The sequence below is a fragment of the Sinohyriopsis cumingii genome, chromosome 10 (assembly GCF_028554795.1).
Source record: "Sinohyriopsis cumingii isolate HCF-2022 chromosome 10, ASM2855479v2, whole genome shotgun sequence".
Lineage (NCBI taxonomy): Eukaryota > Metazoa > Mollusca > Bivalvia > Unionida > Unionidae > Sinohyriopsis > Sinohyriopsis cumingii.
Window position 1 is genome coordinate 106,708,486 of NC_142970.1, and position 72,089 is coordinate 106,780,574.

At 38.9% G+C, this 72,089-nt stretch overlaps 1 protein-coding gene across 1 annotated transcript; it reads right to left on the bottom strand.

The window, feature by feature from the left end:
- Nucleotides 1–19,519: 19,519 nt before the first annotated feature.
- On the bottom strand, nt 19,520–31,754 carry LOC149790782 (uncharacterized). Its single transcript, XM_089972843.1, has 2 exons — nt 30,684–31,754; nt 19,520–24,590 (listed from the first exon to the last, which is right to left on the bottom strand). Exons 1-2 carry the CDS (start codon nt 31,647–31,649, stop codon nt 23,562–23,564), a joined length of 1,995 nt encoding a protein of 664 aa, XP_089828969.1. The 5' UTR covers nt 31,650–31,754; the 3' UTR covers nt 19,520–23,561.
- Between the last annotated feature and the right edge of the window lie 40,335 nt (nt 31,755–72,089).

A 72,089-nucleotide genomic window follows, 5' to 3' on the forward strand; every position in this document is an offset into this window, starting at 1 on the left:
GCGGTACTATAGGAGTGGTCATCATTCGCTCTCTCTCTTAAGATGGGATCCTAATGCTCCCAAAGTTCTTCCCAAGAAAAAAGAAGTCAAACGAAGCTCGAAGAAGAAGAAAAAGTGCCACGGTGGCAAGACCAGGTACCCAAGTAGAAACGTGTCTCCAAGAACTTCTCCAGTGGCGGGACCCTCCTCTTACCAGACACCACCCCGCAAAAAGAAAAGCCCCCAGAAAAAGAAACAGAGAAAAAGTCCCCAGAAAAAGAAAAGCCCACAGAAGAAAACTAGTCGCAAGAGAGGTACTTCGGCCAGGACGCAACCTTACACTCGTAAACCACGACATGCCACGGCAGTGACCGCGTTTCCGGTAGCCTCAGGTTCAGTCACTTCTCCGTTAATGACAACAAGAACTAAAAAGTACCTGGAAACGTTGATCACACCAAGAACTTCTCCGTTGATGACCCCAAGAAGTTCCCCAGTGGCAGGACCCTCCAATTTAACGGCAGTGGCCGCTACTCACAAAGTACCTTCTCACAAAATCAAAGTCCAAGAGAGATCGGGCAATTCCCATTCGTCAAAAGAAGAAGATGTTGGTCCAACGTGGAGGAATTTTTCCCCTCTTGCTAGGCCCGTTGCTGAAAGGAATCTTGGGAACCGTATTGGGGGGCCTGGTGGGAGCAAAATTAAAAGGTCCTCTGGAGTCCCAAGATCTCAGAATCGACCCCTGATATCCCATGGAAGGACGAAAACTAGCTTTAGTGCCTTAGAAACGATGGGTGGAATACCATCGTTGGCAAGAACAATGCACCTGCATTTTACAACACGAATTGCAGTCCTTAATAGATCGCCAAGATTTGTCCGAAACAGAAAAATCTCAAAAGTACGGTCAACTCTTGCAACGACTGCAACTATTTCACCAGAAAGCTTTAGCGCAAACAGCTCTTCCTACTCTGAAAGATTTTAAGACCTTGATGAAAAGTCCATTCCCCACACCATCATCACCACCACCACCACCACTACTACTACCATCCCCAGGGGCCACTAGAGACGCTACTCCACCCAGGCCTGAGGAAGAAGAGATACGAGAAGTGTTTCAAACAACGTCAGCAGCTCCCCTTTCTAGTAAGATTTCAGCATCCTTGTTGACCCCATCCGCCACACCCCAACGAGAAGAAATGAAAGCTTGGGTTAAAAAGATGATGTCCACTCCTCCTTCGACAGAAGTGAAAAATAAAGAAGGAAAACCAGAAGTGACAAAAGAAAAGAAGACCAAAGCCATTCCATTGTCACCTCCACCACTACCTTCGACTTCTACTCCCGTAGCCCATCGGACACGTAAATCCGTTTCCAACCCACCCTTTCGACCCACCCAAAGTATCATCACCGAATAGTGGGTGCCTTATTAAGAAACAAAAAAGAAATGGAGAAGGTGTTAGCCAGCATTTACTACGATCCCTCCCATCCTGCAGGTTATGCAGGAGTAGAAAAATTGTATCGTGCTGCCAAGACTCGACTGAAAAGTCTCCGTTTACCTCAAGTGCAACGATGGTTACAAGAACAAGCTACTTACACTTTACACAAACCCATTCGACGCAAGTTTTCCAGAAGTCGCACCCGAGTGGAAGGCATCGATCATCAATGGCAAGCCGATTTAGCCGATGTCTCTCATTTGGCCAGCTACAATCGCGGCTACAAATATTTGTTTTGTGTCAACGATGTCTTTTCCAAATTTGCCTGGGTCGTACCCTTGACTTCCAAATCAAGCAGTGAGTTAGTGCGAGCCCTGCAACGGGTGTTGAAACAAAGCGGTCGTCACCCTCTTCGATGGCAAACGGACAAAGGTACCGAATTTCTGAACCAAGCTTTCCAAAAAGAATTAAAGAAACGTGACATTCACCTTTTTACCACCGAGAATCCTGAAACCAAAGCCAGCATCGTAGAACGTTTTCAACGCACTTTGAAAGAACGCATGTGGAAATATTTTACGCATCACCACACTCTGAAGTACATCGATATCTTACCGCACCTGGTGCAAGCGTACAACCAATCTTACCATCGAAGCATTGGACGTGCCTCGCAAGAGGTGACGCCATAGAACGAAGTGCTAGTATTTGAGCGCCTGTTTGGCACGTCCTCAACGAGAGTTGTCCCCAAGAAAAGTGGAGTGTTGGCCGTAGGAGATTGGGTACGCATTGGCAAAACCAAACGCACTTTCGACGAAGGTTACTTACCTAACTGTACCACCGAATTGTTTCGTGTCACTAGACGAGTGCATGGCCGTCATCCTGCCGTCTATAAATTAGAAGACATGAACGGAGAAGTGCTCAAAGGAACGTTTTATTTGCCCGAGTTACAACGTGTCACCAAAAAAGAAGACGACGTGTACGACATCGAAAGCATTCTCGAACGCAGAACCCGTAAAGTAGGTAAACGACGTGTCAAAGAAGTCAAAGTACGTTGGAAAGGATATCCACCCAGTTTTGATTCTTGAATCGACGCTTCGCAAGTCATCGACTATAAAAAGAAGTGACCATCATGCCCTTTCACACAGACGCAGATACGGCGACCACTCCTTCACCCAGTTCTTCTCTGCAAGATTTACAAAAACAACCCTTGTGGGTGTGGTGTGGAGAACGTGTGCCTAAAACGCAAATCGTCTTTTTCTGCCAAATCTTCGTGGTGTATTGTGTCATAGGGGCAGCCATTGCCAATTTGAGTTTGCAACAAGGAGACAAACAATTGTGGACCATTTTATTAAGCAGTTGCATCGGTTACCTGCTTCCCAATCCCTCCCTGAAATTCTCCTCGAACGGCAACAACAGGAACCTTGTGTCCAGTGCCAGTGTCAGTCACCACTCCAACAACAACAACAACAACACCAACCCAGTCCTATTTTGGGCGGAGACTCTCCTCTGACTTCCAGTAACCACTCGGACAGCCACAGAACTCTGGAATTGTGCGTCAGTCTGATAACCAATTTACTTAACCTTACCCAGTGACAGTTCCATGGAGGTGTTTCCCAAGAACACGTTGTGCTGTTACACGGCCAAATTACCTCAGGCCATCCAATTAGATCACGAAGCCCATTGGGAAGTGGCTTTGGTAGAAATCATTCACCCGACCCGAGTCCTCAATGTCCTTCCCAATCAAAATATTTTTACGGTGGAAGTTCATGACGAGCCATTGCAACAGTACTTGGATACCCATGTCAAATACGATAAGAAAACCCCTAGCACAACAAATCAAAAGTGGACCACCTATCATTTGTTCATACCTCCAGGCTATTATTTTAGTGGACAACATTTGGTCAGCACCATTGTCTCCAGGTTTAATGTCGTGTTTCTGAAAGCTTTGGAAAGTCTCAAAAGAAGTGTCACCCTGGTGTACTATAAAGTAGCTCGTCGCTTCCTGGTGAAATTTCCTGAGCGGGGTAAAATCATGTCCATTTTATTTTGTCCTGAATTGTTTGCCATGTTGGACGGGGACATCGAACTGATGAAGAAAGTAGAACAACAAAAAGGTGAATTAGCAGTCATTTCCGACAACGATTCTTTTGCCAAGTTCTTTCGTGCCCCGGTAGAACTGAACTAAGGACTGAATTTGATCTTTGTGTACTACGATGTTGTGGAGCATAACGTGGCGGGACACACCTCCATACCGTTACTGCGTGTCATTCCTTTCAAAGTGCATTCTGCCACGGCCGCTGACGAGGAAGGTAGAAACACTTATCATGTACACCGCGAATTTGTACATCCTCAATATTATTTGCCGGTCAGCAAGTCTTATTTGGACACGGTCAACATTGCTATAAAAGGAGATCTGGGACAAAATATTTCATTCACCAAAGGAAAAGTCACGGTGAAACTCCATTTTCGAAAACGGTTCTCTCACGAGTTGTAAGTCATGTATCCAGTGTACCGAGGGGTTGCTCGACAGCGAGGACACGGTTTAGGAGATATGTTGAAATCGGCTTTTCGTTCGGTGGCACCGGTGTTGAAACTGATGGTGACACGCGGATTGCACGCCTTGAAAGATGCGGCATTGACACACGGTAAAGAATTTCTCCAAAATGTCATCATCGACAAACAAAACCCTAAAGAAGCCTTCATGAGGGCAGGCAAAAATGTCTTGCTGCAAACAGGTAAAGACCTTTCGGGTCGACGAGTAACACCTATAAATGCCTTGCACGCTACCGAATCAGGCATTCCTACTTCCCTGAAATCACAGCAAGGACAAGGCAGAAAGAGACGACGAAGAAAACACCCTTTTACTAGTGTTCACACTTCTAAAGCTAGAAAGACAAAGAAAAGAAAAAGCGTTCGAGACTTACACGTTTTCGATTATTAAAGTATTGAGACACAGAAAAAAATTATGCACCGAGAGTCTTGCGCTTGTTCCAAGTCGGAACTGTATCTGTTTGCTATGCTCCCCACCACGATGACCATGCAAGAATCCCAGTGGGTGGAATTTCACCCCGTCTCCTCTTTGACAGCCTCAGCTCCCATCGAGTTTGAAATCAAAGGACAGCCCGAAGATTACATCGATCTGATAGCAGTTACTTGTACTTGAAAGTGAAATTTGTAGACCAGGACAATACGGAACTAGATGGCGATGAGGTAATAGCTCCCGTCAACATTTTCATGCATTCCTTGTTCAGTGGAGTGGACTTGTACTTGAATAACAAACTAGTCAGTAACAGCATGGATACTTACCCATATCATGCCTACCTGGAAAATCTCTTGACGTACGGAAAAGAAGCCAAGAACACCCATCTGGATGCTTGTGTGATATGGAAACCTGACACATGAAACAAGTTTAACATCTTAGATGATAACAATGTGGGGTTTAGAGAGCGTAAAGAGAAAATTACTGGAAGCCGAAGTGTAGAACTGATGGATCGCTTGCATTTGGACATGTGGTTGCAAGAGAAGTATTTGCTGAACGGTGTGGATGTCCGCCTGAGACTGAATCGTAGCAGTGCCGCTTTCCGTTTGTTGGCTAATGCTGCTGCTACCAATTGCAAAACTGCCATCGAAGAAGTCAGACTCTACGTACGACGCGTGGAAGTGTTACGTAAAGTGGGAAACGACATCAGTCACACGTTGAGCAGAACGAACGCTAAGTATCCGATACGACGTGTGGAAGTGAAAACCTTCACCATTCCCAGGGGACAGCAATCCATCATCGAAGATCATCTCTTTCAAGGGCAGCTACCCAAACGTTTAATCCTTGGTATGGTCGAGAATACAGCCTTCAATGGAGTCTCCGATGAAAACCCTTTCAACTTCAACACTTTGGCTGTCCAAGATCGAAGTCAGTCGCGATGGCAGGACCTTGTGTACCCGACCTTTCGAACCTGACTTTAGTGACACGAAGAAGAATTGCTTAAGATCGTACTTGTCCCTGTACGAAGCCACCGGACAGTTAGGAACCAACACCAGTCACGGCATTATGTACGAAGTTTATGCAGGAGGCTACGCTTTGTAGGCTTTTGATTTAACTCGAGACAAAGCAGCGACGAGGGACATTTCCACCCTATAAGATCCGGTCAGATTCGAGTAGAAATTCAGTTTGCAAACCCAGCCCCTGTTGAAACGGTGAACGTCATCCTGTATGTATAATTTGATAATACCATGGAAATCAACAGTTTAAGAGAAGTCATTCTAGATGATTAGAAGCTATGGAAGACTGTTATCCCTCTTTACCTAGTGGAGAAACTTTGGAGATGGAATGTGAGGAGACCGTGGAAGAAGAAGAATCCCAAGACGAAGAAGTTGTCATGATGAAGTCGAGATGGCCAGAACAAGAAGCCCATTTAGTCTCCTGTTTTGCTACAGTCCTGACAGATATAATGAAAGAATTGATCAAGGAAGAGTGCTATGAATGTCACAACGATCATCCTAGTCAAATTCCACACGACAAATGTCTGATGTTGAGTCAAGAAGAAAAATTGGACGAATATCTGGACAAAGCTTGGGGTCTCATCGAGATATAATTCGTGTTGAATGAGTGGTATAAAGGTTTGGATAAACATTCTTCTCCTCCATTAACGTCTCTGGAGTGGCGTCGCATCGAATCTCTCTTTAGCCAGAATAAGAAGTCGGAGCTAAACGCCTTTTACTTGTCAGACATTTTCAAGCAAAAAGTCAGGATCGAATTGACGACTTATTATTACCTGTGAAGAAGAAAAAAACACACACAAATCAATGGATACCTGGGAACTTTATTACCTTTTGAACCACAGTTCGTATACGGCTTCTTGGAATCCTGTCGTCTGTGCTAAACATGAACTCCCTCATCGCAAACCTCAGGACCATCAAGTTTATGTGATCAACACGGACGACAGTCATCTCCCAGGAACCCACTGGGTAGCCGTCTACTTTCCTCAAGAAGGATGTGTGGAGTATTTCGATTCGTATGGATTGCCCCCTTTGGAAGACGATATCATTGACTTTATGAGAAGAAATGCTCAGACCACCCGATTCAATAATGTGAAATTACAAGGCACGTATTCCTTGGTGTGTGGACAATATTGTGTGTATTTTCTGCATCATCGCAGCCAAGGCTATTCCTTAAAACATTTAGTGACTCATTTTGATCCTCGTTGTTCTTCTAGAAACGATGTGAAAGTAGATCGATGGTTTTGTGACCATTATGCTTATCTTTTGTCTCAAGCTAGGAAACGTAGTGTCCATCAATGGCTTAATGACTTCCAACAGTGGAAATCACAATTTCATTCACAACATTGTCAACCCTGTCCAAAATAATGTGTTAGTTGAAAAAAATGTTTGTGATTTGAAGAAAAAATGTTTGATGTTATATTGAATGATTATTGTTAAAATGTTAGTTACTTGTTAGTGTTAAGTGATTTTGAATAAAAATGTTGTTTTGAAGAAAAAATGCCTTAGTGGTTTGTTTGGCTATAGGGATCCTGATTCGTGCTCTTTGACTTCTCTCTATCCCTCCCATACACTTACTGAACGTTCCGACTCGAAAACCGTGTAGGGATGTTTTCCTTCACGTCCGCGCTTTGACTTTAAAACCTGGGCAGTCTCCAGTCTAACCATCCATTGTCGACTCATCCTCCTACGAAGATGTGTTCCAGACTAGCTAAGCTAAACAAAGCCTACGTGAATTTGAATAGGGTCAGACACAGTCTTATACCGAAGCCAGAAGAGATGGAGAATGTGAGAATGTTAAAAGTCACTGAAGACGTGATAGAAGAGCTCTTCAGAGAAGAAATTAACAGGGAGAAAGAAGAATGGACAGAGAAGTATAGACTTCAGAAACAGCACAGAGAGAGCAGCAACAGCAGCAGCAGCAATAGCAACCTGAACCTGACAGAGGCTTTGTCGACTGTCGTATCGATATCAAAGAGTTCTTCTTTTCTTTCCGAAGAAGCAGACCTTATCCTGGGAGAAAGCCTCTCGTCAAAGGAGGTCGCAATCTTAGAACCTAAAACAAGATTGCCATAGCAAACAAAAAAACAACCCTTTTCAGGGCTACCCCAACCTCTAGATAAAGAAATAACAATCGATTGCCTGTAATAAGTTAAAAAATAGAAGTGAGTGTATAAGCACATGAATTATTTATCTTGCTTAGAAAGTGTGAGTGTGATTGTAAGCGCTCACGTACGTTTGTGTGGATAGTAGATTATGATAATGTTTTTTGTTGTTTGAAGTGTGGGAATAGTAGATTTGGGTTCGATTTGACTGCTTTACGTATATGGATAGTATATTATTTCTTCAATGAAAATTTTTAAATTATTAATGGGTAGTAAAAAAGTGAGTGAGTGCTTCTTTTAGGTCCGCGCGTTGTTTGGTCATGATCTAGGTAATATAAGTTTTGTCTTAGAGGGATGTTTTTCTTCTCGTCCGCGCTCCTTTCATATAAATTTAAAATCGCTCGGCAGTCTATCTACCTTTTTGAATGATCAACACTAGAGAATGAACACCAGACTAGCTAAACTGTTAGAACTCCAGATGCAACTGGAATATGCCAGGCGCATACTAAATGAACTAGCAGCGGAGGCTATCGTACAAGAATGCAGAATAAAAGATGTGGAGGAAAGAAAGCGGAAAGAAGAAGTGTTCCGAATCTCAGAGACAGAAGATTGGGGTAAACAGGCTACTCATCCAGCCTCTGCACTCCCATCTAAGAGAATCAACTGGAAAGATTGGAGTAGAAGATGTGTGTGTGGTGCCAGGCCTGGAAGGTGCCATCATTAACCAGGTGTAGTGGAGTTCTTAAAAAAACAGCCCTTTTCAGGGCTAGCCAAAAAACTTGAAAAGAGATAGTAATCCATTTGCCAATGTGTGTATGTAGAGTAGTGTGAATATAAACACTGACTGTTTTTTCCTAGTGTGAGTGTATGTCTTTGTGTTTGTAAGCGCTCACGTACGTTTATATGGATAGTAGATTATTGGGTTTTGTAAATGATCAAGTAAGTTTGTGTGAATAGTAGATTTGGTTTGATTTTAATGCTTTGCGTGTGTGGATGGTAGATTTTGGGTTTAATTTTGCTGCTTAGCGTGTGTGGATAGTTTTGTAAGCGCTCACGTACGTTTGTATGGATAGTAAATTATGGGTTTGTTTATTGCTGCTTCGCGTATGTGGATAGTAGATAATATGAGATGACAAAAGTAGGGATGTTTTCCTTCACGTCAGCACGTTTTAAGTGATAATCTAGGTAATATAAGATTAGGGTTTTAGGGGGATGTTTTCCTTCACGTCCGCGATTTTCGTATAAGAACCCACAAGGTTCGTCGTTCGCACCATTCTACAAAGAATAAAAAAGAAGATGGCTTCGAACCACCTTGACAAAATGAAAAAATTGCAAGATGTTTTGGACAATTTAGGAATAAGGGAGCAAATGTTAGTAAGACTGGACGAGGATCGCTATTCTTACAGTCCACATAGAATAATGGTGGAGATCAACAATTTAAGAAAATTAAAGGAAATCATCAGTGCTCTGCTGAAAGAAATAAAGGAAGAGAAGGAGTATGAAGAGGAAAGGATAAGGATGAGAGCTTGGAATGAAAAAATTGAAAAGGAAGAACAAAATAGAAGAGGAAGAAAGAAGAGGAGGAGAAGCAGAAAGAGGAGAAAAAAAAGAAAAAAGAGGAAGAAAAAAAAGAGAAGAAGAGAAAAAGTCTAGGACAGAAAATAAGAAGCTGGTGGAGGAATAGAAGAAATTAGAAGAAGAAGAAGAAGAAGAAGAAGAAGAAGAAGAAAACCAAAGGCCCTTTTCAGGGCCGCTCCTATATCTCGAAAAGACCTTGACTTTCATTGCCTACACCTTTTTTAAGAAAAAATGTCTGTTGTCGCGTGTGTGTGTGTGTGTGTGTGTGTGTGTGTGTGTGTTCTATCCCTCTCCCCTGTTCCATTTTCATAGACCCATAAGGTCGGGACCTTATTAAAATAGGGTCCCGACCCTGTTACATTTCCCCTTGACGCTAAACAGGCCCACGATTTATTCCCATGTTCCATTTCCCCTTGACGCTCAACAGACCCACCCTGTTCAATTTCCCTTGACGCTCAACTGGCCCAAGATTATTTTTTTCCCATGTTAAATTCCCTTGACGCTATACAGGTCCACGATTTTTTCCCATGTTCAATTTACACAGATGATATACAGGCCCAGGGGTGTCTGTAATGCTAATTCCCACTGACGCTATATCGCCCCACTTCACTACTATTGGGGTTTAGCAGATGGAGAATATGCCCGTAGGAATACAAAAAATGTGTAAATTCAGTCATTAATATCCGCAGCAGCTGCTGCACAAATACTCCTACTACCACTGGTAATAATAATAATAATAATAACGGAGATGAAAATGTTATGAACACATTTGCCAGAAGCTGATGGTACCCGTGCAAAATTCATGGATGCATGAATTACTATAATTTAATGAAATTTTTCAACTTGACTCATAAGTATTCATTTAAAGAAATTTTGTATGCACGTGGTTATTCGGCATAAATTACATGACTAATATACTATTATGCTAATACGTAACTCTCTCTCTCTCTCTCTTTTCGATCGTTAGCGTTTTTTGATTGATAAACTATTTGAAAATGATATGGCTTAGGTCAGGACTGTAACGATAAATGATAGTTCGGATAAGAATAAGAAAAATAGTTTGATTAGTCACGACATGACGTTATAAAATATCGTACAGCATGTCCAAAATAACAGACGGGAGTATACTTGGATACAAATATCAAGCAATGATATTACGGTGCCTGATTCTCTCTCTCTCTCTCTCTCTCTCTCTCATGATACCGTATTTGATAAATGTTAGACCGATAATAACAAATGTCAATCAGTCCGGGCATGACAAAACTAGACAGCCTAAGCAAAATCTTACACGATACTACTAGGAGTAATATGCTATACGAGTTCCATGAACATTAAGAAATATTCTTTGTTTCATTTCTTGAATATTGTGTCGTTTACAAAAGATTTAAATAATTCATTTTGTTTTATAATTTTATAATGAATTAAGCACTCATGAAAGATCATCTATTTCTGGATGCGTTTTATTCTAAATAGTTACCTGTATCAAAGACGTTTTGTGTTTATATATCTTCCTCTAAAGTCTTTCACCTGCCACTTCTCAAAGAGATCATCAATGCATCATGTATTACTGATGGCAAGTTGTTCGATCATAATTAGCCAGAACGTACACGAGTAAAATACAAAGCTGAAAGTGTATTAATTTTGTTCACAGGAAAAAAGTAAATATAGCTCCAAATATCCCCTCTCTCTCTCTCTCTCTCTCTCAATATTGGAACATAACTAAGAAACAGAAGGAAGCAAAAGCAACAGGTTCGTAAAAACTTATATAATTTTATTATCAATTTTACTAATGTTAATGTGACAAGAACATATATTACTTCTAGAAACGACCATTCACATAACGTAATTCCAATCGTCTAGTGACCAATTTTTTTTCTCGGGAAACTTCATTAATATTAGCAGAGACACACCATCACAGGGATATGGTGAAAGCAACGCATATTGCTAGTTATTTGTGTAGACTCTACTCTCTTTGACCAACAAAATTCGTCAGGAAAAAATACACTTTATCGAAATTTTCAATGTCTGATTTTTTTTATATGTGGTATAATGCTCAACCCTCAGTCTTGTTTAAACAACCTTGCAATATGTTACCACTAATGCAGTTACATGAAAAAGAGGTAACAAATGTTAACCGAGATTTGGGTTTTCCCCTTTCTTCACACGGAAAACATGCATTGTTACCTGTTTGCAAGCTGAAATAAAGGGTATAACTTTATACATAGTCTATCTCAACACATACACACACGGACACACACAAGCACACACACAAGCACACACACACACACACACGCACACACACATACACACACGCACACCATGGAGAGACGGAGAATGTTCCACCTAATCATCAGCATTTTGAAACCAATACAAATTTAAAATATAATATATGATAAAACTTTCTAGGGATTGACACAAGACTTTAATCGCTTTCAAAATTGTATGATTATGAGTCCATTCATAAAATCGCAAACGACAGTATAATTTGACTGAAAACAATGATATATAGGTCACAATTACAGTCTTCAATAACGGCTGTATTATTTCTGAAGAAATATTCTCATATCAAGTTACATGAAGCAAAAATGATCTAAACACAAGTCTGTGAGGACACCAGATGCACAGGCGGTCTGAGAAGTATATACAGTCCTTCAGCCAAATTGAATTCGTTTCCAAAGAGCTTTACTTATGAAACGTCTGAAATTGTAAACAAAATATATCGAAGACAAAATAGCTGATCCATTTGTCTAGCTATCCAAACACTATTATGCCAGACACAATACCGATCTATTCCAAGGGTAATGTTAGAGGGGAGAGATCGTTTATAATACCTGTTATTATATAACTGTTCAGAAAATGCCATGTACGGCTCAATGTTCAGTATTTCTAATTTATATGATTTCAATTTATCTCTCAAAGAGTGCAGCATCCATATCAAACGTTGCTGGAGTCGTTTATGTGTTATAACACGCAAGCATCGACCAACTCGCTGCAGAAATCAAATATGAGCTGGAACGCATAATCCCTACGTTTATTTAAACAAGGGATATTTTAACAGATCCTCCACGACACGTGTTTCGACATAATAACAAATACTCATAAAAAAATCTTGAGAGTTATTCAAATACTGCAGATGTGCTTCTTGCTGAGAAAATGCCAAAAAGTGCTTCAAAAGTTAGATATCAAAAAGGAAAGCCAAGAAAATATCAATCTACCGGCATGTTTCATATATTTACAACAGTCAAAGGCTGGCTATCCAAACATTTCCACTACTTGTTACTCTTAACACATAAGAGAAATCTCTAAACGGAAACTTTAAGCAAATACTCTCCAAGGTAAAAATCTAGAAGACTTCTCACAATGAGTCACATCCCCTTTACAGCTTGGATAATGCTGCTATTATGTATGGTAAATGGATTCAGCGCACAATCATTACTTCCGGTTCAGAACGCACCAATGTAGACTTAAAGGTAACTATTTATTCTTTAGAATTTATGCATTATGTTGTGGTTGTCTGTGTGTATCTAATCGAGATCTAACAGCGAGTAACGAGACATTGATGCTGATCTGGAAGCGAAATCTACGAGTCATTGCAGAGGCTTTGTTTAGAGTCCAAGCTCTTAACAACAAAAAGCAAGACAAAAACAAATTGCCGGACAACCTAAGAAGTGAACTCCACAGTGAGCTGATCTTTAAAGGTACTTTAGATTAACGTATAATTTATTAGGATTTGGACACAGTAGAATTTTGAGTACTAAACAAATGTAGAAACCATGTAGGAAAAATAATTCTGATCTGATTCCAAATGATCCAGTACCGGTGTTTGTCAGTGCTAATTAGGTATAGTGGCTATTTTGTGAGTAATGAACACAACGTACAAGAATTTGTGTTGTTGTAGTTGTTGTTGTAGGGTTTAACGCCATTTTTCAGCACAAGATAGGCTATACATGGCGGCCAGTATTAATGGTGGAGGAAGAACCAGGGAAAACCCTGAAAAGAACCACCGACCCTCGAGAAGCTACTGGCAAACTTTCTCACATACCCATATTGGCAGAATCCGAGACTCGAACCTACGCAGACAGAGGTGAGATGGCAGTGATCCGTATAAGAAAGCGCTTTAGACCACTCGGACACTCGGAGCCCCCGAATAGATTTGTGATTCGAACATACATACATGCATGCATACATACATACATACATACATACATACATACATACATTAAGAGGTTAGTGTTAGGACTGGTCGGACTGGTGTCAGGATAATGTGACTGGGTGGGACATCATACTACATGTCTGCAGCATCATGCCCCAGTGATCGACATTATTATAAACTGTCACACTGCAGACATCGTAGCGATATGACTGAAAAATTGTTAAAGCTACGTTAAAATCCAAATCACACACACACACACACACACACCGAATTTCTCTACCCATATAATCTACCAATCCGAGATTCTCTCCCTTGAATCATGAGCACCAAGTGCGTAATGTAACTAATTCTAAAGTCTCACCCGACATAAGTGTATGACCTCTAATGAATCAAGATGCATGAAACGAGCCATTGATGTGTGGGTACTGTACAACATTGATGTGTGGGTAGTGTACGACAGACGACAATACTCATTGATGTGTGGTTAGTGTACGATATATGACAATAGTCGTTGATGTGTGGGTCGTGTACGACATATGAAAATAGTCATTGATGTGTCGTTAGTGTACGGCATAGGACAATATTCATTGATGTGTGGGTAGTGTACGACATAGGGCAATATTAACTGATATGTGGGTAATGTACGATATAGGACAATAGTCATTGATGTGTTGGTAGTGTACGACATAGGACAATATTCATTGATGTGTGGGTAGTGTACAACATAGGACAATAGTCATTGATGTGTGGGTAGTGTACTACATAAGACAATAGTCATTGATTTGTGGGTAGTGTACGTCATAGGACAATATTATTTGATGTGTGGGTGGTGTGCGACATAGGACAATAGTCACTGATGTGTGGGTAGTGTACGACAAAAGGACAATATTATTTGATGTGTGGGTGGTGTATGACATAGGACAATAGTCACTGATGTGTGGGTAGTGTACAACATAGGACAATAGCCATTGATGTGTGGGTAGTGTACAACATAGGACAATAGTCATTGATGTGTGGGTAGTGTACGACATAGGACACTAAATTATCCCCAAACTAATACAGTATATATAATAGTGTCCGTCTAGACCAGTAAAAAAAGGGAATACATTTTCCACAGGTTCAAAGGTCGGCTAATAATTATATGCAGACTTTGTGGGAGTTAAGTGCTTATAAAATGAATGGATAAATTAATCATGGGTTACGCTGGAGATTCCTATAAGTCCAGCCCACCTATTTTTGTCAGTTAATTTCAATTCACATGTAAGCAAGAGTAATATGGCCGCTTATTTAACAGCAACATCGGGCGTCAGGGGATTTCTAACCGTATAAACACAAGATGTTCTGACAATTAAACGAGAAGGTATCGTTTTACTCCATACATCATTATGAAACCAGAGTACTGTTTGCTGTTATAAAAAAAAATAAAAAAACAAGGCGTAGTTGACTGTAGACTCCTGATGTGCATACAGTGACGTCAAATCTATAACAACCTACCACATCACGTCATATGTGATATATGTCATGCATGCATCACGTGAAGCACCCCGGGAGAGCCGGAGGGTATCACGTAACCAAAAGATGTCTCTTAGCGTGTTCAAACAGAACATCACTAACTTTCTAGAATATCGTAGCTTGTCATTTTATTTGTATATTGTCAATGTTAAGTCCTATTCACAAAAGGCTTTCATCTTAATTTTTACCAGAACTACTAAACATTGTGAATATAAACTGAAGCAACAAAGCACGACACAATTAATATTTTGCCGTGCATATTTTACAATCGAAATACGCAACACTAACAACCAAAGAGGTAAATAGATAGTAAAATACATAGCAGAAGTAAATAAATTACCAAACCTTTTTGGTTAAAGGTAAGGGATTAGTAACTTTATACATTGTGTGCCTTATAATCAATGATAAATACGATCAATACGCATTGATGTGTATATGTGAGCTTACATTTAGCATGGGTCGTTTTAAACACATCGTCCGTTCAAACTTTCTCGAAATATATGCATTTTAATACAAAGATCATCGCGGAATTCAGAAAAAAATATATAAGTTCATATACAATTCTAGACTTTTAGGTCAAAACTTTGGGTGTTGAAATAGCATGTCATCCTCAGATCTCAATCGTTTGCCCTAATGAAGGTAGGGAAATATGCTGCTGTGTGGAAAGAGAGACACCAAAATAAAATTGCAAGTAATAACTATTTATCGGTTAACGTCAGATTCATGTAATGAATATAGGTGAAGAACAGAGAAGAATAGTAGACGGACTTATGAAGTGCTTATTAGTATATCTATAATAGTAGACGGACTAATGAAGTCCTTATTAGTATATCTATAATAGTAGACGGACTAATGAAGTCCTTATTAGTATATCTATAATAGTAGACGGACTAATGAAGTCCTTATTAGTATATCTATAATAGAAGACGGACTAATGAAGTCCTTATTAGTATATCTATAATAGTAGACGGACTAATGAAGTCCTTATTAGTATATCTATAATAGTAGACGGACTAATGAAGTCCTTATTAGTATATCTGTAATAGTAGACGGAATACTCAACACAATATTTCTGCTCATTGGACAAAACATGAAGATTATATAATATTGTGTTTGTGACCTGTTTGGTTTTGAAATGAGAGCAATTTCATTTCTTACTGATGCACAATGTTTCAATAATGTAAAAATGATGAGAAACGTATATATATTTCAACAATAAACATCTCATATGTTGGTATATAATTATGTCTGGTTTCCTTGATCAAATCTTATTATAATCTTAAGATAACAAATTAACAACACAATTATACGGCTAATTCACACTTATTTCGTGTAATTATTTCAAAGTCATCTTTTCTCTCTTGGGCTAGCAAAAAAAAAAATTGCTTTGCATCAGTTATTTAATACTTGTCCCAAGAAGTTGACTTTATGATCAAGATAAGATTACACTTACATTGGTATACTTGGCATGAAGTTAGTTAAGTTCGATGATTGCACTTTAAAAACGGCACAGTCACCTCATCTGAAAATCACCAAAGCTACCACTGTTGATGTTTTACTATCAACTTACTGACTGTCTATGCAAGAAAGCATACTGTCAACTTTGAACAAAAATTTAACATAAATATCATCTAGAAATTCCTATTGACCGAATGCGATGTTAAAAGCGTTTCTTATGTTGAGATGCGAAGTCTAGCAAGGATAACCACATATAAATACAATATAAACAGTCGAATGGATAAGATATATGCCTTCCGTCTGCTACTAGTAAATATCGGTTGTTTTAGGAGGCGAAGCATACAATTGCACTTGTCGCATATTGAAAATATTTAGCCATGAATTGGCCACTACACTTGAGATATACTAATAATGCATATTTTATGAATAATTAATGAGAAAAGAAAGTATTTGTCAGATTACCTGTCACCCGTAGAAGAAAAAGATGTTCAAACTAGGGCCCTGTGGTCTTGCTGTAATCTCCTCCTCTGATTTGGGGAAACATGGGTAATAAATTATATATGACACAAAGAGTGCATGTAGGTTGTTCGGTTGTTGTCGATGTTAAAATAAATTTCTTGTTATCTTTGTTGTCTTTGTTTTGTGCTAGTGAATTATTATACTATGCATTTTAAGCATACTATGATGATCATCAGTAGATCAATAGTTAAGGTATTGGACTCATGGCAAAATGGGTGCTGGTTCGATTCCCACAATCATATCAGCCGAAATCGGCCATCATGGTGGTCTCTGGGCAGCGATTTGTACAACACAACCTTCATGTCTCTCAGCACGTTTAGATATGACACCTTCAATGTATCTGTCTCATATCATTAATATATAATATCATCATTAAATAAACTCCGGAGAAAAAGTTAGATATATATAGATATATATAAAGTTCAAAATAACGTCAGTTTTATCCTATCGCTTTTATTTTAGAGTACGCTTTCAACTTTCAAGTCAAGCAAATGTTCTACCTTGGGTAGGTGTAGATTAGAGATTATTTGTTCATAAAAAATGTTTCAATCTTTTTACAGTTTATATACCTGTATTAACAACTACAGTATACATTCGTTTGTGTACATGTGCGTACAACAGAATTTGTAAAGATCAACATTTCATTACGCAATGCACTTCAGTGTTGCTGTAATGAATACGTAAAACCAAAGAAAGATATTGAAATAATTTGGGTTTGTTCAGGCTGTAACAGCAGCCTCTATTCTTTCATGTTTTGGTTGTTTGCGCGACCTTTGCATTGTTCAAAGAAACTAACTGTAGCAAAGGGTATATGTTTTCTTCAAGCTAACGATTTATAGTTAAATAAAGGCATAAACAGTGTCACAGAATTAGACAAAGAAATAAATTGGTTTTGTCTTAAAACTATTCGACTATTTCTCGTTGTACATGCGTACAACGTTATCTAGGGTGAATACGTGTTTTTCCAGGTAAGCGACTGTATTAACATGTACCTAGCCACAGATTACTTGTGTCAGGTATCATAACTAACATGATATGCACGGGTATTCTACCCCGACTTGTACTCACTCTCCTATGGATTTAAGTAAGACGAATCTCCGAAAACCACACTGGTCGTTTTTTGGATCACGTCAAGGAGTGTACACTCTCCATTGTTCTCCAGCCATAGGGGTAAGTGTTAAATTTACATTTTCATTTGATATGCGAAGTTTATTCGGTTTGTAATGTCTTATCGCGTAATAATGCATTTATTACAACGCAGATTTAAAGTATTGAATTACAAGTCACTGTTAGAGGTTAAAGTATTATCATATATCTAGAGATTATACAGAAACTATTATTATGACCGATTTGGTTTTATCGTAGCTGACTGTTATTGTAGATGATTGTGACTGTCGCTGTGATTGTGTCTGTCGCTGTGAAGTGTGATTGTCAATGTGACTGTGAATATGACTAGAGTTGTCTGAAGCTGTCCGAAGCCATCTAAAGTTGTTTAGAGCTGTCTGGAGTTTCCAGAATATTTAATGCTGCGTGCTGTCGATACGTATGTACGTATGTCTGTGCCACGGACGTAGACGTAGCAAATTCAAAAGGGTGCTGTATGCTGTCTGTACGTGTAACGTATGACTGTACTTGTAGTGGGTTTATAAAGGGTGCGAGCAGCCGATAAGAGTGTGGGCCGACCCAAGGAATCGTGGACTGTGCAAGGGGTCTAGAAGCATACGTTTGGATCAATTGTTGTTCCATTGCATTTTTATATCCAAAGATTATTTTGAATCTTCGTTATGTTCATAAGATTATTTTGAATCTCAGTTGTCTTCATAAGATTATTTTGAATCTTAATATAATTCATATTCGAGATTATGTGAATCTCTCTTGAAGTGCAAAATACTGTTTAAAGCATATCTGCAGTCCATGAGGTTTCTTGGATCTGTATTTCATATTGATTTAATATTTTTGGTTTATTTTCGATGTGTGAATGTTGTGTAGAGTGATCTGAGTAAATCGTATGTTGAGAGAGTGAGAGAATCATTGTATTTTTACATCATATATTTATCTTTATTAATTCATTCATAAATTTCCATCTTTCTCACATTGTGTTTGTCTTATTCATTTAGTCCAAAAACCCACTCGGTTTCTATTCTCCGACAAACAGTTCCTTGGCGTATCATAATTCTCATAGATGTGTTGTCCCTTAAAATAGTAAATGATGTACACAGATTTCTAATAGCAGAGTTGTAGCTAAATCAGTAATTAAAAAAATTAGGTCATGCCTGGAAACGCATCAGATACGCTACTTCTGAAGATAATTAACTTGTGTCTTTGTGTGTATACAACATGTAAAACTATTTAACATGTCTGCCAATGTGGTTTTGTGCCCTGTAAAATTTAATGTAAATTTATGTGAAACTCATATGTGTCATAAATAAGACTGTATCTGTAATGTAAGTTTCTAAGTATGGGAGGGAATTATGTACATGCATATTACATGGTATTTTTAGATGGCTGCGTAGGAAGCAGCTGGGTGTGTAAATAGGAAGATATGAGGGTAGGTAGGTAAGCTAGATTCATCCTCATTCAAATGTATCTGTATCCTTATATGTACTTTTCAAGGTCGGTTACATGTAAGTGTTACTCTATAAACTACTATACTGATTACATTACGTCTACATTAAGTCTCAAACAATTACATGCTACCGCTCCTTCATGAGAATCATACAAAATTTGATTAATTCATGTGTAATTGTCGAGTGGCGGAGGCTGGGATGGGGAAAGGTGGAGATGAACAAAACTCCAGTCAAACGTTTAATAATGATTTTATTACATTCCAATCTATATAAACTGGGGATTAACATAGCCCATTTCATGATGAAAGTTAATAATTTTGGTGAATGATTATTTGACTTGACCCATTCACATCAAATTCTAAATCGGTTTCAGCTCAAACAACATATCTATGTATGGTGATCTCAAGCATGCAAACGTTTTGTCTATATGCTAAAATAATGGTTACTAATAAGCCAACTGACAAATAGGTTTGTATGTATGCTTCTGTGCGAGTTAGTATGTACAAATCCATGCTACAATTTATATTGTTGATAAATCGTTTTAATATGTAATTTCTATATCCATATATGATATCTCCTAACATCTTGCATTCAAGGAACTTAGTTTCTTATCTTGATCTTATAAAATAAATGTCATCTTTATAGAAGTAAAATATCCGAATGTCAAGACACTGTATGTCTCAATCTACTTAGTATGGGAGATGAGAATCTTAATTATTCCTTGAATCTAAAGATGTAGAGGATTTTCCTTCACTTCCACCAGAAACATTCGTTATAAGAAACGTGTTGGTGCCTGTTGATGGATGTTGCGAGTCACACGTCCCACCACATAGCCAAAATAGCCCTCCTCAGGGCTCTTCCTATTAACAAAGTGATTCCACTTTGGATTGGAATTACTACTCGATAATACCAATGTATCCACCCCTCAAAATTAACAACTTACTACACCTAATAGTAAATACAACATTTTTTAAGTCGCTTAGACATGTCAATAAATTATAGAAAAAGAAGGGAATGTTCAATGTACACTATGTACTAAAATTTTTCGAACAAGTTAACATATGCAAAATTCTGAAACTCAAATAATTTTGCAGAATTGCACAGGTGGCTTACACATTATTGGGTTTATTTATTGTCCACTAGTACAACTGGACTTTATTTGAAATAAAATACGTCCTGACGTTTCAGGGCTATTAGTGCGTGATCGGTGTATTAACTGAAAACTAAATCGGATTGAAAAGTTGAAAAATTTGGTTCGTACTCTTACTTGGTAGAACCAGGTTTGTAAACCCGAATCTGATTGACAGTTGAATCCTTTGGCTGGTTTTCTAACTTGGTGGTATCAGGTGTGTAAACTCGAATTTGATTGGACGTTGAAACCTTTGGCTAGTTTTTCTACTTGGGCTAACTGAGACATGCTAAGTATGAAAGACTGCGACTGACTGGAGGTTGAATACTTTGGCTGGTTTTGCAAATTTTAAGGTTTGAAGTATTAACTCAAATCTGATTGGTAGTTCAATAATCTCGTAATGTGCAACTATGATTGAAAAAATCTAATTGAGGGCTGAATTCTCAACTAATAACTTAATACCAAATATTTCCATCTAAAAGAATTAACTAAGATTGGAAATGCTAATTGGATTTAACAAACAAAACCTTATTAGTTGGCGGATTGGAAATGGTTTCTTTGGGTTTGAGAGCCGATTCGAAGTTCCTTTCCACATTTTCCTCGTCCAGACAGACAAATTAAAAAGTGTGACACTCACACATAAACACGGAACTGTAGTGGCACCATTCCTACAGTTCCGACTAATTAAGAATCTCGCCATTTGAGACTTAACCAATCGCATAAGCACACGATGCATAGACGACTTTAATTTTTTATCATCATCATCAGCCTGGAGGTTCTTTCTTTGGCTACTGAAGTCCTCTTTCGATAATAGCTTCATCCGCACAACCCTGACCAGATCCTTTGTATACCGCGATCAAAATTAAAATCTAAGGTAAGCACAGCGTGACTCAAACATACTTGGGTGACTGACACCCAGCCGATTGGATATACGTTTGAAAATCAAAAGTACACTATGTATACTAAATTCCAACTTCAGCTAAAATTATGAAATTATACAACTTAAAGGATATGGAAAATTAGACGGGTGGCTCACACACTATTGGAATCATATATGTCAACTAGTATAACTGGACTAGATTTGATCATACGCGCTCTGCCGTTCTCGGGCGTACTATTTTCGTGTGACGTTTCGCGCCCCGCGGGTCCTTTTCCTCCTTTCTCACCCGGACATGCTTCAGAATTAAAAGGTACGACATTCGCACATAAAAACGGGACAGTAGTGGCACCATACATATAGTCCCAATCATTTTATAATCCTAACCTTCAAGAATTGACAAGGTGCATAGGCGACCTTAATGATTTTCAGTTCAGTATAGTCTGGCTACCCCAGCGTTAACATAGAAAGATGAATTTGTTTAATAATTTGAAATACAGCTGGTACTGGATGGTGGATGGAGCCTATGTGGTGGAAAGGTTTGCAGATGAATGGAAGTATCAAGGTAGCCTCGACTTTGTGACCAGTCTGAAAGTAGCGAGAGGTCTGGTGAAAAGCATGATAGATTAAGAAGTGGAGAAATTAAGAGGCTTATTCAACCTCAGTATGTTAGAGTTGGAACATTGAATGAGGCACTAAATAGTGTGATGAAATTCATGTGCTTTTAGAACAAACTAAGAATCTGACAGCGTGGTCTTATATGAAGTGGGGATTAGTCAAATTAAAGAAAGCTGAAGAAATGATGAGAAAGGTACTGAAAGAGGAGGTGAAGAAGATTTGGATCAAGATTCAGGCAAAGTTTAGATCAATGGGACATCCTGACTGGATGCCAGAGAAGGAAAAGAAGGGAATCATAAAGAAAGTGAGAAGATGGTGGAAGAGGTGGAGGAAATAGAAGAAACCAAATGCCCTTTTCAGTGCCACTCACATGCCTCGAAAATATTTGCTCTCTTGCCTACATTTTTTTAGTGGGTTGTATAGTTCTTTGTGTGATAGATTACTGTTCTTCCATCTATGTCTGTATGTTGAATGTTTTATGTGTTATATATGCATATCTCCCGCCAAGCGTTCTAAGTTTTGTCCCGCTGTTTGGTCCATTTGAGGTCAGCCTCTTCCTACATTATTACCAATGTCCAGTATCGTAACGTCACCTCACATGTCCCATTCCTATTCTCCCTATATATATAGAACAAATCCACTTTCCCCTGTCTGTATACACACCCAATATTACCCATGTTAAATTTCCCATAGACCCTATACAGCCCCATGAACTTTTTGACTGGGTCTTCCATACACCCTATACAGTACTGCTATACTACTAACGTTTAATAATTATTTTACCACAAGCTAATTTATATAAACAAAACGATTAATATAGCTAATCATTTTTGTTCATGACTATTGATTATGATATGTAAGTTAGATGTTTCTGGTTTCTGAGACTTAAATGAACTAGTTTTAAATGCCTGTAGACTTTGATGTCTTAATAGTGTCAGTGATCAAGTGACATCAAAGACAAATTTGTCTTAATGTACCGTATTACTGGACTGATTAAATGCAATATACGTTTGTAAGTTGTCCTGTGTATTAACAATCACGAGTGGTATTTAAGTATAAGTTACATATAATAGTCGATAGTAAAAGCCGAAAGAAGATAAACTCATGCAAAATTGTATGAAAGATTATTTGACTCGACACCATCGCATCAAGTTCTAACTTAGTTCCTTCTGAAAGTCATATTTATGTATGGTGATCTGCAATAATCAGGGAAAACATAATTAATAAAAGGGATATATAGATGATGCATATAATAAGTACAGTAGGAATTTTCAATCATGCAAAACGTTTTGTCTATATGATAAATTAATGATTACTAATTTTGCAACTGAGAGCTAGGTTTTCTAGTATGCTTCTATGCGAGTTAGTATGTACAAATTCATAAACAATTTATATTGACGATAAATCACATCAATATGTAATTTCTATATCCACTTCACAATTTTGTCCATCTCGTAGCTGCGTGGCCTATTTACATGCACACCTCGTCATGATATATGGATATCTCCTAACATACTACAATCAAGGAATTTAGTTTCTTATCTTGCTCCTATAAATAAATGTCATCTTTATAGAAGTAAAATATCCGAATGTCAAGACACAGTACGTCTTAATCTACTTAGTACCGGCGATGAAAATCATCATTATCTTCTCTATTCCTTGAATCTAAATACGCAGAGAACTTTCCTTTCACTTTCATTAGGAGTATTTGTTATAAGAAACTTGTCACGCGTGTTGTTGAAACACATGGCATATGGACTTTTAGGTACACCATCAGTGATGATTCTAATGGGAGTACCATCTGATGTCAGTTGGTGGATGTTGCGAGACTCACTTCCCACCACATACACGTTATCATCCTTGTCTATAGCAACACCACGAGGATTCCTGAGACTGTCCGGACTGTACTGATATATCATCCTACCATCCATATCAAAACAGTACAGGGAATTTTCCCCGTACACAGTGATGTGTACACGTGTACAAGCTGAATTAACTGTGACAGAAGTCAGTGATGCGCCACGCTCACCATGAAACAGATAACATTTCTCCACTAAGCCTGTTTTCGTGATCAGACTCCAGTAAAGTGGACATTTGTAGCCACAGCCACCAGTTATGATTATATTCCCTCTACCTGTAGAAGCAATACCCCAACATTCATATCTGGATTGAACCGTCCGTGTGGATTTCATGAACCCATTTGTTACAGACAGGAACTGGAGTGTTTTCTGAGATGGTAAAGATACGACTACCTCATCATCATCCACTACACAAACGTCCCATGGGCAGTCTGGCAATGTTAAACTGGCGATGTATTGGTAAGAGGAGTTCAGCAAAAGAACTCTCTTGTTAATAGAATCTGTCAGCATTACCTGACCCCCTTGTATATATGTAACCCCTGTATACCAGACATTCGTATTATTAGGATCTCTTATCTCCACAGTTTCCATAATCTCAACCTGGCATTCCTTCAGCGGTTTTTCATTTCTTGATATAGGAAAACTTTCGCGTTCCTTTCTGCATATCACTCTCCCGATATCTGACGTCTTCGATAAGAGGCACTGGATTTGTGGGTCAATTTCAAGATTTAATGTGACAGTCTCCGTCTCATCAAACTTCTCTTTAATATGATCGTAGTACAACTTCACCTGTGGTATCATTCTATTGGCCATGATAAATACCTGGAAAAAAGGCATGCAAATTAAATTAACCTGTGGTATCATTATGTTGGCCATGATAAATATCTGGAAAAATGGCATGCAAATTAAATTAACCTGTGGTATCATTATGTTGGCCATGATAAATACCTGGAAAAAAGCATGCAAATTAAATTCTTCAGATTTATTTTAACATTGGGATTTGCTTGATGGATATAAATAAATCATAACGAGATACAGTGTTTCTATAAATAAATCATAACGAGATAGTGTTTCTATAAATCATAACGAGATACAGTGTTTCTATAAATAAATCATAACGAGATACAGTGTTTCTATAAATAAATCATGACGAGATACAGTGTTTCTATAAATAAATCATAACGAGATAGTGTTTCTATAAATCATAACGAGATACAGTGTTTCTATAAATAAATCATAACGAGATACAGTGTTTCTATAAATAAATCATAACGAGATACAGTGTTTCTATAAATAAATCATAACGAGATAGTGTTTCTATAAATCATAACGAGATACAGTCTTTCTATAAATAAATCGTAACGAGATGCAGTGTTACTATCTATAAATCATAACGAGATACAGTGTTTCTATAAATAAATCATAACGAGATGCAGTGTTACTATCTATAAATCATAACGAGATACAGTGTTTCTATAAATAAATCATAAGGAAATAGTTTTGTTTCTATATATAAAACTAATATATTGAGAGAGAGAGAGAACTATGAATAATGAATATGCACCAGACAGAACGGAAAGTGCTATCCCTTGATTCCTATAGAAGAATTCTTGATAATAGAAGGCAGAATTAATATTCAATACAAATAATACTAGCATACAGGTTAGAGAATGTTTAATTTGTACTCTTCGGTTATTCGGGCCCAGGTCCGCGGGTAAAAAGCACCCATCGCCTTGCCTATATATCTATCATTTTTTTTATAAGGACTGGACATAGAATCCTTCATATCCATATATGTAGAACAGGAGGGACAGAATTTTGCGTCCTACACTGAACCATAATGACTGAATGATCTTCACACATCACTGAAAGGAAAATGAAGGTGGGAGAAAAAAAAATGGCGAACTGTTGATATTGATGTAACTTTCAAACAGCAAAATATCTATTGACAATTAACCTATCTACATATAGATCGTTATAAGAAAATTTCACACTGAAAACCGTTATTGACGTTTTACAACATTTTACCTTACAAAGAACAGTCAATGAACAGGCTTTGGTAATGGTAATACACAGCGTACGAATTGTGTGCTGCAGATAGCATGCGTAAAAATACAAATGTGAACAGGTCAAAAAATAAAAGTCTACTCTTATCCGTAAGATTCATCGAAACAGACAAAAAAATGGTGGGCTAGAATAGATTTACCCCACGGAAACAATGCGAATAAGAAGTGTTTTAAAATATCAACCTTTACAACAACGGCTGTTTCGGTTCCAAAGAGCTGTACTTGTGTTTAGGTCGATCTGTGGGTAATGGCGGGACATTTCAGCTTCACCCACTGCTTGTTTTCGTACGTACAGATGTTGCATTTTCATCTTGATTATTGTTCAAGATATGATCGAGCGAGGAATGGAAATGAGGGATTTTTGCTACCATGTATTTACTATGCATGCAGTAGACGGTCAAAATAGTCCACACGTGTGAATAAAAGTCACGTGTGATGTAGGATAGATGTATCCTGTACATATGTTCCACACTGGAAAACACGACCATACACATACAGATATGTAAGTATCACTGTACATGTATACACGTATATGTTCCCGGAAAAAAAAGTTAAATATTGTAAAACCCCGCATTAACGCGACCTCGCTTTTAACGCGATCCGATTTTATGGACCCCGATCATCGCGTTATAGCGGGGTTCCACTGTAACTACAATCCCACATGAGTGCACACATTCACGCCGAGATGACGTCATTAACGATTGCAATGTTTTTGCGTAAGCAGTTAAACATTAATTTTAAAATTGTAATTCTCTTTCGAAAATGTCGCAAAAGGTTTTGAAAGAAACAAACTATGTATATTTTAAACTACATCAATAGAAAGGATACGCAATCTTTCTTTAACCAGTCCTTTGCCCTGTTTACTACTGAGAATGAAACAAAAATAGTCCATCGTAAGCTTTGATGTGTTGACAACCCCGTATATGTTCTCGTCAAGGGGTTGTCGTCCTTGTTAAGGACATGTGTTATGAGACAATGCACTATCTCTTACATTCCGACATCACCCAACTAGTTAAATAATGTCTCGCCCGCCATGAATGAAAAGACAGAAGAATAAAAACAGCATATTTGAATATTTGTATTTGTATTCCTGCAGTAATAATAAGACATCGAATAACTGTAAGTAATTACAAAACACACTATAACACAAATGTAACTGTATGTTTACAGTCTGTTATCTCAGTTGGACACTACGGTTTGGCGTTCCTTAATATTTCCGACAACGAGGCATAACACGACTTAAAACGAGGTCACTCATCTGCACCGCCCTTGTATCGAGAAAGGGTCCGGCATAATTATTGCTTAAAGCGGCCCATTTTTTGATGAATGCGAAATGGTGATTTGTTAGGTTTTATTTCAGTTCCATGGTTTGTAAAACTATAATATGATCATTTGATGAATGCGAAATGGTGATTTGTTAGGTTTTATTTCAGTTCCATGGTTTGTAAAACTATAATATGATCATTTGATGAATGCGAAATGGTGATTTGTTAGGTTTTATTTCAGTTCCATGGTTTATAAAATTATAACATGATCATTTGTGATGGAATTAAAATGTTACTGCAGCTCATGCACAATGGCAAATGACGCTATAAAACTTGTGAAGAACGCTCTCTTGATTAAACCACACTTTCTTTCTGATGTATTTTTTAACTACCTCCTCAAGCAAGGAGTAAACTCTACTACAATATGAGTACCCCCACATATTTTAACCCTACTCCCTATTCATCATAATCGAACCTTTGATATGTTCACACTTGTAAAAGGACAATCTTTAGTAAGTTTAATACAAAAGGTAATACAATTAATGTTAAACCATTTACCTTTGTTTATATATTTGTTTCTACCAAACGGAAAGGTGTTAAGCATGTTAATGAAGCACTAGCAAGGTCACAATTTAATCCACCCCCCACCCAAAAAAATTCTACGCCAAATTATACCGGTAGGTATTTGTGTAAATATGATAAAAGATCTTTTACTTTTGAACGGAAAAATCCCTTCAGCTCGAACACGATATTTTCACATACGTAATTAAATAACGTTATAACCCTGCAGAGGAGTTCTTCCATCCCTATTCAATTTATGACTCTGAAGGATTTAGCATTTCAACTGGAATTCAATTTTTCTTGATAGCATTATATAGAAGTTTTAGTAACTTTGTGACACCCTTTCATTGTGGTACAGTGCATGGAGAATATACCGGTTGGAATATTAAAAAATATATTTGTGATGTGTGATTTAGATTTTTAACGTAGCTTTAACAATTTTCCAGTCATATCGCTACGATATTTGCAGGGTGACAGTTTAAAGTGATGCCTAGCACTGGGGCATCATGCCGCAGACATATAGCATGATGTCCCACCCAGTCACATTATCCTGACACCAGGCCGACCAGTACTTACATTAACCTTTGAAAGCTGAGCACCTAGCGAGGCAGCTGTACGTACCATTTTTTTAAGTCTTTGGTATGACTCGACTGTGTTTCGAACCCACGACCTCCCAAATCCGGGGCAGACACTCTAACCACTAGGACATCGGACAGGACTGATAAAGTCATATGCTCAAATATACTTAGACATGTTACAGGTAGACGGATAGATAGATACCCATAAAAATGGATAAGTGTTACAATACCATCATTCTCTCTCTCTCTCTCTCTCTCTCTCTCTCTCTCCGAAGACCAAGAGGTCCGATGGAAAGAAATAATGCAGTCAAACTGACAACAGATCATCAGATTGAATCATTCGACAAGTTATCAGTGTGCTTTAAAAAACGTCATTCCTCTCAACGTGTAAGTATCAGCATTGTACAGCGCTCCATTTCTATTTTGCATGTTTTACAGTTTTTCCCATAATTCATGAATAGAAAGCCACGTGAGCAGCTTTCACAACAAAAACGGATATTTCGTTTAACTCCTCTTTTGCTTATCGAATGGACGCCAGCAATAAGTTTGGCACAGACCATACAGAGGATTCTTGCTGTTCTGACCTGGTCTGATTTCTTGCACTCACTCGAGAAGAGTTAGCATCTATGTCGAAAAGGTCACCTAGTATATGGACCAGTTTGAGTTTTGTCTCCATAACTATTTATATTTATTCAGAGCCTATTTGTCATAGTAGAATTCTCTGCATCTGAAGTTCATTTAATATTTGGACGCAGGTAATCCCACCATGGAGGCGTGTCCTAATATTAGTTCCGGCCTTGGTATGCGACCACTATATTTGTCACACTTTTGCCTCATTGGAGTTATAAAAAGATTGTGTTTTTAAAGTTGAGAATAATACATTAAAGTTGAATATTACTTTGTTTTCATTCTTCAGGTTGTTGACGCAGTATCTCACCAGGAAATTTACCACCAACTACTATCACGATTCATGCAATCTGCACGATCGAAACTGCGTTCCTTTAATATTGTATGAAACCCCCAAAAGCAACATTAAAAAAACAACTGAGGGTACGCCTAACAGTGTTCGTTACCTGTGTTTTACCGACTTAAAATCTGAGAATAATAAATCGAAAAACTTGAATAACAAAATGATCAGAATGAAAGGGAATCATCCAAATTTGGGATCGACGAGAAAGAAAATTTTGCCCTGTACCGGCCAGATCGATTTTTACCGCGTCGGGTTTCTCCACTCCCGTATTTTCCTTTTCCCCACCTCCTCTCTCACCCCCAATATTGCCAATCATTAAACAACGAGCTTTTTTTGGGGGGGGATATTCTTTTTTTATTACAGTGGGGGGGGCGGGTACCTGACCCATTAAGATCAAATATTTATCTTAAAACCTGGCTGGACTAGGTTTTCCGGTTGGTGCAAAAATGGGCCCTTCAGGGTGGCCAGGCCTGATACCTGTCCATCCCTATTCTAAAAATAAATCTTGTATAAGGCAACAGTAAATATCCTGGGCTCAGATATGACTTTTCCTCTATTTCTATGTATTCTCCAGGTTTCAAACAGTTGAAAGGTATTCCAAAATGTGTAATATTAGATGCACGTTTAAGGTTAACGTCTGCAACTGTGTTGTTCGTGAGGTTTGAATTCGAGAAAATCTGCTTTCATTCGAGATAAGGTACCAGTTTTAATGTTTAATGTCCTTGACGTATAACTTTTGTAACTAACATTAAAGTCATACAAATGTTTTCCATGGATTTCTTTTATGATTTATTACATATTTCAACCATCCCTTAAATACTGCCACCAGACTGAACATATGTTTAAAACGATTCTTAGTGCCAGTACGGTACACACACCTTAACCTATAACTAATATACTGGGGCCTTGTGTTAAAACTGTTATGGCTGCAGCTAGATCCGGCCTTTTTGGCAGATGAAAAGGAGCACGAGTTCAGCACAAAAATCATCGGATTGCAGGTAGCTCGACATCATTGGGATTACAGATTTCTCCTAGCAAGACCATAATGGAAGCGACGACGCCATTGATGGTTATTTTTAAGAACTAAATATTTTGTCATGATCTTTGTCATAAATACATTTGTAACTTTAGGAAGGTACGGAATAGTTTTTGTTTCGGAAAGCAAAAGCAGCAGTTTCTCAAAATTCATAAATTTAGTAAAGACAGACGACTTTCTCATGGTACAATAACATATTAATCCTTTTGAAAGAAAATTACAAAGAAACATACAAGTTTGCTATGATGGCTGTAATTTCATAACTGCTAACAATAACCACAACTAATACCATTAATAGTTATAATAATACGATGTTGGAACACTCGCTGTCAGAATTAATTTTGGCTTTAATCCATATCATTCCGAAACACTTTCATTGAACAACACTATCATTGTAGTTGTTCCTATATAGAAAAACGTAAAAGAAAACAAGGCATACCTGCGTATCGCTACCGTGTTTCATGACTGTCTCCAAAGTTACATGTGAGTTTCGCACTGCGTTTAACAAGGCCTGACATTCGTGATTTTTCTCTTGTGTTCGAATTGATTCTTGCTTGTACATTTGATTTCCTTCCGACCTGACTTTGTGCTCTAAATCATTGAGAATGTCATTCATTTGTTTCCTGATCTCTTTTATCTTGTTGGTCATTTCTTCTACTTGCGATTCAAGAATAACGATATTAGATTCGTTCTTTTTCTCAATGTTTATCAGGTGGGTTTCAATTTTTTTCATCTCTTCAACGATGTGCAAAGGTTTAACATCCTTCAAAAGATTGTTAACATCTTTCCACAAGTCCAATACTTGGACGCAATTTCTGTGATGAACGATACAGCAACTTGCACAACAAGCAATCTTATGGTCCTTGCAATAAAACTTCAACTCTTCTTCCTCGTGTTCTTCACACCGAAACCCCTTATCAAACCTGACAGAGTTATTTGGGTTGTTTGTCAGCTCATCTATGGTTATGATGGAGTGGTCCTTTGTAGCCTTTTGTTTGTGATGAAATTTTATACAAGATGCACACATGGCCTCCTCACACACAACACAAAATCCATTAGCTGTGACAGAGACACCATCTGACAAACAACAGTCACAAGGTCTATCTACTTCCTCTTTCTCTTTGCCTCCCATAGATTGTAAAATTGTATTTATAGGAAACACTGAAGCCCCTATTACTGACTTTTCATAGTTCCTGGGAATGAGAATCACGGTTCTACATATAGGACACTCAAACTGTTTCGATTCCGTTACATTTCCAGCTTTAGATGAAATATAATCCTCCAGGCAACCTTGGCAAAACGAGTGGAGACACGTCAGCTGCCTGGGTGTTTTAAATTTACCCAGGCAAATCGGACAATGTGGTTTCTCTGCATGCTCAATAGTTTCTGGAGTTGCAGCAGCCATTGCTATCGAACTGTTCAATTGGTTATAAGAAAAAGAATCGAAACCTGCAGGTCTTTGTTGAACGTATATGCAGATTTGTCCAGTATGGCGTTAAATCATTCCCACAGTTCAACGCGCTCTTATCGACTCCAGCGTGACGAACTAAGACAGAATTAGAACTGCAACACATATCTAGGTCAAGTTACCTTTGTCCTTGTCTTCATTGAAAACGTATCTAACTTAAACTGTAAACACCCATATGTGTAGTGAAGGCAATAAGACGTTTAAAATATAAAGATTTGGTCTTACGTAGTATAACGCCTCCAATCACCCTCCTCGTTTTTTGTTTTGTATTTTTCTTCTCGGTTTTTGTTGTTGTATTTTCCTTTTGTAGGTAGCCATATATCGTGCAAAATAGTGTCATTAAGTTTATACCTACGATAAGGATTTCATAACATGCTCAACGCAGGTAGCTCATCAGTAATAATATTAATCGTACTACTACTAGTACCACCACCGCTACTATTACTACTACTACTAATAATAATAATAATAATATAATAAAAATAATAATAATAATGTAACTTTAAAACTCATCAATTCAGTAGGCATATACAAAACGATTGGTTACCAGGTTCAAAGTCATATATCTGGAAAACATTTGTACCTTTGCGTGTGTTTTGAGTATAAGAGAGAGAGAGAGAGAGAGAGAGAGAGAGAGAGACTAATTCCCCGTCCTAGTACATGAACAAAAAGTATACAAACAAATATTTGGATGAGCGAGTTGAAAAGAAAGTTTGACAATAAAAGTACAAAGAAGTAAAAACAAATTTGGGATGCCGCTACGAGGTTTCAGTTTTACTGATATCTAAAGAAAACAAGATTCAAGACTGATGTGTGAAGCAATATATAAACTGTGAATTTGAGAATTGTATCCAGTTTAGGTCTAAATGTCCACTCACCAAGGCAATGTTTCGAACAGATTTGTTTGGAACAATCCAGACGAAATAAGCAAATTACGGAGAACATAAACTGATTCACTCGATAATATAACTTGAAATTTAGATAGTGTATTACATAATGTTCAAAAAGTACTAAACTGTGACCTATTATAAGTGCCAGAAGTTCACCATGTTTGCAATTGATCTGGCTTTGTATGTTTTTCATGAAATATTTTTATGTACACAAGAAAAATAATGAATGGTGTTAGGAATATGCCTATAATATTATATCAGACAGAATACTGTTGGTCTACTTTATAATAATTATCTTAATTTATACATAAGCCATTTAAAATTATTTAAATTTAAAATGTTAAAGCTTATGCTGGATTTCAACAATTAACCATGCACGGCCATTCTCTAATAAATTATTTTCTTAAACATTTATCAAATTTGTATCCCGAGTTATTACTATATTTGTACCAGTGTTAGCTTTAATTAAACATGAATCAGTTCATATCTTCTCTATGTTTTTCTCTATAAATAGATGCATATGCAAGACTTCATGTTTGCTGTATCTTTAAATTGCTCGTTGATTTAAGTACTTCGGTAATTATCTGATTCACCTTTTTTCTGCAATACTTTAGCTTGTATTTTGTAATGACAAGAAGCATATATATATGCTTAAGTCAATAAAAAATTCTGAGCTTTGATTAGTTCAAATATCACGTACATATTGTTGCAAAATGGGGACCCCACTACCGAGTGAAACAAAAAACGTCTGCGTGAGTATGACTTTGAAGTCCATTTCCACCCCTAGTTCCATGGACCTAACGACAACTGTCGTTGTCAACTGAAGGATTCTTAAACGCACAAATAATATGAATAATTTGCAATATTCACCTAATGACAACACATCACGATACTCAAATTTCACATTTGCATGGTTGCTCTTGTTTTGTATTTTGTATCCCTTAATAGTGAGCCTTTCCAAGCCGAATATTAGTAATTCAGGTCATGCAATACAAAACATGATTTTACCAATCACACCAAAGGATGGTCCATGATCGTTCTCAGGAAAGAATAGGGTGCAATTCTATCAAAAATGCATAACTAAAATTTCCGTGTCGCATACCCAGCCTGGAACTACTTTTATGACCTTCGAACCTGCACGAGGAGATCAATCCCAACAAGTACCAATGTAGCTGATGGGACATGTATAATAGAGTGGGAAGTCCGACAAGTACCCATGTAGCTGATGGGACATGTATAATAGAGTGGGAAGCCCGACAAGTACCCAAGTAGCTGATGGGACATGTATAATAGAGTGGGAAGCCCGACAAGTACCCAAGTAGCTGATGGGACATGTATAATTTCCGATAGTAAGGAAGAAACGAATGAAGCAAGTTATAAAGGAAAGAATATATCATGGAAAATGGGACAAGCCTTTTTAAAGAAATACTCACATTTAATAAGTCAGTAAATTGATACATCACTGGTTAATAAAGTATGTGTCTCTGCTAGGAACTGGTACTGACAACTGGACCGAAGATTTGGCTTGCTGAAAATCATGGTATTCTCTTTCAAGAACCAAGCTACCTAAGTCTGTCCTGTGATGTTATACAAACCCTAACGGTTGCCGAACACAATCTGGCAGGGGTGAATTGTAAACTCTGCACAGATACAAATTTAAGTAAATCGGACACCAAAATAATCAGTAAATGAGTACCTATTTGCATATACAAAGTAAACATCTAGGAAGTCTTTATACAGACTGCCTAAGAATGTTCAAGTGTATGAACGGTTTGTAGAGTAGCTCACCATGTATATTTATAAAGTGAATTCATATGAAAAGTCGTTAACTGCCTAAGACAAGTGTCCTGATGGTTGGGTGCGTAGCTCGGGTGCCAGATGGGCCTCCCCGAACAAACAAGCAGATTGACCGCCTAAGACAGTCCAAACCTGCGTCAGCACTGTAAGGTTTGAAACATGGACACGCGAATGTAACGAGCATATGCATAGGACTACTCCCACCAGCCCGTAGCCTCATCCTGGCGTTCTGAAATACTAAAAGAACGAACGGTTGCGACGATTTGGTCTCACTAGAGCGCATCCCAATTGAGCGCCGCTCATTGAGGCGCTGAAGAAAAAAATTCTCATTAGGGCTAATCCCATTAAGGCGCGAAAAAATCTCACTAGAGCGCATTCACAATAGGGCGCGAAGAAAAAAATTCAGTTCTACAAGATTGAATTGCCATGACGTTTGATGCTAAATAATTACTAGACAGAAACCAGAGAACCATCAATGCACATAATTTTATATACCTATTATACCTTACACCGGTTTATTCTTTTTTGTACCCAAATAAACAAGTAGATAAAAAATGTAATGCAAATTAAAATATATAAAGTGGTCATTCCTAGCTCAAACGCGATATTACATGAATAAAACAATATAGATACGTATATAAAACAAACACAATACTGTAATAGATTGATCCTTTTCACTATAATTTAGAGACCATGTTATAGAATACCTAGTGTCTGAAGATGAAAGTATATGTGATAAAGAAATATACCGGGAAGGAAAACAAAGAAACCAGCTCCAGGGACAGAATGAGTACGACACATCGTAAAATAATAAAATGCAAAGATCAATGATCAACCCCCCGAACGATAATAATAAATACTTTGTTTCTTCAAAATTCTTTTGATTAGTTCGCGCTCTAGTGATACTAGTTCTTCGCGCTCTAACTGGATGCGCCCTAATAAGATTAGCTCTGCTAGGACAAAAATATTTTTTGCGCTCTAGTAGGATAAGCTCTGATGGTTTGCGCTCTAATGAGACATTACCGTTGCGACAGCGCATTCTAACGTTTTGCCAAGCTTATACATATGTTCGCTGATGTAATCCAACATAATTAATGACATTTTGGAGCGCCGTACAAAAACATTTCCGTGATACGTCTAATTCCATCAAAGGTAATGAATGTCCATGGATACAACCTATTAAGTGGATGTAACGCCGCAAATGCCTTACCAGGCACCCAATTTTGGATAATTGTTTCACAATTTGCAGATGTAAGTGACCTCCGAAAATGCATTGTTTGGAATGATCAAAATGACTATCGCGACCAAAGCGCAAATGCTGCATCATTTGTGTCATTGAGAGATGTCATCTTGCCTGCTCTAAGAAAGGCAAAGAAGACAATGGAATACATGGATCTAATAAGGGTTTCATCGTACTTAATATCAGCAATATGATCAACTGCCAGGAATAGTTGTTATCAAAATGGAAGGCGTAATGCGGACCTCTGTCAAATTTGTTACACGCCGCACAACCAGGGCCATTTTAGTAATGAGAAAGTGTTTTATATTATCAGGCCGGAAACTTGTCAAGTCGATAGGAAAATATTTGAGCATCTCAGAAATTGCTAGTGTCATATTCATTTTATCTCTTATCCGCTGACATAGGAGGAGAAACTACAACGCTTTTTTAACGAATATTGACTTATGAAAAGGTAAATCGTCTTCTTATATATCTGACGCTGGTACCCCTCGATGTATGCTCGCTTAACTTTGTAACGACCTTGTAGAAAGCGACTACCCTTGCTAACACCTCACGGTGTAAGCGAGTTCTAACTTTTCGAAAGGCAATGCGCTATGACCTCACACCCCAGCATTAATGTCAAAATATCTTACATGGAGTTGTCTGAGTCAGATTAAAGTCGGATTAACTTTGTATATTCTATATTACATTATGTTTTTTTTTTAATTTGAGTTAATCTGACTCACCTTTTTACATGTGAAAACTCGCTTTAATCATCTTTATCAAATCAAAAATAACGCAGCAACAGTTTTAAAGGCGTTGTAAATAGTGAAATTATGGATACAGAAAACAAATTCAATTTTCACAGAATGCAAATCTAACTTCCTATACTTTCGTAGTGAGAGATTGACATTTTTATGTGATTTTTCACATAGTTATAATTATTTGGCCATATTACTGTAGATGCTTGGTAAGACAACCAAGTTATGCTTGTATCCTCTGAACCATCTATGCAAGAGAACTTTTAACCGTTGTCCAATTCGATTATTAGATAAATTCACTTGCAAGTGCGAACTATAGAACTCCGGTCCGTTTGTGATCTCCCCGTTTACATCCACTAGTACCTTTGCGGTGACAAAAATGGTTTTAGGTTCAAGCATATTTTTTTGGGTGTACAGTGTACCCATAAGCAGGCGTACAGTGAAAAATGACAGTTTTTTGTTGATTTTTTAAAGTCAATCAGCGATCTTCATTCATTTCAGTACAGTATTTAATCTACCACTACAAAGAGCCAAGTTCCGTAGTCCATAACAAAACTGGTGCTTGTGACCATACAACTTTAACCCCATTAAAATCATGTAATGTTCAAAACTGTATAATAAATGCATATCCAAATTCGTTTAAGCAAAACTGATAAATTTCATTTTAGAGTCAAACGTTTTACATTAGAGCTCTATTCTTCTAGTCTTTGTGATAGGATAGGACTGGTCGAGGGTCCATTCTGATAAATTGTGCATATGGATGAAATAAGGGAACTGGTCAGTCAGTCAGTCACACACACACACACACACACACACACACACACACCGCTCCGGTGGCCTAGTGGTTAGAGCGTCCGCCTCTGATGCAGGAGGTCGGCGGCATGATGCCCCAGTGCTAGACATTATTATAAACTGTCAAACTGCAGACATAGTAGCGATATGACCGAAACATTGTTAAAGCTAAGTCAAAATTCAAATCACACGCACACAAACTCCGAATTTCTCTACCCATGTAACCTACCAATCCGAGATTCTCTCCCCTGACTCATGAGAACCAAGTTCGTTATATAGCTAATTCTAAAGTCCCACCCAACAAAAGTGTATGACCTATAAATAATCAGGATGCATGAAACGAACCATTGATGTGTGCGTACTGTACGACATTGATGTTTGGGCAGTGTACGACATAGGACAATAGTCATTGATGTGTGGCTAGTGTACGATGTATGACAATAGTCATTGATGTGTGGGTAGTGTACGACATAGGACAATAGTCATTGATATGGGGGTAGTGTACAACATAGGACAGTAGTCATTGATGTGTGGGTATTGTACGACGTAGGGCAACATTCACTGATGTGTGGGTTATGTACGACATAGGACAATAGTCATTGATGTGTTGGTATTGTACGACATAGGGCAATATTCACTGAGATATGGGTAGTGTACAACATAGGACAATAATCACTGCTGTGTGGGTAGGTTACCAAATTGGATAATAGTATTTGACGTGTGGGTAGTGTACTACATATGACATTAGTCATTGACGTGTGGGTAGTGTACGACATAGGACAGTAGTCATTGATGTGTGAGTAGTGTACGACATAGGACAATAGTCATTTATGGGTGGGTAGTGTACGATATAGGACAATAGTCATTGATGTGTGGGTAGTGTACGCCATAGGGCAGTAGTCATTGATGTGTGGGTAGTGTACACCATAGGGCAGTATTCATTAATGTGTGGGTAGTGTACGCCATAGGGCAGTATTCATTAATGTGTGAGTAGTGTACGCCATAGGGCAGTATTCATTAATGTGTGGGTAGTGTACTCCATAGGGCAGTATTCATTAATGGGTGGGTAGTGTACGATATAGGACAATAGTCATTGATGTGTGGGTAGTTTACCACATTGAATAATATTATTTGATGTATGGGTATTGTACTACAAAGAACAATAGTAATTGATGTGTGTGCAGTTTACGATATAGGACAATAGTTATTGATGTGTGGGTAGTGTACGATATAGGACAGGAATCACTAACTAATGATTCATCACTAAAATATCACCAAGGTAATACAGTACGAATAAAAGTGTCCGTCTAGACCCAGTTGAAAAAAGGGAATACATTTTCCACAGGTTCAACGTTCGGCTAATAATTATATTCAGACTTTGTGGGAGTTAAGTTCTTATAAAAAGAATGGATAAATTAATCATGGGTTACGTTGGAGATTCCTATAAGTACAACCCACCTATTTTTGTCAGTTAATTTCAATGCACATGTAAGCAAGAGTAATATGGCCGCGTATTTAACAGCAACATCGGGCGTCAGGGGATTTCTAAACGTATAAACACAAGATGTTCTGACAATGAAACAAGAAGGTATCGTTTTACTCCGGACATCATTATGAAAGTAGATTACTCTCTACTCTTATAAAAAACCAACAAACAAGGCGCAGTTGACTGTAGACTCCTGATGTGCATAATGACGTTAAATCCATGACAACCAACCACCACGCGTCATATGTGATATGTCATGCATGCATCGCGTGAAGCACCACGGGAGAGCCGGAGGGTATCACGTAACCAAAAGATGTCTCTTAGCATCTTCAAACGGAACATCACTGACTAACTTTCTATAATATCGTAGCTTGTCATTTTATTTGTATATTGTCAATGTTAAGTCCTATTCACAAAAGGCTTTCATCTTAATTTTTACCAGAACTACTAAACATTGTGAATATAAACGGAAGCAACTAAGCACGACACAGTTAATATTTTGCCGTGCATATTTTACAATCGAAATACGCAAAACTAACAACCAAAGAGGTAAATAGATAGTAAAATACATAGCAGAAGTAAATAAATTACCAAACCTTATTGGTTAAAGGTAAGGGATTAGTAACTTTATACATTGTGTGCCTTATAATCAATGATAAATACGATCAATACGCATTGATGTGTATATGTGAGCTTACATTTAGCATGGGTCGTTTTAAACACATCGTCCGTTCAAACTTTCTCGAAATATATGCATTTTAATACAAAGATCATCGCGGAATTCAGAAAAATATATAAGTTGATATGCAGTTCTAGACTTTTAGGTCAAAACTTTGGGTGTTGAAATGACGAAAGAGTGTTGATTGCAGGGGTGAAGATAAAAATTTCAAACGTCATTTTTGAGCATTTTATCCTCACACCTGAATGGTTTGCCTTAATGAAGGCTGGGAAATACGCTACTGTGTGGAAATATACACCAAAATAAAATTGCAAGTAATAACTATTTATCGGTTAACGTCAGATTCATGTAATGAATATATGTGAAGAACAGAAAAGAATAGAAGACTGACTAATGAAGTCCTTATTAGTATATCTATAATAGTAGACGGACTAATGAAGTCCTTATTAGTATATCTATAATTACAATCCATCAATACTTCTTATCACATTTGTAAGGATAAATATTACAAAAGAATGGAAGATGCTTGTGCAGCCATATTAATGCTCAAATACTCAAACGTAGCGCTCACTGTGTCTTAGATGAACCAATTATAAGTTATAATTAAATATTTCTTTGGAAGATAAGACGTCATTACTCTTTTTAGGTAATTATTCACACAACGTGTTTTGGGATATCAGTTTTGGATATATATATATATATATATATATATATATATATATATATATATATATATATATATATATATAGAACGCAAGCGGTCCAATACTCTTTCTCGAGCCAGGTCTGATTTAATATAAGTGCTCAACCGTGTTACATACTCAGCACAATATTTCTGCTCGTTGGACAAAACTTGAAGACTATATAATATTGTGTTTGTGACCTGCTTGGTTTTCAAAAGAGAGCAATTACATTTCTTAGTGATAATCAAGATTCACATAGTGTCTCAATGATGTAACAACGATGCGAGACATATTATGGAAACAATAAACATCTCATATGCTGGTATATAATTGATTATGTCTCGTTTCCATGATCAAATCTTTTTATACTCTTGAGATAAAAAATTAACGACACAAGTATATGGCCAATTCACACTTATTTCGTGTAATTATTTCAAAGTCATCTTTTCTCTCTTGGGCTAGCCAAAAAATTGCTTTGCATCGACTATTTAATACTTGTCCCAAGAAGCTGACTTTATGATCAAGACAAGGTTGCACTTATATGGGTATACTTGGCATATAGTTAGTTAAGTTCGATGATTGCACTTTAAAAACGGCACAGTTACCTCATCTAAAAATCTCCAAAGCTACCAATGTTGATGTTTTACTATCAACTTACCGACTGTCCATGCAAGAAAGCATATTGTCAACTTTGAACAAAAATTTAACATAAATATCATCTAGAAATTCCTATTGACCGAATGCGATGTTAAAACCGTTTCTTATGTTGATATGTCTAACAAGGATATCCAAATATAAATGCAATACAAACAGTCGAATGGATAAGATATATGCCTTCCGTCTGCTACTATTAAACATCAGTTGCTTTCTGAGGCAAAGCAAGCAATTGCGCTTGACACATATTGAAAATATTTAGCAATGAATTGCCAGCTACACTTCAAAGATACTAATAATGCATATTTCAGAACTAATTACTGAGCGAAAAAAGTATTTGTCAGATTACCTGTCACCCGTAGAACAAAAAGATGTTCAAACTAGGGCCCTGTGGTCTTGCTGTAATCTCCTCCTCTGATTTGGGGAAACATGAATAATACATTTTATATGACACAAAGTATGCACGTAGTGATCATAGCAAGTCAATTGATTATTAGCAAATCCCTATCAATATTTATTTCAACCTTTGACACAGTTTGTGTACAAGTATGAATATGCAAAGGAGAACAACGTTGATTTCTTTGTATTTTAAAAGTTTGATTTTTAGGTTGTTGGGTTGTTGTCGATGTTAATATAAATTTCTTGTGATCTTTGTTGTCTTTGTTTTCGGGCAGTGAATTATTATACTATGATGATCATCAGTAGATCAATGGTTAAGGTATTGGACTCGTGGCAAAAAGGGTGTTGGTTCAATTCACACAATCATGTCAGCCGAAATCGGCCATCATGATGATCTCTGGGCAGCGATTTGTACAATACAACCTTTATGTCTCTCAGTACTTTTAGATATGACACCTTGAATGTATCTGTCTCATATCATTAATATATAATATCATCATTAAATAAACTCCAGAGAAAACGTTAGATATATATAGATATATATAAAGTTTGAAATAACGTCAGTTCTATCCTATTGCTTTTATTTTAGAGTACGCTTTCAACTTTCAAGTCAAGCAAATGTTCTACCTTGTACAGGTGTAGATTAGAGATTATTTTTTCATTAAAAAAGTCTTCAATCATTTTACAGTTCATATAGCTGTATTAACAACTGCAGTATGTGTACATGTGCGTACAACAGAACTTGTAAGGATCAACATTTCATTAAGCAATGCACTTTAGTGTTGCTGTAATGAACACGTAAATCCAAAGAATTTATTCAGACTGTAACAGCGGCTGCTATTCTTTCATGTTTTGGCTGTTTGCGCGACATTTGCATTGTTCAAGGAAACTAAATGTTACAAAGGGTATATGTTTTCTTCAAGCTAAACTAATATAGTTAAATAAAGGTGGAAACAGTTCATTGCGGATTATAATTCTCATAGATATATTGTCCCTTAAAATAGGAATGATGTACACAGCTTTTAAATAGCATAGTTGTAGCGAAATCAGCGATTAAAAGAATTCGGTCATGCCGGGAAATGCATCAGATACGCTACTTCTGAAGATAATTAACTTGTATCTTTGTTGTACAACATGTAAAACTACTTAATACGTCTGAGTATATGGTTTTGTGCCCTGTAAAATTTAATGTATATTTATGTAAAACTCATATGTGTCATAAATAAGATTGTATCTGTAATATAAGTTCCTAAGTATGGGAGGGAATTATGTACATGCATATTACATAGTATTTTTAGATGGCTGCGTAGGAAGCAGCTGGGTGTGTAAATAGGAAGATATGCGGGTAATTAGGGAAGCTAGATTCATACTCATTCAAATGTGTCTGTATCCTTATCTGTACGTTTCAAGGTCTGTTACATGTAAGTGTTACTATCAAAACAGTACAGGGCATTTCCTCCGTACACAGTGATGTGTACAAGTGTACAATCTGAATTAAGTGCGACAGAAGTCATTGGTGAGCCACCCTTACAGTGAAACTGATGACAAGCCTCCTTCCATTTGTTACAGACAGGAACTGGAGTGTTTTCTGAGATGGTAAAGATACGACTACCTCATCATCATCCACTACACAAATGTCCCAATGTGAGTGTGGCAATGTTAAACTGGCGATGTATTGGTAAGAGGAGTTCAGCAAAAGAACTCTCTTGTTAATAAAATCTGTCAGCATTACCTGACCCCCTTGTAAATATGTAACCCCTGTATACCAGACATTCGTATTATTAGGATCTCTTATCTCCACAGTTTCCATCATTTCGACCTGGCATTCCTTCAACGGTTTTTCTTTTCGTGATACAGGAAAACTTTCACGTTCCTTTCTGCATATCACTCTCCCAATATCTGACGTCTTCGATAAGAGGCACTGGATTTGTGGGTCCATTTCAAGATTTAATGTGACAGTCTCCGTCCCATCAAACTTCTCTTTAATCTGCTCATAGTATAACTTCGTCTGTAGTATCATTCTGTTGGTCATGATAAATACCAGGAGAAAAGCATGCAAATTAAATTTACCTGTGGTATCATTATGTTGGCCATGATAAATACCTGCAAAAAAGGCATGCAAATTAAATTTACTTGTAGTATCATTTTGTTGGCCATGATAAATACCTGGAAAAAATGCATGCAAATTAAATTCTTCAGACTTATTTTAACATTGGGATTTACTTGATTATATAAATAAATCATAACGAGATATAGTGTTTCTATATATAAATCATAACGAGATATTGTGTTTCTATACATAAGACTAAGTGAATAAATCATAACGAGATATAGTGTTTCTATATATAAATCATAACGAGATATTGTGTTTCTATAAATAAAACTAAGTGAATAAATCATAACGAGATATAGTGTTTCTATATATAAATCATAACGAGATTTGTGTTTCTATACATAAAACTAAGTGAATAAATCATAACGAGATATTGTGTTTCTATATATAAAAAATAAAATGAATGTCTTGCTACATCTCTAGCCTTACAAATATATATATGCACATACTTTTTATCTTTTCATGTAACTCTTCGTTGTCGGTGTGTGTAACTACACTAAAGGCCATGACATTCTGCTTGCATTCTGTGATAATTATTTGAAGCTATAGTTCCATCTGAATTGGAAATTTAATTTTATAATTATCTGTGTAGAATGAAAGCTAACCAATTTTGAAACACAGCAAAATTACCTAGCGCGGAGGCAAATTTCTTATATATATATAATTTTTTATTCGTACTCTAAGGGGATTTGAGCCCAGGTCCGTGGGTAAAAGGGATTTTGGACCAAGACAAGGAAATTCCATTCAAGGGGTTATAGTATTTGTCTCTCCAAGAGACTATGAAGTGTGTAGGCCTAGACCATGTACATGGATCAATGTTTTATGTCATAGTTCATTCCACACAGCACTGAGAATTGTATCCTATCTGTAGCATGGTTAATTTTCCGGTCATTGTCATTTAAAAGTAGCTAACAGTATATAATTTGTTTCACACGAAGTATTTAAATTTAGTTAGGTGGCTTTAGCTACATTTAATGACGCTGCCCTAAAAATGTACTGAGTTAGGCTTACATATAGGATAAAATTGACCATGCTTTGTGAAACTAACTAGCAAAATACCAAAGAGTTCGACATCGTGTGAGTGTGTGAGACTCTCTCGAAATGTTTTGTATGGTGTGTTCTCAAAGATTGATTGACCTTAAATTACTATGTTTTTGTTATATAATTGTTGTTGTTGTTGTTGTTGTTTGTTTGTTTGTTTGTTTTTAGAACAACTACGTCAGGCAGAGCAGAAGACAACAATATTTTCTTTTTTAACGAGTGGACACCTTTATTGAGACGCTTGGTCTGAGATGACTAGACTGAGATAAGAAAAGTAAGGTTAGCAAAACAGCTAGATTTCTCCGTCGCATGGGTGAGATACTACTGTCTGATATTTGATTTTGAGTACTAATATTACCTGTGCTTCTCAGCTAAATTGTCATGGATTTAAGAGTCTTATAACTGAGAGTGAAGGTATATTGTGCTATTTAGCATTATCATTATCGGAATCTTTCGTCAGAATAATTTATTTGTGAAAGATTCTTCAGTAATGTTTAGGCAATAGTATCTTAATAAAATAAACTAGAGACAAACAGTCATACATATAATTATATTGTTATAAAGGATATACAATATATCAATTTAAATTATACAATTTTATATAGTGCATTAGCATATTTTATATAGAGCATTAGCATTAAGTCCATTAGGATACAGACTATCTAACTTATGAATCCAGTAAGTTTCTTTTATGAATATATTCATGTCACCATGAACAATATCTATTGGCATGAAAGAAAAATCAAGTAGAGAGTGTATTTGGTGTTAAAGTGTGTTGAAACATTAGAGGAAAACTGAGGATCTCTATAATTTTTTTTATATGAAAGCGATGATTATTCATTCTCTTAGAAACTTGTTGCAGCGTTTGTCCAACATATTGCATGCTACATTTTTTACAGGTTATTAAATAAATCACATCAGTTGATATGCAGTTAGTGTTATCACGTAGAGAAAATACCTCTTTTGTATTAGCACTACTGAAAGAAGTACTTTCTCTTATGTTTACACATTGAGAGCACCGGTGTCTGTTACTTTTAGATGACGAAAAGTGTAAATAGTATCTGAGATTTCTGGCTTTGACCATTTTCTTTAGATTTCATTAAATGCTTGATACAGCAGCCATTATTTTTGCCATTAATTTCCAGTACCGCATCCATACGAAATTACTCCACGAGCGAGAGTTCAACCTAGAGACACTGGTTCTCCGTGTCTCCTTTTTATCCTTTTAAAGATATGGATTGCTTGATCTCAATGTATTCTTTCCGTATTCATCTTTCGAGCCGTCAGTTTAAATTCTTGTGTAGTTCTTTTATCTGAAGAGAATTTCCTGATAAGAGTTACGACAAATCGAAAGATTTGTTTAGGACTTTGTTTTAATTGGTGCAGCGTAAAAGATATTTTGGATTGTTTCAGAAGCCCTGATGGTTTTACAGAAACAAACTACTTTGGATTATTGAACGGTCAAGTTTTGTTTTCTTAGAGTTGGAAGATATTCTAATGCCAAAGGTATGTGTGACGGGTATATTATTCTCGAATGCTGCTTTTTTGTTAGTTTGTTTGGAAGACAAACGTATAAGAAGGACTTAAAGGGTCGGATTTTAATTGTAGGCCATGTTTTTTAAATAATGGTTCTCTAAGATGTGATAGAGGTGACTGATTCGCTTCAGCCAAAAGGCGTTCTCACTAGGATGTCCTAAACTCTCCCAAGGCAAGTAGTTTTACTTATTGGAGATTTGGTTAAGTAACTTTATATATGACGTTCCGACAGAACCATAAACAATACAACAATTATCCATAACATATGAAATCATCAGTATATACCGAGCGATCCTCATCAGGAGGGAAACACTTGTCAACGTTATTAATTTGTTATGTTAAAATGCGTAGCAGATAAAATGCTGCCTTTGGGGTACACTCGTCTCTTACTCGTACATGTCAGAGAGGACGGAGTCCGCTTGTACCTTTAATCTCCTATTTGAAGGAAAGTTATATATAAAAATGGGAAGACGACCTTTCAGACACATATCAGACAGGTCATTCATTATTCCATGTTGTATTATAGGCATTGTCAAAATTGGAGAAAGCTACTAACTGTGCTTTCTTGATAAAATCGTCGTGAATGAACGTTTCGAGTTCAACGGACATTTCGCAATCCCTCTGGAAATGTACTATCGAATTATAATTGTTAGTTTCCAAAGTACCAAACAAGTCTTGCGTTGATAATTTCTTCCATCGTTTTGCACACACAGGATTTGTAGATCTTTGCCTGCTTTAGGAACAGGCAATGTCGTAGCCTCTTTCCAGGTTGTTTGGTAAATTACCAGTGGTCAATAGGAGATTGCAAGTTTCCAAAACCAACGATTACTGAAAGTACTGGTAGGCGTCTCAAAACACTGGTAATGATTTTGTCAGGGAAGAATGAACTTGTTTTAAGCATCAAAAAGTTCCAAAAGTGATAACTTTCGATTATAGTTTTCTAAATTATTTTATGTGAATTTTATATCATCTCTTTTTGATTTTACAGCCTTCGAAGACTTGCCGAATAATTAGGTGATGATGATGTTTAAAAACAACTATCAACAGGTACACTTTCAATATCATATTTAGAGTTGAAGATTGTATTGCTTAAACAGTAGACGTAAGAGAGGGACGTTGTTTGCTTTCCATTCATTTTGCACAAAAAGGGGCACTTCTAATGCAGAATGTGTAGAAAGAAATAAGAACAGAATGTCAAACTTTAATAGCATTCTATACTTGTTAGAAACGTGGAACCAATTTGTGTAATATGCGGCTCATTTTGGTATTGTTAATACGTTTCCTGTCCTTAATTTTCAATTACACTGGTCAACAGTGAAATCATTACTGACTTGAAAAGGCCCTAATCTGTAGTATTTTGGTGTGCCGAACACGAATATAACCGTGAAAAATTTGTATTGGCTCTCGTTTTGAAGATATTCATATACCTCATTTTCTATGTTTCACTGTGTAAATTTCTCCAGTAGGACTGCAGCAACATCCGGAATAATGATGTAACATTGCATAATACCATCATGCTCACATCATCCACAGTTGATTGCATCATTTTCTGATGCAATGCAATACTAATGCCATGCGGCTGCTGAAGTAAGTTGACGTCAGCAGTGTACTATACATGTGTAGGCCTATTATACTAATGCCAGGCGGCTGCTGAAGCTGACGTAAGCAGTGTACTATATAAAGCCCAATCAGATAGGTTCAGCATTTAAAATATTTTAGACGTTGTGCGAGACAGTTCAAGCTACTGTTACATAAAACTTATTATTTTATCCATTTACGTACAATAAAGAACAGTAATGCCTCGAAAGTGTGTTAATACCGCGGACAATTTTTGCTATATTTGTGGGGAAGTGACATTTGCCAACCAGAAGAAAAGTATCAATTCTCAAGTGAAGAAGGCATATCATCTTTACTTCGGATGCAAGGTTGGTGACCAAGACAAGCCTTGGGCTCCGCATATATGCTGTGCTACATGTACAACACAGCTTTCACAGTGGTTGAATTGCAAAAGGTCATCAATGCCGTTTGCAGTCCCAATGGTGCGGAGAGAGCCAAGCAACCACCTAAATGACTGTTACTTCTGCTTGGTTCCTCCTCTTTCCGGCGGAATAACGAAGCGAAAGAAGTCGAGAATAGTCTACCCAAACATTCCGTCTGCATTGAGACCAGTTCCACATGGTGAGGGACTTCCTATTCCAGAACCTCCAGCAGAATATTCTCTTGATTCATCTGACGAAGACAAAGGTGAGTTGACCTGTTCTTCTCCTGGTCCATCAGCATGCAGTGATCCAGATTTTCACTGTGGTGCATCATCAACCCCACACAGAATAACACAGGAAGAACTAAATGACCTGATTCGTGATTTGGACTTATCAAAGAACAAGGCAGAATTGCTAGGATCAAGACTCCAACAATGGAATCTTCTAGAAGAAGATGTCACAATTACTGCATATCGAAAGCGCCACCAGCAATTGGAGCCTTTCTTCAGAAAGGAAAGTAATCTGATATTCTGTTCCGATATTGAGGGCCTCATGAATGCTTTAAAAATCACTCATGACCCACAAGAATGGAGACTATTTGTGGACTCTTCGAAACTGAGTCTCAAGGCTGTGCTTTTGCACAATGGAAACATTCTTCCATCTATTCCAGTAGCGTATGCTGTCCACATGAAAGAGACATACGATAACTTAAGGCAGCTACTGAATTCCATTGAGTATAACAAGTACAGCTGGCACCTCTGTGGTGATTTGAAGGTAGTTGCCCTTTTAATGGGACTGCAGCAAGGATATACAAAATACATGTGTTTCTTATGCGAGTGGGATAGCCGAGCAAGGGAAATGCACTACATGAGGAAGGAATGGACTCACAGGCAGAATGTAGCCATTGGAGAGAAGAATATCCAACACCCAGCTCTGGTTGAGGCTCAGAAAATCTTGCTACCACCCCTTCACATCAAACTAGGTTTGATGAAGAACTTCGTGAAAGCCATTGACCGGACTTTGCCAGCATTCCGATACCTGCATGAAAAATTCCCTCGACTCAGCGAAGCAAAGATTAAAGAGGGAGTTTTTGTGGGTCCTCAGATTCGAGAGCTTTTCAAAGATGACCGGTTCAACAACTTGCTGGAAGGTGACGCGAAACAAGCATGGAATGCTTTTCGCCTAGTTTCTACAAACTTCCTCGGAAATGTTAGGGCAGAAAACTATAAGGAACTAGTAGAAGACATGTTGATGAAGTATAAGAAACTTGGCTGCAATATGTCTCTAAAGATTCACTTCCTTCATTCCCATTTGGATTTCTTTCCTAGCAACTGTGGTATTGTTAGTGATGAACACGGCGAACGTTTTCATCAAGATATCGCAACAATGGAACAAAGATACCAGGGAAAATGGTCCACTACAATGCTGGCTGACTACTGCTGGACACTCCTCAGAGATGCTCCCGAACAGCTGTACAAGAGACAGGCGAAGAAATCTAAGATGTAGTCAATGACTTGATTTTTTATAGGTAGGCTATTACAGTTGACCTTTTACTATTGGAATGCATTTCGTTATGTAAACATTAATTTCTTGCAGATTACAAAAAAACTAGAGCCAATTTTGCAATTTGACTGTCATATTCGTGTTCAGCACATAAAAATTGATAAGAATTGACTAATTTTATTTCAGTAACATGACTTTTGTAAAAATTTGTTGTCCAGTGTTATCTCGCCACATGCTGTTAGGGTGTAGGCGGAGACAGATGCTTAGGTGTAGCCTTCTTTGTATCCACTGATCTTTTCCCTGTCTGTATTGCAGCTGCTTCTTGATTGTGCTCACAAAATGTGGCATTACCGCTGCAAGTGGTGGGTGGTTTTTCCTCTTGATTACTGCTCACCTCTCTGGCCTCTTTTCCCTTTTTTCTCTTCTTTCTTCTTCAACTCCCCTTTTCCTTCCTTGGCGCTTGTTCAGTTATTCTCGTTATTTTTATTGCTTTAAGAGAGTAAATATGTTGCAATCAGTATTCATCTTAATTACTGTTAAAGAATGTTCAAGTAATGATGAGAATTTGGAAGCGTTGCTACTCTATGCTCGCAGTAGACAGTCAACAAAAACCCATGAGTGAAAATAAAAGTCACGTGTGATGTAGGATATAACTATCCTGCACCGATGTTTCACACTGGACTACACGACCATACACAAATTGAGACTGGAAAAAAGGAATATCAAAAGTTCGAAGAAATCGAAAATGAAACTTAAAACAAATTTAATTTGAAAGTATACAAAACTACAGAATTTCTTAACCACATTTACCTTTGTGCGTGATAGTTTAAAAGTAAAAGTGTGTGTAAGCAAGCAAGCGCGTGTGTGTGTGTGTGCGTGTGTGTGTGTGTGTGTGTGTGTGTGTGTGTGATTTCATTACATTTTTGTACATCTTAGCTTCTAGAATGATGTTACAGTTGTGTGTTTGAAAGCATAGTTTGTGAACATTCCAACCCATTTTCCTAGTAAATATGGAGATGTTGGACAATATACAACTTAATGTTGGTCGCTCTCACGTTGTGTTGGATAGTTAGTGTGAGTTATTGGTTGCCCAAAAAGCGTATTGATAATATAGCGTGTGTTTGATTGTAGATAGTGGTTTGATAGTACATAGTTGGGTTCTGAATGGAAAAGAAAAATGGATGTTGGTTACTTCAAACGGAGTGTTCATGAATATGTATATCATGAGAGTGATAAATAGCAAACACTTGGAAACTTAATCACATCAAGCGGCTTCTTGATGGTATAGCGTGGGTGCTGACTAGTATATAACAGGCTTTTGGATACTAGATAACTGAGTGTTGCTCAGTCATAACGGTGTATTGGTTATTTAGTGTGTGTAGCTTTGATATGTAATTTCCCATTAGAGGGCATAGAAACTCATAATGTTAAATATATCGACACTTTTGACACCACATTTTACGTTCTAGAAAATAGAGATCCATAAATCTGCAGACATTTCTTTAATTACAATCCTCTCTATGCTTTGGCCACCAGCAAAGTTGCAAATATGTCATGTTTATTGTTTAGAATCAATAAATTGTACTAATAATAAAATTTTATTTAAAGTGATACGCAACATCTTCATATTGATATCTTACTTTTATTATGAAGAAAACCTTTAAATATTAGAATAAACCTTCACTAGGGTATCCCGTCGTTAGTGCGCAAGTCAAAAGCGCGTGGGGCATAAATTATAAAAGTTAATATGTCAAATAAATAAGCAAATATTCCTATTTAAAAAATGTTTACTATTATTAATATTAGTTTCAGTGTATTATTTATGTCACTGTTCAAAATGCAACGTTATGCGCATAATCAAGACAAACAAGGCAAAAGAGTTATAAAAATTAATTTGATTTTCATTTTATTATGTCTATCGTTTTTCAAAATGCAACGATGATTGATCACTGAAAACAGTGAATCAAACTATTACTTCCTTACTACTAAATATTAAGAGTGTACACTTTGATGTCTCCTCAATGGAAATAGTGATTTGAACTATTAGTTTATTTCATTCGAAATGAGACATGTATCAGTCAGAGTCATAATAAGATTACAGACTTATAGTTTATGCTACGCGCTTTCGACGGCGCGCATGTGACGGGCATATTTCGCTGCGCGCTTTTGTCGGCGCGCATTTATCGGCGCGCTTCTAACCTGCGCGCTAACGACGGGGTGCCGATGCACATGATCAAGGGAAGGCACCACCTCTTCGCGATAAAGCGGAGAAGAAGACCACCATTTGGCACAATAATACTCGTGAGTAGTGAAAGGGGTGAGATTATCGACAATGGGAATTAGCATTAAAAACACCCCCTGGGTAAGATTAGCGACAATGGAAATTTAACATTAACCACCCTGGGTAAGATTAGCGACAATGGAAATTTAACATGGGCAAAAAACCCTGGGTAAGATTAGCGACAATGGAATTTAACATTGGAGAAAGGAAAGAAAAGGAAATATTGATTTTAGCGACAAAGGCATTCGAACAATGGAAAAAGAAATATCGATTCTAGGGACAAAGGCAATTGAACATGGGGAATAGAGTTTGGGTCTGTCTAGGGACAAGGGGAATTGAACATGGGAATAGAGTTTGTGTTTGTCTAGGGACAAAGGGGAATTGAACATGTTAGAAAAAAAAACTACTTTAGGGACAAGGGGAATTGAACATGGGATTTTTTTTATTTTTTTTTAAATTTTTATAAAGGGGTAGGCAATCGAAAGGCTATCTCTTTTCGAGAAATGTGGGTGGCCCTGAAAAGGGCCTTTGGGTTTATGTTAATATTAATATTAACATAGACGGCATCTGTCACATCTTCTTCTTCTTAAACTCCTTCTAACTGCAGGTCCATACACAAGTACCCTCTTGAGGCATCCTTGTCTTTCTATGTAAACTCTTCTCATCCATAGACTAGTATCTGTCCTATCAACAACAGTCCACTTGGACCGGACATACATGAGCATGTCCGTCCTAAACATCATGGAAGACACAAGGGTGGATGATTCAACTGTGGTCCACATCGTGAGGCGACGAGAACAGGTGAATCAATGCAGTGAACTGCGCTTATTTATAGGTAGAGGAAGGATTGAAACGGATTGAGTTCATTCACCAATCCAAACACGCGTTACAAAATTCAGTCAGCCCGCATCCAATCCGAAGAGAGCAGTCTGTGACGTCATGTGGTCTATATAGATTCGATAGCGCCTGTGTGCTGTCAATCTATGCGACAGTGATTCAACATGACGGAAACTCAGAAAACGATCCATTGGGGTGCACCAGCAGTGGAGACCGCCCAAGGGAACCCGGACTTACTTTCAGAAGAGGTACATTGGGATTTTGTGGATTTTCTTACCTCGCAAGAATTTGTTCCGGAACCTTCGTCTCATTCTTCATTACCGCAAGTGCAGAATTTTAGACAGAGACAGAAAGAAGAATTGGAGAAATTTATGCAACGACAAAAGGAAGCGAAACAAGCTTTTCTCCTACAGCAACAGTAACAGCAACAAGAAGAGGTAAGAAAAAAACAACAACAAGAAGAAGTAGCAGCAAAGAAACAAGAGGGTGAAAATCAAACGGCTACGGTACTGTTGGACATTTTAGCGGAGTTAAGAAGTCTGAAACAAATGTATCAGACTTCTTTATCACGACCGAAGAGAATACGACCTTCCCGAGCCAAACACGCCAACCCTGTGACTAAGCCTATCGTACCACCCTTAGTGATTTCAACCCAATCATCATCATCAGAAGTAGGCCTCGGCCGTGGCAAAGGCTTAAGGCAGTTAAAGTTGATAGCTTAAACTCACCCCTACACCAAAAAAGGCCCTTTTCAGGGCCACCCACTTCTCTCGAAAAGAGATAGCCTTTCAATTTGCCAATAACTCAAAAATCAACAACAAAAAAAAACATTTTACCCTTATAGTACATGTCTGTGTATGAGTGCGTGAATGTAGCTTCTTATTTTAAAATCAAAACTCAAAGACACTTACCTTATATAATTAATGTGTTCTTTTCTCCATAGTTACAATCCAATTCACAATTCACAACAGAACACTTTATAAATTACATTCACTTCTTCTGTTTCTTTTTTTACTCTCTCTTTTTTTCAATTTCTTCACCGTCACAGTCTTTTCCTCCTCTTCCTCCTCACTTTCTTCCCTTCTTCTTTTCTTCTCCTGTTTCTTTTTCTTCACCTGGCTGCTTTCTTCCTCTGAAGAATCTCTCTCTTCTTCTGAAGAATCCCTCTTTTCTTCTGACTCCTCTTGTTTCTTTTTTGGGCAATCTGGAGACCAATGTCCTTTTTCTTGACAATAATAACAGGTATCTTGACTTTTGTCTTTTCTAGCCCCTGTTTTTGTTCTTTTTTGACGGTCTGGACACTCTGAAGACCAGTGCCCTTTCTTCTGACAGATATAGCAAGTATCTTGACTTTTATCTCGAAAGGAAGGAGAGTAGTCCGTCGGCTGGTCTGAAGAGAATTTTCTAATGACCCCTCGCAAAGCTCTGATGAAACGTTCCATCTGGGTAGTCTCTTCCATCGTTGTGCTCGGTTTGAGAGTGAAATGAATAGTGAAAGGACAAGACAAACACCCTTTTTATATACGCTAGTTTGCCATGACTATAAATTAGTCTATAGTGTTTAAACTTGAGTCATTTGACGTTTTTCACTCAAGATGAAACGATCCTATTCATTCGAGAAGAAAGAAGAAGAAGAAAGTAAGAGGCAGAAACGTGATCTATCGCCTCGTACCAGAGCTGAAGTCTTGGCACAAATTCATGCCAGTGATTTTGAAGAGGACATGAGTGAACCAGAATCCAAACCCCCTAAACAAAGTTCACCACCCTTAGTCAACCCTGAAAAGTACTATTCCATTCGAGAGACAGAAAAGGGCTCCTCTAGGAAATTTAGAACCACGGCTTACACCTACACAGTGAAGTTTAAAGATTTCAAGTCCGACGTACCATTGGAGAAAGCAGAAGGGTTTATCACCGAGATGTGGGATTCTTTGCTCACCGCACTCAAGCGACAATGTCAACCGAAAGAAGACGATCGCTTGACACTATCCATAGATCACGACAGCTTGAAATCCCCTGTTTGGATCGAGTTTAGCAGACCTGCAGAACTAACCCCTTCCAAAGTCATGGACAAGATTCAACACGTACAACAATCTAATGACCAGTTTGACATCACCGATGGTAAAGCCACACTGAAAATGGCCCACGTCTCTCCTCCTCAAGGGACCGGACAACACAATAAGGTGTTATTGGTGAACGACCTTCGCAACACCAAAAAGAGTCTCGTCCAAATTTACAATTCTCAAGACCAGATGTGTTTAGCCCGAGCCATCGTTGTGGGACGAACCTATGCCAACAAGAACGACACAGTAGAATGGAAAAGAGCCTGGAAAACTATTCAACGATCCGACCGAGCCAAACAACGAAACGAAGCAGAACTCCTGTTACAACAAGCCGGACTGTCCAAAGACACACCCTGTGGCATTCCTGAGATGCAGAAATTGCAAGATGTCCTAGCTCCACTCTACACCTTGAAAGTGCACCCTCAAGAAATGCGCGGACCTCTGTTGTTTCGAGGGAAAGACTTTAAGGACGGAAAATACATTCATGTCTATTATCACGATGACCATTTCGATACCATTATCACTATCACTGGATTCCTGGGATACAGTTATTACTGTGAGAAATGTGACTATGGCTATAACAATCGAGAGCAACACAAACATTGCGGATGGAAATGTCCAGGATGTTTGGCCTCTCCACCCTGTCTGAGCGAAGGACAAGAAAGAGTACATTGTCCTGCTTGTCTGCGCACGTTTGTCAGCCCTGCCTGTTACCAACAACATCTGAAGACGCAAGGTTCACAGCAGAAATGTGCTTGTCAACTGTTGAGATTGTGCCCTACGTGTCGACAAGGCCTACGTACCAATAATGCCAAGGCACACGTATGTTCAGGAAAGAAAAAATGTCACATTTGTCACCACATGGTGGACTTGGAACACGAATGCTACGTGCAAAAATACCAACCCCCACCAGAGAAAGAGGACGGTCACAAGAAGAAAGGCAATTTCATCTTTTTCGATTTCGAATGCATGCAAGAGACTGTCATTCACATTTCTAATTTCTGCGTGGCTCATCGAGCGTGCGAGAAGTGCATTCAAGAACCTATCTTCAGTCATTGCCCTCACTGCAGCAAGATTCCTGGAGGGCGTGAAAAAATCTTTCGAGGACCGAACACGTTAGCCGATTTTGCCCAATGGGTCTTAGATCCCATCGACAAGACGTGGAGCTAAGAGGACATCGAACGTTACGGAGATTGTCATCGTCATGCCACAGTGATGGCTCACAATTTCTCCGGATACGATGGACAGTTTCTTCTCAGATACTATACGGAACATGGCACCGAACGTCCTAAAGTGACTTTGAACGGAGCCAAAATCATTTTCATGCAAGTGGGACAAGTGCAGTTTAAAGATTCGATGAGCTATTTGGCCATGCCTTTGAGTCGAATGCCTAAAACGTTTGGAATGACAGAAATGGCTAAACGGTACTTTCCACACTTTTTCAGTAGGGAAGCCAATCAACAAGCCGTTCTACCCCATTTGCCTGAGGCTCACTATTACGACCCCAACAACATGCGTACCGAACAACGAGAAGCTTTCTACGCTTGGTACCAGATTCACGCCTCCGACCCTTTCGACTTTCAGGAAGAAATGCTAAAGTATTGTCGTTCTGACGTGGACATTTTACGGCGTTACTGTGGAAAATTTCGAGAACTGTTCACGGAACACGGAGGGGTCGATCCTTTGAAAGAAGCTTGCACCATTGCCAAAGCGTGTTCCTTAGTGTATCGACAACGATTCATGCCTGAAAACACCGTGGCTGTCATCAGTCCTCAAACGACCCACTATGTCAAACGTCAATACTTGGTTAAAGCCCTACGTTGGTTACATTACTTGTGCGACAAGGAAGACAAATGGATTCAGCATGCCCGCAACGGATGAGGCGAAAAGACCATCGGAACGTATTCGGTCGATGGCTGGGACTTAGAAAACCCCAAGATCGTGTACGAGTTTAACGGTTGCTTATTTCACGGATGTCCCGTCTGTTACCCTGATCGTAGCACTAAAAATCAGTTTTTACAACGAACCATGGAAGACTTGTACCAGGACACTTGTCAGCGACGCCTAAAGTTAGAACAGGAAGGATACCAAGTGGTGGAAATGTGGGAACACGAGTACGATCACCGTATGAAAACCGATCCCGAGTTTGAACGTGCCGTGGAAAGTTACAAGCTGATGGACTCCCTAAACCCGAGGGATAGTTTGTACGGAGGAAGGACCAATGCCACCTGTTTGCTGTACCAAGCCGACGAAGAGAAAGGAGAAGAAATCAAATATTTGGACGTGTGTTCGCTGTATCCTTACGTGTGCAAATATTGTACCTTTCCTGCAGGGCACCCACAATTGTTCACGGAACACATCGACCTGAAAAACATTCGACAATACGAAGGCTTGATCAAGTGTAAAGTTTTGGCTCCCACGAACCTATACCATCCCGTCTTACCTCACCATTGTCAAGGCAAACTGATGTTTCCATTGTGCCGTACTTGTGCCGAAACGTGCAACCAAGACCAACCTTGTCAGCACACCCAGGAAGAACGGGCCTTGACGGGAACCTGGGTCAGCGTAGAATTGTTCAAAGCTCTGGACATGGGATACCAACTGTTAGAAGTGTACGAAATTTGTCACTTTCCCAAGACACAACAATACCACAAGGGTGACCCCACGCAGAAAGGCATTTTCGCCGACTACGTGGATGCCATTTTGAAACTGAAGCAAGAAGCCAGCGGCTATCCTTCCTGGTGTCACACTCCCGAAGACGAAAAGACATTCAAAGAGAAATACTATGAACAAGAAGGCATCTCTTTAGACCACATCGAGAAAAACGAAGGCAGGCGGTCGTTTGCCAAAGTGATGTTAAATTGCTTGTGGGGTAAAATGGCACAACGACCGTGTTTACCCAAGACGGAATATTTGACAGAACCTTCCCGCTACTTTCAGATGATTCACGACAAAACCAAATACATGAAACACGTGGACGTCGTTCGGGAGGATTTGATCTTGGTCAATTACGAAGAAGATCTGGACTTTGTACAAGACGACCCCTTTAAAAATGTCATCATTGCGGCTTACGGGACAGCTCATGCTCGCTTAAAATTGTACGAAGCTTTAGAACTGTTAGGGGAACGTGTCCTGTACTTTGACACGGACAGTTGCATTTACATCCATCACCCGAGTCAACAGCACCCTGACATCGAAGGAGACCGTTTAGGAGCCTGGACAGACGAACATCCCGACGACAAGATTCTAAGTTTCGTCAGTTGTGGTCCCAAAAATTACGGCTACGAATACCGGGACCCACAAGGAGAATTGCACACGACGTGTAAAGTGAAAGGATTGACTCTGAATTATCGTACCAGTCGTGTGGTGAACTTTGGGGTATTGAAAGAAGCCTTGCAATTGGGAGAGGATGCAAACTTTAAAGTGACCACCTATCAACCGAACAAAATTGTACGTTTACCCACTCACCACATCGTCAGTCGACCCTTGGAAAAAGTCTATCAAATCGTGTACCAGAAGCGAGTGCGACTTCCCAATCATTTCACCTTACCGTATGGACACGTCGGTATTGGTCTGTATATAAAAAGGAACCCTAGGCAAGATCGATAGTTCATTGGGACTACCAAGACCGAGCGAACAAGATGAATACTTTCAGAGAAACACAAAACAAGTTTAGACAGGCACAATTCAAGTGTGGGGCTTCTGAAGTGGAATGCGATTGTGAGCCTTGCGACTTTTCAACCTGTGTTAGTGACAGTACCAGAAGAACCCGTCACCCAGGACAGGACTGTCGCGGACAGGCCTGAAAGACCCTTTCGGGAGGACACTTGTGTGACCTTACCCCCTTATAGAACTGGTCAGAACATTACCCAAAACATGTTGTACAGACACTTGTGTTTATTCCACGTTAATGGTTATCATGTGCCTTTTATCCTTGTACTTAAGCCTTTCGCTTTTATGTATTTTTTGTCTTTCGTATTCATGTTTGAAACATTCAATAAACGTGTTTTGAAAAAAGTATATAAACTCTCATCTTGTTTGTTTTCGTATCACAAGTGACATTCCAGACACTATGGCTACCTCTGCTGTCTCTGCTCCCTCTTCCTCTACTGTCAAAGTCATCGACGAACACTTAGATCGTGCCAGTTGGGAGGCTTTGTATCTTCGCCATCCCTTTAACATGCTCATTGCTGGACCTAGCGGTTGAGGCAAAACCGAATTCGTCAAACGTTTGATCGAACATAAACATCATTTGATCGATCGATCCCCTCAGCGGATCGTGTGGTGTTACAAAGAGTGGCAATCGGCGTACAGCCTCTTGCGAGAAAGTCAAGGCGATTCCATCGTGTTTGTGGAAGGCATTCCTAAAGAAGACGACGGCATCGTCTCTGACTCCCGTCAAACCCATTTGGTCATTTTCGACGACATGTTAGGAGAAGACGAAGAAGAAATTAAACTGTGGTTCACGCGCAAAGGGCATCACCGTAATGCCAGTGTCGTTTACATCACCCAAAATTTGTTTCAACAAAGTAAAGCCCATCGCACCATCAGTCTCAATGCGCATTACGTGGTCTTGTTTAAAAGCCCTCGACATAAATCGCAAGTGCAAGTCTTAGCCAAACAGTTAGGAACGCCTTGGCTGACTCAGGCGTACGACGATGCCACTCAAACTCCACACGCCTATTTACTCGTCGATTTGAAACCTACGACCCCCGAGGATTTGCGATTTCGTACCCACTTGTTTCACCACTGGTGCCAAGACGGAGGGCCTGTCCTGTACACGTCTCCGTCCTCGACTTAATTTCACTCCACATAAAAAAATCTATAAAAACCTCAGACCCTTTTCGTCTGTCTCACACACAGTGCGAACATGACGTCCCTTCAGTCGCATCTTCCCGTCAAATTGATTCGTGCCTTGTATGGCATCAGTCGAGAAAAAAATCCACAAACACGAGCTCGTGTCTTAGAAGCTATTCTCAAAGAAGTCTTACGATGGTTCACGGTGACGGCACGTCAATTACTCCAAGGGATCATTCAGATTCCTCATCAAACCAAACGCTTTTTCGATCGAAACAAAGTCGCTTTGGTCCAACTGGCCGATCCCCGCATCGACACTCAAACCAAAAAACAAATCATTTTGAAACCTGGAGGGAGCGGTACTCTAGGAGGGGTCATCATTCGCTCTCTCTTAAGATGGGATCCTAATGCTCCCAAAGTTCTCCCCAAGAGAAAAGTCAAACGAAGCTCCAAGACGAAGAAAAAGACCAGGTCCCCAAGGAGAACGTCTCCAGTGGCGGGATCCTCCTCTTACCAGACGCCACCCCGGAAAAAGAAAAGAAGTCCCCAGAAAAAGAAAAGTCCACAGAAGAAAACTAGTCGCAAGAGAGGCACTTCGGCCAGGACGCAACTTTACACTCGCAAACCACGACCTGCCACAGCGGTGACTGCATCTCCGGCAGCCTCACGTTCATCCACTTCTCCGTTGATGACACCAAGAACTGAAGAGTACTTGGACACGTTGATCACACCAAGAACATCTCCGTTGATGACCCCAAAAAGAACTTCCCCAGTGGCAGGACCCTCCAATTTAGTGGCAGTGGCTGCTGCTCACAAAGTACCTTCTCCCAAAATCAAAGTCCATGAAAGATCGGGCATATTACAAAGTTTACTGGATTTGTCCAAGCAAGAACTGGCTCGATTTAGTCCGTTGCGTACCCCTCCACGACGTGTCATGCCTGTCCTCAAACTGATACGACGTAAAGACAATCAGTGGCGACGCGTTCCAGTATAAAAAAGACCTGTGACCAAGTCGACGGTATCAGTGTTTTTTTGGTGCTCCTGAAGACTCAAAGATGTCACCCTCCAGAAAACCCCAAGGAAAGAAAAGAAAAGGACTACCACCACGTTTAGTCAAACATGGGGACATGCTATCTGTCCTGTCCAAAGCTTCTCCACCTCTACGAAAAAAACTCATTCAATCGGCCTCCAAAGAGGTCATCGATACCGTGTGCGAATGTTGTTTGAACGTTTTGAAAGGCACGATCCCTTTGTCCAAACACCAGAAACAATGCTTAAGCAAACATCGTCACGTTCTTCGCCAAATGGTTCAAAAGAAAATTCCCATCCGTCAAAAGAAGAAGATGTTGGTCCAACGTGGAGGCATTTTACCCCTCTTGTTAGGTCCCATACTGAAAGGAGTCTTGGGAACCATGTTGGGAGGACTGGTGGGAGCAAGATAAAAAGGCCTTCGGAAGTCCCAAGATTTCAGAATCGACCCCTGTCAACCCCATGGAAGGACGAAAACTAGCTTTAGTGCCTTACAAACGATGGATGGAATACCATCGTTAGCAAGAACAACGCACCCCGCATTTACCTCCCAATCCCCATTTGAGCGAAATGTCCCAGTTACAACACGAATTGCAGTCCTTGATGGATCGCCAAGATTTGTCCGAAACAGAAAAATCGCAAAAGTACGGTCAACTCTTGCAACGACTGCAACTCTTTCACCAGAAAGCTTTATACGAAACAGCTCTACCCACTCTGAAAGATTTTAAGACCTTGATGAAAAGTCCAGCACCATCACCAGTACCAGTACCACCACTACCAGTGACCAAGACAGAAAAAGGAGAAGAAGAAGAAGAAGGGTTTCAAGCTCCACCAGAAAAAGTACGCAAGTTAACAACACCACCTACCTCCAGAATTGGATGGATTAAAAAGATGATGGCCACCCCTTCTTCATCACAAGAGAAAAAGAAAGGGAAGAGAGAAGTGAAGACAAAAGTGAAGACAGAAGTGAAACAAGAACCGATATCTCCCGCTCAGACATCCTCCTCTTCAACACCTATTGCTGGTCGCACACGCAAAGCATTGCAATCCAAGAAAATACCCCAAGAGAAAAAGAGTAGCATCCTCCAAGAGTGGGTGTCTTATTAACTCACCAACCAACACAAAAAATGGAAAAAGTCTTAGCCAGCATTTACTCCTGCAGGTTACGCAGGAGTTCAAAAATTGTATCGTGCTGCCAAAACGCGACTGAAAAGTCTCCGTTTACCTCAAGTGCAACGCTGGTTACAAGAACAAGCTACCTACACTTTACACAAACCCATTCGACGCAAGTTTGCCAGAAGTCGCACCCGAGTGGAAGGCATCGATCATCAATGGCAAGCCGATTTAGCCGATGTCTCTCATTTGGCCAGCTACAATCGTGGCTACAAATATTTGTTTTGTGTCATCGACGTCTTTTCCAAATTTGCCTGGGTCGTGCCCTTGACTTCCAAATCGAGTAGCGAGTTAGTGCGAGCCCTGCAACGAGTGTTGAAACAAAGTGGCCGTCACCCTCTTCGATGGCAAACGGACAAAGGCACCGAATTTCTGAACCAAGCTTTCCAAAAAGAATTAAAGAAACGTGACATTCATTTTTTTACCACCGAGAATCCCGAAACCAAAGCCAGCATCGTGGAACGTTTTCAACGCACTTTGAAAGAACGCATGTGGAAATATTTTACGCATCACCACACTCTGAAGTACATCGACATCTTACCGCACCTGGTGCAAGCGTACAACCAATCTTTCCATAGAAGCATCGGACGTGCCCCGCAAGAAGTGACTCCCGAGAACGAAGTGTTGGTGTTTGAGCGCCTGTTTGATACGTCCCCGACGAGGGCTGTCCCCAAGAAAAGTGGAGACTTGGCCGTAGGAGATTGGGTGCGCATTGGCAAAACCAAACGCACTTTCGACAAAGGTTACTTACCTAACTGGACAACCGAATTGTTTCGTGTCACTGGACGAGTGCATGGCCGTCATCCTGCCGTCTATAAATTGGAAGACATGAACGGAGAAGTGCTCAAAGGAACGTTTTATTTGCCCGAGTTACAACGTGTCACCAAAAAAGAAGACGACGTGTACGACATCGAAAGCATTCTCGAACGCAGAACCCGTAAAGTGGGCAAACGACGTGTCAAAGAAGTCAAAGTACGTTGGAAAGGGTATCCACCCAGTTTTGATTCTTGGATCGACGCTTCGCAAGTCATCGACTATAAAAAGAAGTGACCATCATGCCCTTTCACACAGACGCAGCTACGTCGACCACTCCTTCACCTAGTTCTTCTGTGCAAGATTTACAAAAACAACCCTTGTGGGTGTGGTGCGGAGAACGTGTGCCTAAAACGCAAATCGTCTTTTTCTGCCAAATCTTCGTTGTGTATTGTGTCATCGGGGCAGCCATCGCCAATTTGAGTTTGCAACAAGGAGACAAACAATTGTGGACCATTTTATTGAGCAGTTGCATCGGTTACCTGCTTCCCAATCCCTCCCTGAAATTCTCTTCCAACGGGAACCACGGGAACCTTGTGTCCAGTACCAGTGCCAGTCACCACTCCAACCACAACCAGAACCCCATTTTGGGCGGAGACACGCCTCTGACGTCCAGTAACCCCTCGGACAGCCACATAACTCTGGAATTATGAGTCACGAAAACCAATTTTACTTAACCTTACCCAGTGACAGTTCCATGGAGGTGTTTCCCAACAACACGTTGTGCTGTTACACGGCCAAATTACCTCAAGCCATCCCGTTAGATCACGAAGCCCATTGGGAAGTGGCTTTAGTGGAAATCATTCACCCGACCCAAGTCCACAATGTCCTTCCCAATCAAAATTATTTTACGGTGGAAGTTCATGACGAGCAACTGCAACAGCACTTGAATCCCCCCAATGTCAAATATGATCACAAAACCTATAATGACAAAACTAAAACGTGGACCTACCAATTGTTCATTCCCCCAGGCTATTATTTTAGTGGTCAACATTTGGTCAGCACCATAAGCTCCAGGTTTAATGCCGTGTTTTTGAGAGCTTTGGAGAATGTCAAAAAAAGTGTCACCCTGGAATACCACAAAACAGCTCGTCGCTTCGTGATGAAATTTCCTGAGGGGGGTAAAATCCTGTCTTTCTTATTTTGTCCTGAATTGTTTGACATGTTGGGCGGAGACATGGACATGAGAAAGGTCATACTCAACAAAAAGGAATTACCCATCATTTACGACAACGAGTCTTTTGCCAAGTTATTTCGTGCCCCGGTAGAACTGAATCAAGGACTGAATTTGATCTTTGTGTACTCCGATGTGATGGAATATAACGTGGTGGGACACACCTCTGTGCCGTTACTGCGTGTCATTCCTTTCAAAGTGGATAGTACCACAACCAGTGACCAGGAAGGTGGAAACACTTACCACGTCCCCCTGGAATTTGTCCATCCTTATTATTTACCTGTCAGCAAGTCTTATTTGGACACGGTCAACATTGCTATAAAAGGAGATTTGGGACAAAATATTCCATTCACCAAAGGAAAAGTCACGGTGAAACTCCATTTTCGAAAACGATTCTCTCACGACTCGTAAGTCATGTATCCAGTGTATCGAGGAGTTGCACGACAGCGAGGACACGGTTTAGGAGATATGCTGAAATCGGCCTTTCGTTCGGTGGCCCCGGTGTTGAAACCGATGGTGACACGTGGATTGCACGCCTTGAAAGATGCGGCACTGACGCAAGGCAAAGAATTTTTCCAAAATGTCATCATCGACAAACAAAACCCTAAAGAAGCCTTCATGAGGGCAGGCAAAAATGTCTTGCTGCAAACGGGCAAAGACCTTTTGGGCCGACGAGACACACCTATAAATGCCCTGCACGCTACCGAATCAGGCATTCAGCAAGGACAAGGCAGAAAGAGACGACGAAGAAAACACCCTTTCACCAGACTTCAAGCAAGAAAGATCAAGAAAAGAAGAAGAACCGTTCGAGACTTAGACGTTTTCGATTATAGAGACACAGCAACAAAAAAAAAAAAGAAAAAAAACGATGCAACGAGAATCTTGCGCTTGTTCCAAGACGGAACTGGATCTGTTTGCCATGCCCCCCACCATGATAACCATGCAAGAATCCCAATGGGTGGAATTTCATCCCGTCTCCTCATTGGCCGATTCCGCTCCCATCGAGTTTGAAATCAAAGGACAGCCCGAAGATTACATCGATCTGAATAGCAGTTACTTGTACTTGAAAGTCAAAGTTGTCGGTAAGACTGGAGGTGGTATAGACGGTGACGAGAAAGTAGCTCTCGTCAACAATTTCATGCATTCCTTGTTCAGCTCAGTGGACTTGTACTTGAATAACAAACTGGTAAGTAGCAGCATGGCTACTTACCCTTACCGTGCCTACATGGAAAATCTCTTGACGTACGGAATAGATGCCAAGAACACCCATCTCAATGCCTGCGTGCTATGAGAACCTGACGAAGCGGGCGAATTTGATGAAACAGGTCTTGAACCTGACCCCAAATCAAAAATAACCACCAATGAGGGATTTGTAGAACGAAGAAAGAGAATCATAGGACTCAACCAAAGTTTAGAACTGATGGATCGTTTGCATTTGGACATGTGGTTGCAAGAAAAGTATTTGCTGAACGGGGTCAATGTCCGCTTGAGACTGAATCGCAGCAGTGCCGCTTTCCATTTGTTGGCTGATGAGGATGCTACTAAGACTGCCACTCCTAAAAGCAAAATCGAGGAGGCCAAACTCTACGTACGACGCGTGGAAGTGTTACCTAAAGTAGGTAACGACATCAGTCAGACGTTGAGCAGAACGACCGCCAAGTATCCCATCCGACGTGTGGAAGTGAAAACGTTCACCATTCCCGCTGGACATCAGTCCATGATCGAAGATCATCTATTCCAAGGACAGCTACCCAAACGTTTAATCCTTGGTATGGTCGAGAATGAAGCCTTCAACGGAGCCTTCGCTAAAAATCCTTTCAACTTTCATCACTTTAAGGTGAAGAAAATCGAAGTCAGTCGCGATGGCAAGACCTTGTGTACCCGACCTTTCGAACCTGACTTTGAGAAGAAGAATTACTTGAGATCGTACTTGTCCCTGTACGAAGCCACCGGCCAGTTAGGAACCAACACCAGTCACGGCATTACGTACGACGATTATGACGGAGGCTATGCTTTGTGGGCTTTCGATTTCACTCCAGACCAGGGCAGCGACGAGGGACATTTCCACCCTATAAAATCTGGCCAGATTCGTGTGGAACTTCAGTTTACAGAACCACTGGACAAGACAGTGAACGTCATCCTCTATGCAGAATTCGATAATACGATAGAAATCAACAGTTTGAGAGAAGTCATTCTAGACTATTAGAAGCTATGGAAGACTGTTCTCCCTCTTTACCTAGTGGAGAAGCTTTGAAGATGGAATGTGAGGAGACCGTGGAAGGAGAATCCCAACACAAAGACGAAAAGGACATCGTGATCAAGTCGAGATGTCCAGAACAAGAACAGCAATTGGTCTCCTACTGTGAAGATTGGAATAGTGAAGCCACTCAACCCGCCTCTGCGCTTACAGCAACAAGGGTGAATTGGCAAGGAGACTGGAGTCAAAGATGTGTGTGTGGTGCCAGACCAGGAAGGTGCCAGCATTAGATAGGTGCATCTGGAGTTAAAACACAGCCCTTTTCAGGGCTACCCCAATCTCTAGAAAAGATATAACAATCGATTTGCCAATGTGTGTAGGTAGAGTAGTGTGAATATAAACACTGACTCTTTTTTTTTCTTGTGTGTGTGTGTGTGTGTGTGTGTGTGTTTCTTTGTTTGTAAGCGCTCACGTATGTTTGTGTGGATAGTAGATTTGGGTTTGTTTATTGTTTCTTAGCGTATGTGGAGAGTATAGTTTGGGTTTTGTAACCGCTCACGTATGTTTGTGTGGATAGTAGATTTGGGTTTGTTTATTGCTTCTTAGCGTATGTGGAGAGTATAGTTTGGGTTTTGTAACCGCTCACGTACGATTGTGTGAATAGTAGATTATGGATTTTGTTTATTGTTTCTTAGCGTATGTGGAGAGTATAGTTTGGGTTTTGTAACCGCTCACGTACGATTGTGTGGATAGTAGATTACGGATTTTGTTTATTGTTTCTTAGCGTATGTGGAGAGTATAGTTTGGGTTTTGTAACCGCTCACGTACGATTGTGTGGATAGTAGATTTGGGTTTGTTTTAATGATTTGCGTGTGTAAATAGTAGATTTGGGGTTAGTTTATTGTTGCTTCACTTATGTGGATAGTATATTACATGAAATGAGAAAAGTAGGGGATGTTTTCTTTCACGTCCGCGCGATGTTAGGTCATGATCTAGGTAAGATCAATTTTATGTTTTTAGGGGGATGTTTTCCATCACGTCCGCGCTTTCACTATAAGAACCCACAAAGTTTGATGTTGGAACCATTCTAAGGAATAACTGAGACAAAATGACTCAAGTATCAGTTCTATTTAATCTATTGAGAGACATCTATTTCTGGATAATGGATGTAGAATATGTTGTAGGAAGAATAGAAGAGGAATGGAGGCATGGAGATATGAAAGACTTTGTAACGAGTCAAGTTCAAGGCCTAAAGACAGCAAGAGATATCATAGCAGGGATGATTGAAGAAGAAGTCAATAAGTCAAGAGGCTTCATTGACCCACCTTACTTCAGAGTGGGAAGTTTGAAGGAAGCACTGGATAATGTCATCAAAGTCCGGTGCTTCCTAGAAAAAATATTGTACTGAACAGAGTGGAGGAATGTAAAATGGGGATTGGAAAAGGTGAAGAAAGGGGAAGATCTGATGAGAAAAGTAGTGGAGGAAGAAGTAGAGAAGATTAAAGAGAAATGGAGGGAAGAAAGAAAAGATGTGGAAAACAAAAGAAACAGGCAGAGTTTGAGAGGTTGAATCAGACTTGGATAAAAGTTCAGGAAAAGTTTAGAGCTCTAGGTCATCCTGACTGGATGCCAGAAAAGGAGAAAAAGAAGACAGGAATAGTGACAAAAGTGAGAAGATGGTTGAAGAAGTGGAAGTGTTAGAAGAAGAAGAAGAAGAAGAAACCCAAAGGCCCTTTTCAGGGCCACCCATATTTCTCGAAAAGAGAATGACTTTTCAATTGCCTACCCCCTTTTTTTTTTTTTAAAAAAATTTTAAACAAAAAAAAAATCCCATGTTCAATTCCCCTTGTCCCTAAAGTAGTTTTTTTTTTTTCTAACATGTTCAATTCCCCTTTGTCCCTAGACAAACCCAAACTCTATTCCCATGTTCAATTCCCCTTGTCCCTAGACAGACCCAAACTCTATTCCCCATGTTCAATTGCCTTTGTCCCTAGAATCGATATTTTTTTTCCTTTCTCCAATGTTAAATTCCATTGTCGCTAATCTTACCCAGGGTTTTTTGCCCATGTTAAATTTCCATTGTCGCTAATCTTACCCAGGGTGGTTAATGTTAAATTTCCATTGCCGCTAATCTTACCCAGGGGGTGTTTTTAATGCTAATTCCCATTGTCGCTAATCTCACCCCTTTCACTACTCTCGTGTTAGGCACATCAGCCAGCATCACCTGATCCCCTTATAAATATGTAACCCCTGTATCCTTAACATTAGGTCATTTTATCTACTGAGCTTCTTTCATTCAACCTACATATTTTCAAAAGCTTTTCTATTCCTGAGGCCTCGGATGCGGGAGGTCGTGGGTTCGATCCCCGGCCGAGTCATACGAAAGACTTACAAAAAAGGTACTAACAGCTGCCTCGCTTGGCGCTCAGCATTAAGAGGTTAGTGTTAGGACTGGTCGGCCCGGTGTCAGGATAATGTGACTGGGTGGGACATCATGCTACATGTCTGCGGCATGATGCCCCAGTGCTAGACATCATTATAAACTGCCACATTGCAAACATCGTAGTGATATGACTGAACAATTGTTAAAGCTACGTTAAAAATCAAAATCACATCACATCACATCTACTCCTGAGATTGGAAATCGTTCACGTTTCTTTCTGCATATCACCATCCCGATATCTGACCTCTGGTTTAGGACGCACTAGATTTGTGGACAGTCTCGATCCCCTCAAGCTTCTCGTAGATCGAGTAACTGATGGTAAACACAAAATTACACAATATAATAAAAATGTTAATATGCATGCACCTCTGATATCTCAGTTGGTCGCGATGTTTTAGTGTTCCATCACATTTCTGACAATATGAAAGAACATGACGCGCCCTTGTATGAAGAAAATAGTAAACACATGATCAGTGTCGGCATTTTCAGATAAAAAGGGTATATTGATACGTGAAAAATATAGATTTTTGACGTGAATCAATAAACATCGTTGATTAAGAACCAAATGCAGATAAATAATTCGAATCCATCTAGTAACTGATCTATTTTGTTTCGTAGGAAAACCTACACAAAGTACCTGTTCGACATTATGAAAAAAAAACGCAATTTTACAAAGAAAGCATGATATACAGTAGTCCCCCTCTTGAACGGCCCCCCCCCCCCCGACCAGCGGCCACCCGCTCCTTACGGCCAGAATCCGCTGACACCGACGAGTTTGTGTTCAAAAGTACCCCTCGCGAAAGGCCACCCGGCTAACGCGACCAGCGGCCAGCATATTAGTGCAAAATCATAAAATTTACCCCTCACAAGCGGCCGCATTTTATTTGAATATGTATCCAGAACCAGTATTGTATTCATAACGTGTGTTAAGTAATCCGATTTCTGTTTCCCGATGTCAGGTTTTCGTTACTGAAAGAAGTGTTGAGTAAAGTACATTTACCACTAAGGTTAATATTATATCATTTACGCCTCACCAGAAGCCAAATTTATTCCATAAAAACCGAGAAAGACTCAAATTTTAATCCATACAAAAGGGTACGTACATGTAATCCAATTAGCCTTACTGCTGTGTTATCATAAGATGTCCGGTTTAGTCACTCTGATAATTGTTAAGAATACAATTATCGAACAGTAGTACCAGCTGAGAAGTGGCAGTATCGATGTACAATACCCAAGTGAGCAGGAAAATGGTTTAATAGCCTTTTGTGGCTTCCCTTGGTAAGATGTTGAGCTTGTTCACTTTGGTAATCAGTGGCTATTACTACTGACAATAATTGTCAAAATTACGAATCCTAGCGGCCGCGAGGTCAAATCTGCGTGATGTTGATGGTACCTATCTAAGCCGTTTTGGCTTCTCTCACCTAGTTTCAAGAAATGTATAAAAACAATAGGGTACCAGACTGCGACTAACGAATCACGTGACAAGATCACTTCCTTTAAAAACACGGCAATTTGTTTAGATGCATACAAAATTGTTTTATCAGTATTGTAGTTGGCAACATGAATAACTTACTGCAAAAAGATCAATATGTCATCGAGGAAAATAAAAATTCTCAGTTTAGAGGAGAACGTGAAAGTAATTCAACTGACGGCGGGGGGGGGGGTGTCGTCGAGGATCCTTGCAGAAGACTAACGTCGGGAAGACTCAGATAAACAATATCGTGAAAGATAATGAAACAATTCTGCAGAAGTGGAAAGGTGAAATAGACGGAGAAAGGAAGATTGTTTGAGCCAGGAGACGTTTGTATCCTGATTTGAAAGACAAAAAAATAGCAAAAATTTTGTCAGTTGAACTGGGATATGACGACTTAACCGCAAGTAACGGATAGTTGCACATATTTCAAGTACGACACAATATCAAGTGTTCTGTCATTAGCGACGAATCAGCTGATGTTAATAATGAAGTTGTCGAAGATTGGAACAAAAGACTAAACGATATATGCAGGGGATATGACAGCAAGGATATTTTTAATGTGATGAGACTGGTTTGTTTTTTAGAATGTTACCAACAAAGTGACGTGATGTAAACTGTAACATACTTATAAAGACAGTTTTAAAACTGTATCAATGGTTATTCATAGCATTCTTTTGCAAATGATGACAAAGTTTGTTTTACATTTATTTCACATCATGCATGTGATTTTTTAATTAAAATATTAAATATTTAAAATCAAATGTACTTGTGACTTTTTTCATATGTGTTTACTATTCGCATTTGTCATCCCCCTCTAGAAAGGCCACCCGCATTATAAGGCCACTTCCCTGCCGCATTAGGGGTGGCCTTATAAGAGGGGGACTACTGTACTTGCTAACGTATAATATGCCTTTTTCGATCAATTAAATTCAACAAAAGCAAATAATTCTGACTAAAGACTCAATGCAATACTTTTTAGTACGTCACATAACACTGACAGAATCAACCCGCAATCTCGATATCTTGTTAAGGAAACCTCTTCATTCATTGCCATTCATGGAGGTAGTGGAAAATTATACCAGAGACTGTCCAACGTGATAAAGCATACTGGATTATTCCCCTTTCTTCACTAGTACTCAAGCATGTAATGCATCTTCTACAAGCTACAGTAATGGTTATCCACTTTACAATTGATACTAGTACTCATACATGTAGAACATCTACAAGCTACGATAATGGCTATCCACTGTACAATTGATACTAGTACTCAAACATGTACGGCATATTCTACAAGCTACAATAAGGGCTATCCACTGTACAATTGATACTAGTGCTCAAACATGTACGGCATATTCTACAAGCTACAACAAGGGCTATCCACTTTACAATTGATACTAGTACTCAAGCATGTACGGCATCTTCTACAAGCTACAATAAGGGCTATCCACTGTACAATTGATACTAGTACTCAAACATGTAAGGCATATTCTACAAGCTACAATAAGGGCTATCCACTGTACAATTGATACTAGTACTCAAACATGTAAGGCATATTCTACAAGCTACAACAAGGGCTATCCACTTTACAATTGATACTAGTACTCAAGCATGTACGGCATCTTCTACAAGCTACAATAAGGGCTATCCACTGTACAATTGATACTAGTACTCAAACATGTAAGGCATATTCTACAAGCTACAATAAGGGCTATCCACTGTACAATTGATACTAGTACTCAAACATGTAAGGCATATTCTACAAGCTACAACAAGGGCTATCCACTTTACAATTGATACTAGTACTCAAACATGTACGGCATATTCTACAAGCTAGTACTCAAACATGTACGGCATCTTCTACAAGCTACAATAATGGCCATCCATTTTACAATTGATACTAGTGCTCAAACATGTACGGCATATTCTACAAGGTAACATAATGGCTATCCACTTTACAATTGATACTAGTACTCAAACATGTACGGCATATTCTACAAGCTACAGTAAGGGCTATCCACTTTACAATTGATACTAGTACTCAAACATGTACGGCATATTCTACAAGCTAACATAATGGCTATCCACTTTACAATTAATACTAGTACTCAAACGTGTACGGCATTTTCTACAAGCTACAATAAGGGCTATCCACTTTACAACTGATGCTAGTACTCAAACATGTACGGCATATTCTACAAGCTACAATAAGGGCTATCCATTTTACAACCGATACTAGGACGGAATGTATTCCACCTTTGCGAGTACATTACATTAAATTCGTCTACAAGTTCTATATTTGATGTAAATAACAATATTACATACGTTTGAGGCCTGAATTATTTATTATCTCGATACTCTTTATAAGTTGTTAGTCTTTCAACAACGAGTACTATTTATATGCACTTTATTATTTATAATTCTCCTAACTATGAGTACTAACTATAAAAACACTTTAAAATGTGCACATATCTCAACCAAATGTATTATTTAGATTTGTTTCTTAAAGATATGTATATCACCTAACATTGTGTGATATCTCTATGTACTTCATAATTTTCTCCATCTCC

Bases quoted from the DNA above. Each gene is read 5' to 3' on its own strand.
- LOC149790782 (XM_089972843.1), bottom strand. From the start codon at position 31,649: ATGGCTGCTGCAACTCCAGAAACTATTGAGCATGCAGAGAAACCACAT. The intron at 24,591-30,683 runs GTATGCCTTGTT...CCTTTTTTCCAG, and splicing joins AACACGGTAGCGATACGCAG to GTATTTATCATGGCCAATAG.